General features: G+C 34.7%; 1 pseudogene; it reads right to left on the reverse strand.

Annotated features, from left to right (window-relative positions):
• Positions 1 to 3,125: 3,125 nt before the first annotated feature.
• LOC114094628 (lysosomal-associated transmembrane protein 4A-like) lies at positions 3,126 to 51,553 on the reverse strand (annotated as a pseudogene).
• Between the last annotated feature and the right edge of the window lie 20,536 nt (positions 51,554 to 72,089).

Below are 72,089 nucleotides of genomic sequence, written 5' to 3' on the forward strand. Positions count from 1 at the left end.
CTCCATCACTGTGGTATGCTGATTTCAGTTCTTTTAGACAAATACCAAGGAGTGGGATAGTTGAGTCATATGGTGGTTCCATTCCTAGTTTATTGAGGAATTTCCAGAGTAATTTTACTAATTTACAGTCCCATCAAAAATGTGTAAGTGTACATTTCCACCACATCCTCACCAGCCTTTATTTGTATTCTTAATAATTGCCATTCTAACTGGAGTGAGATGAAATTGCACTGTAGTTTTGATTTGCATTTCCTTAATTGCTAAATATATTGCTCATTTTTTTCCTTTTATTTGTTGGCTGTCTGTGTTTTGTTTTTTGGAAAATGTTTAGGTATTTTTTAAATCATTTATTTATTGTTTGTCGTTAATGTTAAGCTTTTTAAGTTCTTTATGTATGTAATAGGGGTAGCCGGTAAAGATTTTATCCTATTCTGTAGGCCTTCTTCATGATCTTAATCATTTCCTTAGCTGTGCAGAGGGTTTTTAATTTGATGCTGTTATACTTATTGATTCTCATTTTTATTTCTTGAACTTTATGGTTTTTGTTGAGGAACATAGTGCCTGCATCAATTTTTTGAATGTTAAACCTATGTTTTCTTCTTGAAGTTGCAAAATTTCTCATTTAATTCCTAAGACTTTGATCCACTTCAAGTTTACTTTTATACAGGGTGAAAAATCTATTTTTATCCTTTTACATATGGATATGTTTAAAAGGCTGTCTTTTCTCCAACATGTTTTGTGCACCTTTGTCAAGTATCAGATGACTGTTTCTGTAAGGGTTTGTCTCTCTATTTTATGTTTTATTTCATTGCTCTTCTTTCATGTCTTTTTCAGTGCCAATAACCATGCTGTTTTGTTGTTCCATCTCTGAGGTATAATTTGAGATCAGGAATTATGAACCCTCATCATTGCTCTGCTTTCTCAGTATCACTTTGGCTATTCTAAGTATTTTATTCTTTCAAATAAATTTTAGGACTGTTTTTCTAATTGTTGAAGAATACCATATTTGCATGTGGACTGCATTGAATTTGTATAATGCTTTTGGTAGTATAGCCATTTTGACAATATTAATTCTGCCTGTTTACGAACATAGGAAGTTATTTCCATCTTCTAAGGCTGTCTTTCATTTATTTCTCCAGTGTTCTGTAGTTTTCATTGTAAAGGTCTTTCATCTCCTTGTTTAGATTAATTCCAAGTGTTTTATTTATTTTTGAGGTTATTGTAAATGAGATAGTTTTTTAATTTCTTTCTCAGAGATTATTGGAGTATAGAAAAGCTATTGATTTTTGAATATTGATTTTGTATCCTGCTACTATTCTGAATTTGTTTATCAACTTTAAAAGTCTTCTGATGGAGTTCTTTGGCTCTTCTAGATATAGGATCATGTCATCAGCAAACAGATAATTTGACTTCTTCTTTTCCTCTTTGTATCCCTTAGTTTCCTTCTCTTGCCTGATTGAAAGAACTATAGAATATAGAAGAACTATATTAAATAGGAAGGATGAGAGTGGATATCCGTATCTTGTTCCTAAGATTATAGGAAATGCTTCCATGTGCTTTCTCCATTCAGTATGACGTTGGCTTTGGTTTTATCATATATAGCCCTTATAATGTTGAGATAAGTTCTTCCTTCTCTCATTTCTCCAGTTTTTTTTTTTTAATATGAGTGTGTGCTGGGTTTTATCAAGGGCCTTTTCTGCATCTATTGAGATGATCATGTGATTCTCCTGCTTATTTCTATTTATGTGGTAATTATATTTATTCATTTGCATATGTTGCACAAACCTTGCATATCTGGGTGAAACCCATTTGATCATGGTATGCTATCTTCTTGATGTGTTTTGAATAAATTTTTCTAATATTTTATTATGGATTTTGTATTTGTGTTCATCAGGGATATTGATTTTTAGCTTTCTTTCCTTTATGTGTCTATGTCTGGTTTTGGTATCAGGGTTATACTGGCTTTACAGAATGTATTGAGGAGTGTTCCCTCCCTTTCAATTTCATGGAATAATTTGAAGAAGACTGGTGTTAGCTCTACTTTAACAGTGGTGTAGAACTCAGCTAAGGATCTGTCTGAGCTTTTCTTTGTTGGAAGGCTTTTAATAGCTGTTTCAGTTTTATCGCTTGATATTGGTATGTTTAGATTTTCTATATTCCTGGTTTTTGCAGGTTGTATAAGTCTTGAAATTTGCCAGTGTCTCCTATATTTTCCAGTTATTGGAGTATAAATTTTCAAAATCGTTTGTAATGATCCTCTGGATTTCAGAATTATCTGTGGTGCTAGCTCCTTTTTCAGCTCTAATTTTGTTAATTTGGTTCTTTTTAATCTTTCTTTTGGTTAGTTCAACTGGGTTTATAAATCTTTAGCTTTTTGTTTTTTATAGAACTAATTCTTTGTTTTATTGATGCTTTGTATATTTTTTTTATTCTCAGTTTCATTGGTTTCGACTGTGACATTATTTTCGGTTTTCTATTGATATTGGAATTAGTTTGCTCTTTTTTTTTTGAGGTGGAACTTTATATTATTTGGAAACTTTTTTAAAAAAATGTAGGCAATAAATGTCTCTACAGTCTGCTTTCCTTACTGTTCCAAATATTTTGATATGTTATGTCTCTGTTCTCATTTGTTTCTAAGAATTTCTTGATTTTTAAAAATATTTAAGAGATTTATTAAAGCATCTTATCACAAAGATAGAAACATACAAATTAGAAACATGCAACCATCATCTTCCATGGTTTGGCTAAATGTTATATATTTTTCCTGTTTTTGTAGCTGAAAACTTCATATCTTATACCCAATTCATTCATCCTGAATACTGAATTCAATCTTCCTGAAATTATCCAGGGCAGCAAATAACCAAGATACAAACCATTATATTATAAGGAAAGTGCAAAGTTAAAAAAGAAAATATGTAGAGAATACTCCCTCCCCACCCCTGTTAAAGGCATACAACGGCACTTTGTTCTTTTTATGCTAGATTGTCTTTGAAAAGAATTAAATTGTAATAGACTTAACAGAAAACAAAAAGATTTACTGAATGTCCAAAAAGCTCCTTAGTGTTTGAAAATAAATGCTTAGACAAAAGACAAAGTATTTTATATCAAACAAAAGAGCCCTGTAATGCAGCATTCTGTAAAATAAACAAGACAAGAAGCTGGTATAGGGTTTATTGACAGAGGCAGAGCGTCTTCAGGCAGGTAAGTAAGGAGACGGTGGTTCTTTCTCAGGCATATTCACTGCCATTTCATTTCGTAGGTTGGCAAAACATACTGTGGAAGTGCTTCAAAGGCAGGGTATGCGGCAATCTCTGGCACGTTTCTGTTGTTGATATATTTGTAGCAGTTCCAAACACAGTTAATTAGATAAGCTTTAAAAATGATAAATACCACAAAGAACACAAGAGCAATGAATAGCAGGCAGCTGGAGTCCAATGCCAGGAGGTCATCTTTGTAGGGAAAATCAGGTAATTGATCCAGATATTCTTTGATTCTTGGCAAATAAGTGAGAGAACGGATAGCAACCAGACAACTGAGAACTAAGTCAAAAAGCCGGGAACAGAAGAATGGAATCAGCCAACCCAGCTGATGAGAAATTGCTCCATATACCAGCTTTGAACTGACGATAAACATAACAACTGAGACGGCAGAAAGGACACAGGCATCATCGGCCCTGCAGCTGAACCCAGGGAGCTCAGTCACAGTCTCCAAAGGCAAAGGACGCGTCTTCAAGCCCGCCCCTGGTCCGGGCCCTCGAATTGCTTATTTCTTCTATGATCTATTCCTCATATAAATTTCCATGTGCTTATGTGTTTTCTATAATTAATTTGCTTCTGATTTCTAATTTCATTATGATTTGATAGTATGTATAGGACTATATCAGGTTGGTTTTTTTATTTTTTTGGTGCTTGTTAATACTTACATTTTGACCTAGAATATGATCTGTTTTGAGAAAGTTTTTTTGAGCTGCTAAGAAGAAGGTGAATTCAGCTGTTTTTGAACGAAATTATTTCATGGATATCAGTTTGGCCCATTTGATTTATAGTATCATGCAGGTTAGAATATATATTTATTGATTTTATGTTTGGATGATCCTGTCTATTGGTGATAGGGGTATATTGAAATCACCCAGTTTTATTGTATTGGGATATAGCTGGAATTTAACATCAAGAAGTAGATTTGGGTCTACTCTTTCCTCTATTAGGCACAGGGTCTCTGGACTATTTCCTAGGTCCTTGATCTACTTTGAGTTGAGTTTTATGCATGGTGAGAGATAGACATTTATTTTCATTTTGCTGCATATGAATTTCCAGTTCTCCCAGCACAATTTGTTGAAGATGCAATCTTTCCTCCAATATATGTTTTTTGGCACCTTTGCCTAGTATGAGATAACTGTATTTATGTGGGTTTTTCTCTGTGTCTTTTATTCTATACCATTGGTCTACATGTCTATTTTGGTGCCAATATCATGCCATTTTTGTTAGAATAGCTTTGTAGTGTAGTTTAAGGTTTTGTATTGTGATGCCTCCTACTTCATTCTTCTTGCTAAGGATTGCTTTGGCTATTCTGGGTCTCTTATTTTTCCAAATGAATTTAATGATTGCTTTTTCTATTTCTATGAGGAATAACATTGGGATTTTAGTTGGAATCACATTGAATCTGTATAGTGCTTTGGGTAGTATGGTCATTTTGACAATATTAATTTTGCCTAGATTTAAAAAAAGATTCCAAATGAATTTCATGATTGCTTTTTCTAGTTTTATGAAGAATGTTATTGGTATTTTAATAAGAATTGCATTAATTCTGTATAACACTTTTGGTAGTATTGCCATTTTGACAATATTAGTTCTGCCTATCCAAGAGCATGGGAGATCTTTCCATCATCTAAGGTCTTCTTCAGTTTCTTTCTTTAGTGTTCTGTAGTTTTCATTGTAGAGGCCTTTCACCTCTTTTGTTGATTCTCAAGTATTTTTTTTGAAGCTATTATGAATTTTTTCCTAATTTCTCTTTCAGAAGATTCATCAGTGATATTTAGAAATGCATTTGAGTTATGGGTATTGATTTTGTATTCTGCTACTTTGCTGAACTCATTAATTCTAGAACTTTTCTGTTGGAAATTTTTGGATACTCTAAGTGGATGCTGATTCAAAACAGGGAGGGGGAGGCATGGGAAAAATGGAGGAACTTTGATAGGGCAAAGGGGAGGGAGGGAGGGTGCAGGGGTGCAGGAAAGATGGTAGAATGAGATGGACATGATTACCTAGGTACATGTAAGACTGCATATAGGGTGTGACACTATATCGTGTACACCAGAGAAATGAAAAGTTGTGCCGCAGTTGTGTACGATGAATAAAAATGCATTTTGCTGTCACATATACCTAACTAAAATAAATTTTTAAAAGAAGTATTTATTTTTCATGTAATTAGATGCATTGACATTTGGGGCATAAATATTTACTATCATTTTATCTTCTTGTTGGATTGTGCCTTTTACCAGTATGTAGTGGTTTTCTTTGTCTTTTCTGATTATTTGTTTTAAAATATGCTTTAATCATATAGGAGAATGACCATTACTGCTTATTTCTGGACTCCATTTGGATGGAATACTTTTCTTCCTTCATTTTACTTTCAGTCTATGGGTGTCTGCCTATGAGAAGTTTTTTGCAAATAGAATATAGTTGAATCTTTTTTTTTTTAATTCATTCTGTCAGTCTTTCATTGGGGAGTTGAGTCCATTTATATTCAATGTTATTATGGATAGATGTTTGTTATTTCCTTTCATTTGTTTGTTTATTTTTGCTATATTTAATTTGATCTTAATTTTCATTTAATTAGTTGCTTTTCTAGTGTGCTTCATCTATTTGGATGTTTGGGGTTGTTTTTTAGTTGTTCTGTGTGCAGTATATCTTCATTCTTTGTAGTGCTTGCTTAGTGGACAAAAAGGTTTTCCTTGGGCTGGGTATCTATAGCTCAGTTGGTAGAGTGCTTGCCTTGCATGTACAAGGCCCTGGTTTCAATCCCCAGACCTGTATCCCCACCCCACACAAATTTCTTTTCCTTTTTCCTCATCCTGGAAATGTTTTATTTTCACATCAGTTCTGACACATAGCTTCTTTTTGGGATATAGCAATCTTGACTGGCAGTTGTTTTCTTTTAGATCTTGGAATATCTCATTCCAGGAGGCCCTACTAGAGTGAGCCTATTCCTTTCTCTCTAAACATGACCTGACATTTTTCTCTTGCAACTTTTAAAATTCTTTCCTTATTTTCTATGTTGGAAATTTTGATTATAATGTATCTTAGAGAGGTTCTTTTTTGATCTTGTCTATTTCTTGTTGGGTACATGCATCCTGTATGTGGATGTCTTATCTCACTTCTAATGTTAGGAACATTTTCTGCTTTTATTTCATTGATGAGGTTCTTAATGCTAACTTTAGCCTATATCTCTATGTTCACTTATGCCAATGACTCTCTTGATGTTGTCTCAGAATTATTGTAAATTCTGAGGTCCCCCTCTAGCTGTTTTTATATGGGGTATGTTTGTTGGTTTTGGTTTTTTCTCTCCCCTCTTCTATGTGTTGATGTATTGTTGAGGTTCAAGTGGGGTTTGTTCATGTGTGGATCTCTGCTATACATCTGGGTCTCAGGGTCCTCCCATAAATTCCACTTTTAAGGTGAGGAGTCTAAACCACCACAGGCTTTCCATAGTCCACCAGCATGGGTGTGAATTACCAAGGATCAGATCTTGAATACAGATGAATCTGTCTGACTGGTTACGTGTATCTTCCCAGTTGCTTATATGGGATGCCAGCAACAAAGGGGGAATCTCCTCAGTTTTCCCAGCCTACATTACCCTAGGAACAGTCCTTTCTACACCTGTTTCAATTACTCCGGAAGAGGCACCCTTGACTCCACAGTAGGCAACTGCTGGGTCTAGCTGGCAACTTCCTTCATGAGTTAGTTCTCAATCTCTAGCTTCTGCTAGCTGCCCTGTGGCCTCCTGTAAATGGTTCCTGCTGCTGCAGCTGTGGTTCCTGGCCAACTCTGCTTGTTGGCTGAGTGAATTTGCTCACTTATCACTTCCCCACACCATCTCTGGGTCAGTTAAGATCAGCCTCCATCTATATTCCTCAGGTTCTCGCAAGCCAATTTTATTTGCCACACTTTCCTCTATCTCTGCCTTTACTCCCCTCCCCTCAGTAGTGGGCTGGTAACTAAGCTGGTCCATCTCTAATACATTATTTCTTATATTGTGTTCAAAGTTTCCAACTTTCTGTGTCTCCACAATTGTTCTACTGCTCAGTGTTGAATGTCGGTGAACTCCCTTAGTCACTCACTTTGCAGAGGAGCAGTCGTCCTGCTTTTTAAATCTTGAGCTGAGAACTGATGAGGAGTGTGCGCTTCCTCTCATCTGCTGACTTCCCTTTTCCTTGATATGGGTTTGAGAGACAGCAAAGATAAAATGTTGCAGACAGTGGTTCTTCCTTTTGTCATCATGTATGTTGCATTGTTGTCATTATGCGTTTTCATCTCCTTCATTAATTTTCTTGATAAACTGGTGTGGAGGATTTTATTTCCCCCCAAATAACTACAACAGTGTCACCTCTCCACATCCTGTTCTTCAAAGAATATAGAGAAGTGATGCTCTGTGACCATAAAAGGCTTTGATAAGATTGGGTCATAAGGCTATGAACCTTTGCTTTGTTCACTAGAAAATTTGGGCTTTATCGAGATTGTCATGCTGTGGGGAAATCCATGCCACATGAAGAAGACATGATTAAGGTGCTTTTATGACATATGCATTCTATGCCATTTAATCTTTCTAGATGAGACTCACACATGATAGAGATAAGAAAAGCCAACCTTCTCATGTCCTCTCTGAACTTTTGCCTCACAGAATCTGTGAGTGTAATATTGTTTTTACCATCATGTTTTGCAATAAGTTATTATGTAGAAATGATAAGTGGAACAGATTTGGGTACCAGAATTGAGATACTACCTCAATTTTTGGTCAGGGAAGTGGGCAGAAATTCGAAAAGCCTCGATGAAAGAAACTTGACAGGTCTCCAGAGGCTGTCAGTAAGGGCTTTAAGGAAAGTGAGGAAAATGTCATGGAAAGTGGTGAATGGGATTACTTTATCATAAATAGTAGAAGAAATTTAGCATAATTACTACTATCATAATACATAAAATTGAAGATGTACAAATGAAGTAAGGTGTAAGACTATAAATAGATTTCCAAGTGAAATGTTTCATTTGTTCTTTTTAGTTATACATGACAATAGAGTATATTATGACATATTTATACAAACATAAAGTACACATTATTCTAATTAGGATCCCAGTCTTGTGGTTATACATCATGTGGATTCACTGTTGTGTATTCACATATGTACATAGGAAAGTTAAGTCAAATTAATTTCACTGTCTTTCCTATTTCAACCCATCCTCACTTCCCTTCATTCCACTTTGTCTAATCCGATGAACTTCTCTGCTTTCCCTACCCCCTTGTTGTGTGTTAGCATCCACATATCAGATAGAACATTTGACCTTTGGTTTTTGAAATTGGCTTATTTCACATTGCACCATAGTTTCCAGATCCATTATTTACTATCAAATGTCATAAAATCATTCGTTTTTATGGCTGAGTAATATTCTATTGTGTATATATACCACATTTTCTTTATTTATTCATCTGTTGAAGATCACCTAGGTTGTTTCCAAGGCTTAGGTTTTGTGAATTGAGCTGCTATAAACATTAATGTGGCTGATTACTATAGTATGCTGATTTTAACTCTTTTGGATATATACTGAGGAGTGGTGTAACTGGGTCAAATGGTGGTTCCATTCCAAGTTTTCTGAGTAATCTCCATACTGCTTTCCAGAGTGGTACACCAATTTGCAATCCCATCAGCAACATATGAGAAAACCCTGTTTCCCATATCCTTGCCAGCATTTACTGTTACTTGTATTCTTGATTGTTGCCATTCTGACTGGAGTGAGATGACATCTCAGTGTAGTTTTAATTTGCATTTATCTAATTACTAGAGATGTTGAACATTATTTTTTAACCATTCATATTTCTACTTCTGTAAAGTGCCTGTTTAGTTCCTTTGCCCATTTATTAATTGGATTGTTTGATTTTTTGAGTTCTTTATATATCCTAGAGATTAATGCTCTATCTAAGGTGCAGGTGCAAAGATTTTCTCCCATTCTGTAGTGTATCTCTTCAGGCTCTTGATTGTTTCCTTTGCTATGAAGAAGGTTTTTAGTTTCATGCTATCCAATTTATTGATTCTTGACTTTATTTCTTGCACTTTAGGAGTCTTGTTGAGGAAGTCACTTCCTAAGCTGACATGGTGGAGAGTTGGGCCTATATTTTCTTCTAGTAGGTGCAGGGTCTCTGGTCTAATGCCTAGGTCCTTGATCCACTTTGAGTTGAGTTTTGTTCAGGGTGAGCGAGAGGGGTTAAATTTCACTCTGGCACGTATGGATTTCCAGTTTTCCCAGCACTATTTCCAACAGGTTTTCTTAAGATAACATAGAGGAAAGGAAGCTTATGATTTGTTAGTTTATAGAAAAAATTAGAGAGACATATATGAATCAGAAATTTTTTGATTTAAAAAACAAAATTGATCTTCATTCATATCTTTTCCAGATGACAGAATGTTCTTATTTTAAAAGGGCCCTAAAGCAAAGATCAACACATAGTGTTGATAGGAAAACACCTCTAGATAAAGATAAGATCTGGATGTGATTATAAAACCCTGTTAACACATCAGAAATATCTTAGGTGTTTTCTCATGGACCCCTTAATGAGCTTGAAGGCATGCTTATAGCTCTTATTGGTAAGCCTATGGGAAAGAAGTATTTACTTCAGAGATTGCGCCTATGAACTTTAACTTTATATACTATAAATTGATCCACTGGAAGATTAGTAAAAGTTATTAAAGAATTTAAATGGAATTGGTCAATTTTTACAGAAAAAAAAATAAAGAGAAGCCTTTTGATGTCCAAAGTCCTGTGACCATGAAGGTAGAGAATCTAACTCAGATGCAAATATAGTGATGTAGAATTACTGAGAGGATGAAACCAAAAATTTAAGGAATGGATCCAAGAGCCATGGAGAACCATTTCCAGGAGCTATGACTAAGACAATACAGGAACTGAGAGTAATACTGTTGTGTATCAGTGATTGCTCTCTGCCTGGTGGTATTTTTCCTCTTCTTCTCCCTCTCCCGCTACCCTACCCATGAGATTACTTGTAGAAATTATTCTGTGCTTATAACACAGTTGTGTGTTGGATGTTTAGGGGCTAACTTGCCACTTTGTTTCATAGGTCTTCAGATCAAGAGGACATATACTTGAGGAACAGCTTCTGCAACTGGACGTGATTTAGATAATAAGATTCAAGACTTTATTTGATGTCAAAATGAAATGAGACTTTGGATGTCTTGGAAGAGGGTTTAAAGTACTGTGCATATAGGAAGGATATGAATTTTTCTGGCCAGTAGGCAAACTGTGTCATATTTTCCAAAGATTGTCACAATAATATTTCACATTTTACATGTTTTATTCAATGTGACCTTGCCACTCCCAACAAAAGATAAGAGTATGGCTTCCCTTCTCCTGGATCTGGGAAGGCTTGTGACTGCTATAACCAGTATCATATATTAGAAGTCATAGCATATCATATAAGTAATACCATATGACATAGGCTGGGTCATAAGGATGATGCAGTTTAGCCTTATTATCTCAGACACTTGCCTCTGGTACTATGTGTCATTATTTGAGAAATCCATCTACATGATAAAGCCAATCTCTGAGAATCCAAATCATTTAGGGAGGCTTGGGTACATGCACTAGCCAGTTGAACTGTCCTTGCTGAGACAGTGAGCATGACAGTGAGATAAGCCTACTCCATCACGCCCTATCCAAACTCCCAAGATATAGGACTCATGAACTTAATAAAATAGTTGTTTTGTTTATTAGTCATTGAGGTAGTAACCGTAACAACTGGATAGTTTAAAAATCACATAAAATTCATTAGACCTGTTTGGTACCACACAAGTAGCGACTTGGTAATGAATTAGCTGATTTCACTGAATAAGTTGATGACAAAAATTTTAGTTGTCTGGTGGCTTGCTTACATATTTATTTAGATTTGAGGTGCTAAGTCACATGGCTATGTCTGAGTTCTAGATGATGTGCCACTGTACCTTAGTTTACTTGTAACATTCCATTTGATTTACATTTTGTTTGACTTCATTAAAAACTTCCATAAATGTGATTTCAATTTGTCTCCATATTTTACACATATTAGATAAGAGATAAATGAATAATGATTAACTGAATATTATGTTTTTTAAAATCTTTTTAGAGAGAGTACTTAATGGGTTTTAAAAATCCTATAAATGTTTTAGTAAACAGGGATTAACCTCTATATTTATTAGGCTTATTGTCTATCTTTTAAGGATCATTATTTAATCTTCTGTTAATCTGTATATTTAATTTGAATATAGTACAATTCAAATATTCTAAGAGGTAAATATTGTAGATAAAAGCAAATTTTTCCATCAGTTAAGAATGCTTCTATAATTTTTTGGGGGGGTTTTACTGACACCTAGTGGCATTCAGTCTGGTATGTAAAAAATTCCTTTTAGCTCACTTCATTCTATTATTCTCTCTATAAGTGTCCTCTCTTATTTTTTAATTTTTTAATTTTTTTTCTTCTCTTATTTTTTAAAACTTAATAAAGCAAACAAAAGGAAATTTCAGGTGTCTCAATGTGACCAGCATTTTTTGAGGATACATGATACTATACAAATACACACACACACTCACATATAATTTGACATAAACAAACAAGTAGGATTATGTTATTCATTTTGACTCTAGGTTTTTACTGTACTTATTAATTTCCTTTATTTACTTGAATTCTCTTCCTCCTTTATACATTCATATAATTCCTCCACCCGTTTTAAGGTAGGTCATAATAACATTCTAGATTTTTCTCCATGTGCCTGTAATAAAACATATGAGTGAATATTCTTCTATTCTATATTCTTCTATAAACATACAAGTACAATGTACACATTTTGTTATACTTTAGAAAAATAAAATTGTGCCTATTTTTCTGCACTTTGCTCTTCTTAGCATACCTCTTGGAAATAGTTCTAAGATAAGTATGTAGTCCAAATTATTTTTTTAAGTACATGCATGCTATTTACAACTGCAGTTTTTCTACTGCAGCCATTCACCCTTTCAGTATTTTTGCCACCTTGAATATAGCAATGCACACCCATGTGTGTATATCCTTATAAAGGCTAACTTTATTTATCCAAGATAACTTTTTGTAAGTTAAATTGCTGGAGAAAAGAATGCATTAATTTCAATAGGCATTACCACTTTGCTTTCAAAAATAGTTAAAATGTGTATGATTAATATGTGAGAAAAATATGTTTCTACATAGCCACTAGTATATCTTATAGGATTGTAAATATATTTGCCAGTGTGACAGGTATAAAATGATTTATTTTGAGTTTTCTGGTGACTAGGGAATTTGAACAACAACTTAGTTCTTAGTTTGTTCACTCTGAATTTATTCTATGGATTTTCTGATTTTAACTTTTGCTCTTCATATATTATAAGATGCTAACCTCTTGTTTCTCAGCCAGTTTAAAGGTAATTTTATGGCAAAGATTATAACATAGTTTCAAGTCTTTATGTAATTAATCATGTCCATCTTTTGTTTTTATGACTATGGATTTTCAGATATAATAAAGTCTCCCTTACACAGGATCTTATTCTTCTAGGTTCCCTGCCCTTGCTTTTAAAAATTATTTTTGCAAAGTTTTATTATGAGTTTAAATTCAAAAAATAAAAATAATAAACAATTGAAGTCTTAATTCATCTATAATTTAATTATTTTAATAACATTTAAAAAAGTGAAGTAAAACATACATAGTACAGTATTAAAGAATTACCAGGAAGTGAACACACCTGTGTAATCACCAACCAGTCACTAAATTTCTATTCCTTCTTAATTGCTAATTTTGAAATTCTATGGATTAGTGACTAGTATCTATGATGATAGCCTTCCTGCCTTTCTTCATATTTTTGCTGCTTGAACCTGATCCTTGAACAATTAGTTATGTTTAGTCATCATTGACCTTCATGTAAATAAATTTGTATTTGTTTTTAAATATTTAATATTATCCTTTTTTTTTGAGTATAGAAGTTCATTATCCTTCCTGTATAGCATTACATTGTATGAATATGTGGCTTCTATCCATTCTGCTGCTGGTGGATTTTTGAATTTTTTTCAGTTTATGACTATGTGGAACAATGCAGTTATGAACATTCTTGTGCATTAACACTTTCAGTTGAACATATACTCCACAGAGAAATTGATGAGTCACAGGGCCCAAATATGTTCAACTTTGGTAGATTAGCAATTATTGCCAACAGTTCAACAGTTTTCCAAGTAGGCATACCAGTTTACACTTCCACTCGTGGATTAAGAGTTTTAGAACTCTACTTTTTCACCAGCACTAAAAATTTTCTTTTTCATCTGAAGTCATTCTGATGGATTCAATGGGTATTAGTATCTCATTTTGGTTTAAATTAGCATGTCTCTAGTAGCCAATGAAGTCAAATTACTTTTTATATGTGTATAGAGAATTATTTCCTCTTGTGAATTATTCCTTCTTGGCCATTTTCCCATGAGGTAGAATTTTCTTATTGATTTGTTGGAGGTCTGTGTATTTTAGGAGTCCAGGACCCTTGTCGCAAATATCTTCCTTTAGTGGCATTTTTTTTCTATTTTCTTTAGGATAGTCTATTAATTATTTTTGATTAACAGAAATTCTTAGTTTAATGTATGGATTTTTTTGTTCATGTTTAGTGCATTTGTTTTCTGTTGAAAAAAATCTTCCTATACTCTTAAATTTGTGATTTTTTTCCTATTCTAGAATTTTGAGTTTGATGTAAAACTTAATTAACTTTTTTGTAGGAAATAAAGAGTGGGTCAACTCTCATTTTTTACACATAGTATTGTGGAGCAGTACTTACTTGGTCCACAAGCATTTATTGAAAAGGGTAATGTTTAAACCCACAGCACTGATGTATGCTCATGGACATTAATAAGATGTTCATCTGTGCATTGGCAGGTTTTATTTTTTGACAGTGTCATGTAGAAAGTGAGTAAACACCATACTATCTTAAATACTGTGGCATCACACTAAGCCTTGATATTTGCCAGTGTAAATTTACTGCCTTTTTTTTTGTCATTTCTTTTTTTTTATTATTAGTTGTTCAAAACATTACAAAGCTCTTGACATATCATATTTCATACATTTGATTCAAGCAGGTTATGAACTCCCATTTTTACCCCGTATACAGATTGCAGATTCACATCGGTTCCTCATCCTCTTTTTTACATACTGCCATACTAGTGTCTGTTGTATTCTGCTGCCTTTCCTATCCTCTACTATCCCCCCTCCCCTGCCCTCCCCTCTTCTCTCACTACCCCTTTTACTGTCATTCATTTCTCCCCCTTGTATTATTTTTCTCTTTCCCCTCACTTCCTCTTGTATGTAATTTTGTATAACAATGAGGGTCTCCTTCTATTTCCATGCAATTTCCCTTCTCTCTCCCTTTCCCTCCCACCTCTCGTCCCCCCTGTTTAATGTTAATCTTCTTCTCATGCTCTTCCTCCCTATTCTGTTCTTAGTTGCTCTCCTTATATCAAAGATGACATTTGGCATTTTTTTTTAGGGATTGGCTAGCTTCACTTAGCATAATCTGCTCTAGTGCCACCCATTTCCCTGCAAAGTCCATGATTTTGTCATTTTTTAGTGCAGAGTAATACTCCATTGTGTATAAATGCCACATTTTTTTAATCCATTCATCTATTGAAGGGCATCTAGGTTGGTTCCACAGTCTAGCTATTGCGAATTGTGCTGCTACAAACATCGATGTAGCAGTATCCCTATAGTACACTCTTTTAAGGTCTTCAGGGAATAGACCGAGAAGGGCAATAGCTGGGTCAAATGGTGGTTCCATTCCCAGCTTTTCCAGGAATCTCCATACTGCTTTCCAAATTGGCCACACCAATTTGCAGTCCCACCAGCAATGTACAAGTGTACCCTTTTCCCTACATCCTCACCAGCACTTGTTGTTGTTTGACTTCATAATGGCTGCCAATCTTACTGGAGTGAGATGGTATCTTAGGGTGGTTTTAATTTACATTTCTCTGACTGCTAGAGATGGTGAGCATTTTTTCATGTACTTGTTGATTGATTGTATATCTTCCTCTGAGAAGTGTCTGTTCAGGTCCTTGGCCCATTTGTTGATTGGGTTATTTGTTATCTTATTGTTTAATTTTTTGAGTTCTTTGTATACTCTGGATATTAGGGCTCTATCTGAAGTGTGAGGAGTAAAAATTTGTTCCCATGATGTAGGCTCCCTATTTACCTCTCTTATTGTTTCTCTTGCTGATAAAAAACTTTTTAGTTTAAGTAAGTCCCATTTGTTGATTCTTGTTATTAACTCTTGTGCTATGGGTGTCCTATTAAGGAATTTGGAGCCCGACCCCACAATATGTAGATCGGAGCCAACTTTTTCTTCTATTAGACGCAGAGTCTCTGATTTGATATCAAGCTCCTTGATCCATTTTGAGTTAACTTTTGTGCATGGCGAGAGAAGGGGATTCAGTTTCATTTTGTTTCATATGGATTTCCAGTTTTCCAAGCACCATTTGTTGAAGATGCTATCCTTCCTCCATTGCATGCTTTTAGCCCCTTTATCAAATATAAGATAGTTGTAACTTTGTGGATTAGTCTCTGTGTCCTCTGTTCTGTACCATTGGTCGACCTGCCTGTTTTGGTACCAGTACCATGCTGTTTTTGTTACTCTTGCTCTGTAGTATAGTTTGAAATCTGGTATCGCTATGCCGCCTGATTCACACTTCCTGCTTAGAGTTGCTTTTGCTTTTTGACAGAATATTGTTGGATTTGTTTTTTTAATCCATGATACCAGCCTTTGTCGCTTTATTCATTAATGTTTAGAGTTACTATTGATATATGATTTGTACTTCCAGCCATGTTTGATTATTTATTTATTTATTTTTTTAATTTGGTTTGTTTCTCCATGATTAGCTTTCCCCCTGCCCTCTGGCTTTACTGAGGTACTTCCCGCTGTTGGTTTTGGTAATTGGTTTTCATTTCTTCCTCATGTAGTGTTTTGCTCAAGATGCTTTGCAATGCTGGTTTTCTGGCTGCAAATTCTTTTAACTTTTGTTTATCATGAAAGATTTTTATTTCGTTGTCATGTCTGAAGCTTAATTTTGCTGGGTACAAAATTCTTGGTTGGCATCCATTGTCTTTCAGTGTTTGAAATACGTTGTTCCAGGATCTTCTCGCTTTCAGCGTCTGTGATGAAAAATCCGTTGTTAACCTTATTGGTTTACCCCTGAATGTAATCTGCTTCCTTTCTCTTGTAGCTTTTAATATTTTCTCTTTATTCTGTATATTGGATATCTTCATAACAATGTGTCTTGGCGTTGGTCTACTGTGATTTTGTATGCTCGGTGTCCTGTATGCATCTACAATTTGTACATCCATTTCCTTTTTTATGTCTGGAAAGTTTTCTATAATTATTTCATAAAACACATTGTCCATTCCCTTGGTTTTAACCTCTATACCTTCCTCTATCCCGATGACTCTTAAGTTTGTTTTTTTTACGTTATCCCATATTTCCTGGATGTTTTTCTCTTGATTTTTTACCAGCCTTTCTGAGTTGGCTAGACTCTTTTCAAGATGATATATTTTGTCTTCATTATCTGACGTTCTGGCTTCTACTTGCTCTACTGTGTTAGTGATACTCTCATTTGAGTTTTTAATTTGGTTATAGTTTCCTTCATTTCTAGAATTATTGTTTTTTTATAATCTCTATCTCCTGATAAAGATGCTTATTTGCTTCTTTTATCTGTTTATGTAATTCATTTTCAATGTGTTCTTTCATTGTTTGAATTTGCTGTCTCATATCCTCTTTAAGATTCCATTCCATCTGTCTAAGGTATTCCTTGAGTTCTTTATTTGACCATTTTTCTGATGCCTCTAGGTCCTCCTGAATATTTAGGCTGTCCTGCATTGTTTGTACTCCTTTTCTGCCTTGCTTTTTCATGCTGCTCATGTTACTTCTTGTTCTGTTTGACTGTTGAGTTACTGTTTACTCCTATAAATTTATTTGATGCTTGGGAGGAAAGGTATTAGAAGGGAAGGGAAGAATTCACTAAGGAGAATGAGAGTAAGCAGGTAGAATTCAAGGAAGGGAGAATAAGGAAATTGAAAAGAAATGAAAAGACAAAAGAAAAAAAATAGAAAATAAAAAAAAATTAAAAAAAAAAAACCCAAAAAATAAATAATGAAAAAAAAATTAAAAAATATTAAAAAAAATAAAAAATAAATAAAAAAAATCAAAATGAAAAGAAACCCAAATAATAGTAAAAAAAATTTAATAAATGCAGTCTTAGAGTTTGATTAACTTCTCTTCCAGTCTGTGGAGCTGTGCCCACCAGGCCAAACTTCTCCTCTCAATACGCGGGAACCAATCACTGTGCAGCAGCTTCTCCTCCCAGACTGGGTGGTCTCCAATCCTGAGTGCCTAGGGCCTTTTCTTGTGTCTAGTCACTTCCCCACTTTTCCTCAAGCTAGGCCCCGCTCACCGGTGACGCTCACCACAATACTGGCTACACGCCAGGTCTGTTGCTCCTGGGAGCCCTATTTTCTTGAACGACTGGGCACACTCTCCCTGTTTGCCACTCCCTCAGACCCTAAGTTTGTGGAGCTTGGGGCTGAGAACCCTCAGCGTATTTTGCTTGCCCTCCGGTAGCCACGCCCCCGGTAGCTGGTGCAAGAGACCTCAGGTGTCAGCACTAGTGGGAGCGTAGCCGGGGGTTCCCGCACCGCGGGAGAGCTGGGAGGGGCCCTTAAGGTTTCCCCGCTGTGTCGAGAGGGAGGGCTAGGGGGTTATACACCTGTTGCCTCCAGTTTCAATGAAGTTATCTCCTCCGCCGCATTCTGGTGACATCAGTTCTCTGCCATGGTGGTATCCCATGCAAATGGCGACAGTTCTTTCCCTTTGCCGGGTGAGCAATGCAACGGGTGGGTCCTGACTGGCTCCCCCAAGCCCTGTCTCACTCCTGTGGCCACTGCCTATGAAGGCTCGGTTGGTATTAACCTCCGCAGATTCAGAAAGGCCGACCAGTTGTTTCAGCGGGATCGTTTAGTGCTCAGTCACAGCGGTTTGTCTGCGAGATGCAGGCGAACGGGAGCTTGAATTCAGCCGATCCGGGCTCAGTGTGTGTTCTGAGAGGCCCAGACTGTTCGCCCCAGATCCATGTCAGCTCAGCATTGCCTAGTGATCCTGAGAAAACAGCATTTAGAAGGTTTAAGACTCCCTAAGCCTGCGCAGCTGAAGAGGTCAGAGACTTGATCTCTCCGCACCCGCTGCCATGTTGGATCCCCCAATTTACTGCCTTTTTTATCCATTTAAAAAGATTATCTTGCCTGTACTTTGCTTTTATATTTTTATAACTTTATAATTAGGTTTAAATTTTCATATAGAAATATGCTATTCTGATTTTCATTTGGATTTGATTGCATCTGTAGATCATTTAGGGATTTATAGCTCTGTAATACTGATTTTTCTGGTCTATGAATATGATAAATAACTTAGTTCCTTTAAATTTTCTTTTAAAAATAATTCATAATTTAAAAAATAGCAATCTTATACATCATAGATATTTTGCTAGGATTTAATAATTTATACACTCTCATTTATGTTATACTTTTTAAAAAATTTAGTTAACTCACATAAAAAAATACAATTTGATTTTTGTATATCAAAATATAAATGTATCTAGTGACCCTAAGTACATTTATTAATATTTGCATTTCTAATAGTGTCACTTATGAAAAATGAATTTTTTTTCATCTTGTATTTTTTAATTTTTCTTTTGCCTAGATGTACTCAAGTTCTGTGTGATCTGGAATAAAACAAAGAGGTTGTGAGGGTTCTTGTGTCATTCTAGATTTTGAAAAGAACTTTTAATCTTCTAACATTAAATATATTATATGTGAAAGTGATCATTATATATTTTATATGATCTTTATATACTAGATTAAAGAGGTTTCTATATCTTCTTTGCTAAGAGTTAGTATGAGAACTTATTGAATTTTATCAAATTTCTTATATTGATATGATGTTTATTGTGGGTTATTTCATTATTCCATTTTAAATAAATCTTGTGTTCATGGACTAAAATATACTTAGTCATGATATTTTATCATGTTAAAATTTCTTTGGGTTTAGTTTGGTAGCTTTGACTTAATCATTAGAGAGATGCCTTCATAATTCTTTTTTTCTAATTAAATTGGTCCTATAAATAGAATTGAAAAGTATTTGTTTTCTTTTTTTTTTTGAAAGATTTTGTATAAGTTTTCTGTTACCTCATCTTTACGTGTTGTGGCTGGAGGAGGTGAGCACTGGGGGCATACATTTAAGGTATATATTTTGTGTCTGGTGAGTGGAATCTCTCTGTGCTTTCTGGTCCTCATGTGAGCCTCTTCTGTACCACATACTCTTCTGTCATGATGTTTAGCCTTACCTCGAACCCTGAGGAATGGAGCCAGACCTCTGAAACTGTGGGCCCCCAAATAAACTTTTCCTCCATTAAAATTACTCTTGTCACATCTTTTAGACACAGTGGGGAAAAAGCTGACTGAAACAGAAATTGATACCAGAAGTGGGGTCATTTCTGTGACTAACTTGACTGTGTAAGTTCATAAGCTTTTTGAGCTTTTTGGAATTGCAGGAGGAATTTTGAGATGCTTAGCAATGCAAGCTGGAAATGATTTCAGATTGTTGTAAGTGGAGCTGAATGACCGATTCTGGAGGGAGCTCAGAAAACAGGAATGCCAGTAAGACCATGGCAGTGAAGACAGGACTCAAGATGGTTCAGAGAAGGAGGACTCTGTTGGAATTTGGAGTAGAGGCCATTTGTGTCATGTTCTGGCCGAGAAGTTGTCTGCATTTTGCCTGTGGCCTGAGACTTTCTGTGAGGCTGATTTTAAAAGCAATGGACTTCTTAATCTGGCAGAAAAAAAAATTTCTAGGCAGCATAACATTCAGGCAGTTGTGTAGATATTGCTAGAGGATTTTAGCCAAATTAATTGTGATAATCAGGAAGAGAAAGCAAAGCAGAAAGATCTGAAAAACTTGGACTTGAAAGGTGGGAGTAAAACTGGGCCTAAGAAAGTTAGAGTTGTTAAAGACATTACTTCCATTAAGGCAATGCTGAAGACATTGCCCAGAGACAATGAGAAAGATGGATTGAGGGCATCTGAGGAAATGGCAAGATCATATCCATCTCAGACTCAAGGAAGTAAAAATAAAAAAAATCTCTTGACAAGAGACCGACCAGTAGGCATTCTTCTTGCACTAGGGAGCCTAGAAAGTTTTTCCAACATGCTCAGCTACCCAGCCACTCAGAGGCTGCTGCAACCAGGGTTCATGGAGACTAGGCTATTTCTTGATTTGTTGGCAGACTTTGTCATTAACCATGTGGTGCTGGTTCTTCAGGATTGCAGGATGCTGGAGTTATGGGTTCATGGAAATTTCCAGTGAGATTTGAAAGGAAGCTCTGGGAGGCTAGACCAAATGCAGTAGGGTTGGAGTCCCTATGGGCTGCCCCTGAGAGGGAAGTGTGCATGGAAATATGAGTAGGAAGCTAAAGCTGAAGTAGAGGCCCCTACGATTAAGAAATGCCAGTAACATGGAATGTCTGCCAAGAAAACCTGTAGGAATTGAGCAGAGACAAACCATGAGAGATGCCTTGTGGGCTTAAATCAGCAAAGCCCATGGGCAGAGCTATACAAGCGCTTTGGAGAGGACAACATGATGTCATGTGCTTCAGATGCCAGATATAGAACTACAGGACTTGTGTGCCCAGCTGGATTTTAGTCTTGCTTTTTGTCCTGTCCCTTATTTCTGTGTCCCTGTTTTTCTGAATGGAAATGTTTACTCTATACATTTATATATTGGATACTTATAAATTGTTTTTTATTTTTATAGGACCTCACCATGTGAGTTTGCCCTGAGTCTCAGAGGAGACTTTGTACTTGAACTTTTGGGCAATCTTGGAACTGTTGAGACTATGGGGACTCTTGGGACTGGAGTAAATGCATTTTACATTGTGAGATGGTCATAAGCTTTTAGGCTTATGACCAGTAAGACCATGGCAGTGAAGACAGGACTTCCAGGCGTCAGGGGCAGAATGTTATGGTTTGGATGTGAGGTGTCTCCTCATATGCTCATGTGGGAGACAATGCAAAAAGGTTTTAGAGAAAAAAATGATTGGGTATGAGAGCCTTTAACCCAATCAGTGAGTTAATCCCCTCTTGGGATTAGCTGAATGGTAACTGAAGGTGGGCAGGGTATAGCTGGAGGAGATGGGCATTGAGGGTGTGCCTTTGGGGTATATATATTTTGTATCTGGTGAATGGAGTCGCTTTCTGCTTTCTGATCATCATGTGAGCCTCAAGCCCCAAGGTAGAGAGTTAGCTGTCAGTGGACAGAGACCTCTGAAACCATGGGCCCCAAATAATCTTTTCCTCCTCTAAAATTGTTCTTGTCAGGTCTTTTAGTCACAGTAGCAAAAAGGTGACTAAAATACATGTTTAGAAGAATTTACCAGTGAAGTTTTTAATGAGTCAGAAAATTTCTTGGTAACAGAGTTTTAAGATTTTACTTTTAAAAAATATGATCATTCAGATTTTTCATTTTCTTATGTCAAATTTGATAAACCACTTTTTAATCATTAGCTAGACTTTTTGAAGGACAGTTTTGGTAAATCTTTAGGTCAGGTTATCATCAAATATTTTTCTGCTTTATCTCTCTTTCCTGTCTGAGATTTCAACTATATTATATTTGAGGTTTCACTGTGTCACTTGTATTCTATGTTATTTTATTTCCCATCCTTTTCACTCTCAGTGCTTCCATCTGCATATCTTCTAGTTCATTAATCTTTAGCCAGATCCTATTCAATATTACACCCATGTATTTAGTATTAAATTTAGTATTGCATTTTCAGTTCTATGATTTCTATGTGAGTTATTTCATTGTTTTCTATTCTCTACTAAAATCCTTTATTTTATCTTTTGATTCCTTGAACAATGTTAATTGTTGACTTTGGAGTATATATTCAGTGACTCTATTATGAGAATTGGCTCTGAGTCTGTTTCTATGTTTTTTTCTTTTTTCTTTTTTTTTCCTGTTGGTTTTCTGTAAATGTTGTTTGCTTTACATTGACTACAAAATATTGTACTGTACATGGAAATGGTAGATCGTTTGGGGATAATTCACTTTTGCATCTAGTAAACAATGTGGCTGGTGGCAAATCACCTTAATTAAATCAGGAACTACTGCATTCTGGCTTTTTAAACAAAGCACACATACAGGTTTTGGGTTTTTTTCCTGAAAGCCTTGGATATTTTCCAGGGTTCTGCCTTCTTGGAGGACAGTGTGCTTTTTGTATATCTCCCAGATTTTAGACTGTCAGTCATAGCTTTTTGCAATTCACTGTTCCCTTTATGCAAAGCTGTAGGAAGTACAAGGTTCTTGTACTTTCTATCTTTTTAGATTTTTACTCCACAAGTTTCACTGCATTCATTGCTCTCTGATAACTTCACACAGATGCATTTTACATTTTGTTTAGCTGTTCTAGATTTTGTTAGCATTAGTCTTGGTCCAGTTGAACCTGGAATGTTACTGCCAGCTATGTTTACTTATGGTATAAATCAGAGATGCAGTTTTAATTTTTGCAGATCAATAGCAATTTTGCCAGAACCATTTATTAAGTCACCCATTCTTTCCCTATAAAATTCAATATCAACCATTGCAAGATATTAAATAATATATATCCTGGAATCTATTTCTGAATATTCAGTTTAATACCGATTTTATTAGGTTATATCTATAAATAAGATATCAACCTTATTATTATGTAGATTCTAGCCTTTCTAGTTGACTTTATTTTGCTATTGAAATGGAAATTTAAAAAAAAATTTCTGCTTCCAAGTGACTGTTGCTATATTTAAGATAATCTTCTGTTTTTTTGTATATGCATATTTTTATTTTTATCAGTATGTTACATTATTTTACTTCTGGTTCTTAATTTTCCAATTAGGAAATAATATCTCCAATAAAAATAAATATTTAAATATAAAATTTCCAATGAAATGAGGAATAACATTGATTTTGAATACCACTCTAGTTACTGATTTATAAATAGAATAGGATTTAATTTTAATGTATAGGATATTTTCCATTTTTTTTCTCTTTCCATATTTTGTTTTTTTAAAATAGTTTTTGTTTGTATTTAACTAGTTTCATCTACTTCTGTTATAGAATTTTTGTTACAAGGGGTTGCTGAATAATATTAAATACTTCATCAGTTCTATTGATAAATTCATGCCATTTACCCTTTTGTTTGTTAATATAATCATTTATTTGGATAGATTTACTGAATTTAAATAATTCTTACATTTTTGGAGTAAATTCTTCTTGATCATATTATATAGATAACAGTTATTCCATATACTCCAGCCTTTTAGTAAAAAGTTTTAAACAAAGCATATTGATTTTTTTTCAATATTTATGTACGACTTATCAACTAATATCTAATGGAATGAATAGGGAGGCATCAACTAATTAAGGCCAAAAACTAGAATATTATTGTGCCACAGAATACTCCTGGGTGACTGTCCCCCTGCAACATAACCATTTTTTCTGACTTTGTACTTATGAGTCATTGCATTTAAAAAATATTTTTACCACTCATGGTCACATATTCTAACAATGCATTTAAAATTTTTATTTTGTTTTCCTTATAAAATAAAACTCTACTTTTTATGGCTTATTTAGTCATTATTAGGTCTTTGAGGTTAATCTACTTTGATGCCATAGAGTTACAGTCCATTAATTTTCATTGCAGTAAATATTATACTCTATGAATATACCACAGTGCACTTCATTGTGTTTGATGGACATTTGTCTTATTTCTAGCTATGTTGTTCTACAACTAATGGTGCCATAACACATTTTTGTACATTCTCCAGTGAACATGTACAAGACATAGGTTGCAGCCATATATAATTTTTACTAGTGACTATGACTATTTTGTTAGATTTTTTTTCAAATTATCACACCAGCAATTTATGAAAATTACCATTTCTCCGAATCCTTCTCCTCATTTAATATTGTTTGACATTCATTAATCTGGGTATGAAATGAATCTTATAATTTTTTACAGCTTTTTTTGAAACAGTTTAAAAATTACAGTAATGTTATAAAAGTAAAATGATTACTCTTCACTCTTTACTCATTTCCCTCAGTTTACCATATTTACCCCATATTTTCATTTTGTGTATTTATGCATGTGTATATATTAAGCTGTATATTAATGTATGTATGTGTATAATATATAGGGTGTATGTATATATGCACATTTATATGTATATATTCTTCTTTTGGAGGGGAGGATTGAACTGAGGGTCACTTAACCACTGAGCCACACCCCCAATTCCTTTTATTTTTCATTTTGAGATATATATTCTTATATATACATGTGCCTATATATATATTTTTTTTCCTTAGCTGAGAGTAAGTTGCATATACTGTTTCTATAATGCTACAGAGTTTCCTACAAAATGATGCTGCATCCATCAAAATCAGTAAATAAATATAGATCAAATCATACCATCCAATCTGTTAGACCCTATTAACATTTGCCAATCCCAGGAATGTCTTTTATAATTACTCTTTCCTTGATGATCTTGGACCTAATGTAAGTCATGTACTATTAATTGTTGTGTATCTTTAGTCTTTTTCCATTTGGAGCAATTATCAATTTTCTTCATGAATTTTGAGGCATATAAGACATTTTACAGTTACTTCATAGAATGACCCTTTAATTTGGGTTTGCTATCTTCTCAGGATTAGATTCTGGTTATGGATTTTCACAGAAATTTATAGACATAATGGCCTGTTAATTTTTATCAGCACACAATATTGCTTTACCCCATGACTGGTGATGTTGCCCTTTATCATTTCCCCTAAGATGATTCTTCCAAATTTCTCTATAGGAAATTTATACTTATTGATTAATGAGTAATTAAACATTATTCTATGAATCTGTGTAAATAGCCTCTTCATCAAGCTTTCACCTACTCATTTGACATCCTTGATAATTCTTGTCTAATCAATTATTTCTATGATAGTTACCAAATGATTTTCTAATTCATTCTTTCTTGCCTTCTCTTCCGTACTTATATACATAATAATGTTGCAGGAAATGAGGGTCAGGACACCAAGATCTGGAAGAAGTACTTTATTAGTAGTGCCATGGTTCAGAAGGATAATTCCCAAAGTCTGAGCCCAGAGTGCAACAGGGCTTTTACTTTTATACATAAGCATGTTTTGAGTACATCAAGGCAAGGGAGTTTTATTGGAGGCAATCCTATTGGAGGGTGCATTCTGTATTCTTTATATGGGATAAGTTTTCAACAGCCTGTGGGCTTTAAGCTCATACAACTTGGGAACTTTCATTGCATTAACCCTAAAGCGGGGGGGGGGGGGGGTTCTTCTGTCCCAGTTATTTTGTTTCCTGCTTCTGCTGCTAGGGTCATCTTGTCACAGCAACCTGTCAGCCATTGCAAACTTCTATGGTTAAATGTTAGTAAGCAGAGCTGCTGTATGTCACATGTGCAAAACCACAGTCTTTCAGCTCTTAAACTGCTAGAGTTTCCATTCTGTGCTACCACATTAATGAATGGATTTTTATTTTATTTAATAGACAATAATCCATTATTATTATTATTATTATGCATTTTTATTCATTAATTTTCACAGAATTGGCCAATGCCAATCCCTTCAAACTTATCCTTCTAGTATTTTAACATGTCCCCTTTATTTTTTTTAATACTCTTTTCTTACTTTAGAGTATCATAGTTTTGGAATTGGCCATTTCTCCAAGGAGCTTAGATATCTTTTAGTGAAGAATGACATTTATAAATTGAGACTGGATCTTGTCAAGATTTTTTTGTGGGGCTGGGGATGTGGCTCAAGCGGTAGTGCGCTCACCTGGCATGCGTGTGGCCCGGGTTCGATCCTCAGCACCACATACAAACAAAGATGTTGTGTCTGCCGATAACTAAAAAATAAATACTAAAATTCTCTCTCTCTCTCTCTCTCTCTCTCTCTCTCTCTCTCTCTCTCTCTCCTCTCTCTTTAAAAAACATTTTTTTCTTATATTGTTTCTATAAACTTTTAGTAGACAGAATTAGATATTATGTAAGTGTGTATACACATGCATATATATATATACATACACATATATATATACACACACACTTAATTTATATACAGATACAAGTTTACATATATGTGTATCCACATCCATTCATTTCAATATAACAAAACTGTTTGTACTGAACTCCAATTTAGCCTTCCTCATTTTCATATTGGTAACTCAGCTCTGACAGAAACCTGGCCTCCATATCCTCAATATATTTACCTATTCAGTCCCCTTTTAAGTAGCTGATCACTCAACCACCAGACCATCACCATTATTCCAGTTCTTCCCACTTGGTGGCCACAAGGACTAAGTCTCCTCTCTTCTTACCATGGTTGTATTCCAACTACAGTTTTTATGGGCATTTCTTAGATTACAAATTAGAAGCAGCTTTAATTTACTGGCCATTTTCAACCTGTTTTGTAAAATTCCTGTTTTTTTCTTTCCTTCCTTTTTATTGATTGTCATCTTTTTTATTTCAATGTCAGATACTTGCAGATGTTTTCTAGATTAGTTGATTTTCTTGAATCTATGGATTGAGGTCATTTCTAAGTCTGGAAAATTCTTCCCATAATCTCTTTGAATATTTCCTCTGTCCTATTTGCTTTTCTTTGGTGAACTACAAATAAATGTGAATTAGATGTCCTCATTCTAACTTATTTTATTTTATTTTGTTTCCTGCTTCTTTGTTTATTTTATTTATTTGGTGGTGCCGGGGATTGAACCCAGGGCCTTGTGCATGGTAGCACTCTACCAACTGAGCTATATCCAGAGCCCCTGTATCTTATTTTAAATTGCATTCTATATTTTTCATTTATTTATTTCTGTATTGGATTCTGGATAATTTCTATTAGATCTGTTTTTGTGTTCCCAAATTCTTTCTTCAAATGTTAAACCAAGCCATTTAGATTTTTTCTTTTTTAAATTGGTTTTATTTTTTAAATACATGACAGAAGAATGCATCACAATTCTTATTACACATATAGAAAATTTTTTTTCATATCTCTGTATATAAAGTATGTTCACACCCATTCATGTCTTCATACATGTACTTTGGATAATGATGTCCATCACATTCCTCCATCATTGCTAACCCCCTTCCCCCTCCCTTCCCCTCCCACCCCTCTGCCCTATCTAGAGTTTGTCAGTTCCTCCCATGCTCCCTCTCCCTACCCCACTATGAGTCAGTCACCTTATATCAGAGAAAACATTCGCTATTTGTTCTTTTGGGATTGGCTAACTTCACTTAGCATTATCTTCTCCAACTGCATTCATTTACCTGCAAATGCTATAATTTTATTCTCTTTTATTGCTAAGTAAAATTCCATTGTGTATATATGCCACATTTTAAAAATCCATTCATCTACTGAAGAGCATTTAGGTTGGCTCCACAGTTTAGCTATTGTGAAGTGTGCTGCTATAAACATTGATGTGGCTGTGTTCCTATAGTACGCTGTTTTTAAGATTATTTAAAGAAATATTTAACTATGTCCACAAAGATAATCTAGAGGGGGTTTTCTCTAAAATATTTATTGTATTATGTTTCACATTTATATGTGAAATAAAAATTTTAGCTTTCTGTGAGGTAGGCATAAAGATGCATATTTGAGGGTATAGATAGCCAGTTGACCACTACACTTTATCAAAAACACACACATCGTTTTCATTAGTTTACAAGTAAATTTCAGTTAACTGACTATATATGTGTGGGTCTATAGCTGAACTCTATTCTCTTCCATTGAGTAATTTGTCTTTTTTGCACATAGCAGATTGATTTAGCTACTCTAGCTTTTTAAGAGATCTTAGTAACTTGTATAATAGCCCTCTAATTTTGTTCTTTGGGATTGGTTTGGCTATTTTTTGATTTGTTGTTATTGTTATTTCTAGAGTGAATACATGGTTATTTTTCAAACTTGCTAACTATTCTTATTTTCAAGGTTCTCTTTTCTTCCTTTTATCCTGTCACACCTGTCTCCATTCCTCACATTTCATTTCACTACCTGCCTCTTTATCTCTTCCTGTCTTCTCTTCAGTATCTCCACTTCTTTTTCCTCATTTGCTCTTTCTTTTCTGCTTTGCCCAGAAATAATGCCATAGTGAATATTTTCTGACATGTTCCAGGGATGGATCCCTGTAGAAAATTTAAAATATGTATCAATGAATGGGATTTCTGATCAAAAAGAATGCATGCATTTGTTGAGAAGTATTAGATTACTTTTCAGGATGACTTGACTTGTCTATACTCCTCTCAACACTGAATGAACATTCCTGCATTTTCACTTAACATTGCTCAACTTCCATTTTGCTATTATTAAAGGCATAAAAATTTAAATTTAAACATTTTTGATATAATAAATAGATTTTTCTTTATAGTTTATGCTTTGAAATTTTTATCATATATGTCTCTTTTACTATTTATCATTGAGAATCTCCACTCTGTATTCCCATGAGTGGAGTTGCTGATCTACAGAGTATGAGCAAACTTAATATTGGTAAACTTCAGACTACTCTCTAAATGACTGTCCCAGTTTATACTCATGAGTATATACTTATTCCCTGAGAATATATCCCTGTATTCTTGCTAGTCAGTTATATTATTTAACTTCTTAAATTTTGCTTGTAAACATCCTCTGGATTTTCTCTTTTTATATAGAACACAGTAATGTGTATTTGCAATGATAGTTCAAAATCTTTTTTAAAATTACATTTTTCCTTATATTCCATTTTAGATAATTTTTTGTTGGGAAACTGAATTTATTTGGAACTTTTTTGGCAGGCAAGATTAGTTTTATTTGGAGAATTTGAGTCCTTGAGTTTTCATATGAGTATTTCTAGACTGGCCAAATCAGGACTGCAAGAAAAAAATATATATTGGACTGTCTGATTCCTCTGTCTTTGTTCTCCAGACTAAATCTGTGATAGTAAGATTCTGTCATTTCAGTCTATATTATCTACTCACTTAAAACCCCTCACCTTTGTGTTCTGATATATTATCTTAGACTGAAGGGAGAGGCTCTATTCTTTATATGACACTAGTAATCTTTTCATGTTAGCCAAAATATTATTCATCATTCAGAAAACTAGATCTAAGATCAGATCAACTTTGCTTGATATTATCTCACTGTGCTTAGATTCTTAGTGCATAGAATAACCATTATCATGTATTAACTGATGATATTTTATAAGTCGACAAAGTTTCTCCTATGGGAGTAATGACAGCTAACCAGAACAACAAATATAGTCAAGTCCAGAAATATCAATCTCAAGTCATTAAAAAATTTGCTTATCTGGAACATTTTTGCTTATTGATTTTATATAATTGAAATATTAATAATATGATTTAAATTTAGATACAATTCCTAAATGTGAAGTGAAATTATTAAATCAGTTTTTTTTTAAAAATAACATTAACTTTTGTTCCTTTGTGCTTTAACTATCAGGTCATGTGTCTGCCATTATCCTTCTTGCTTACATCATTTTACATACCTCCTGGTTTTCACGGATTCTCTTTTTCCTGTATCCTGTTCATTCACACATATTGAGTTAATGCTTATTTCCTGCAATTTTTAGAAATTTCATTTACTTATCACTATGAAAATTGCAAACTTCTCTGCAGTGACCAAACCTTTTATTTTCTTTGTATATCATAGTGCCTGAGATAGATGGTCAGCACAAAGGAAGAGTTGGAAAGTGCTTAGTAGTAAAATTTGTTCACAAGCTCTGAATTATTCTGTCATCAGTGATGTACTTGAGCCATTCTGGTGGATTGTATTGAGGCAGCCATCCACATTTTCCCATTGACCAACCACAGGAGTTACAGAGCAGTTTGGGGTTTACAACCCCATTTCTTAACATTTCCCTAGAACTGCAACCCCTGTATTTTATTACATTCTTGACATTTTCACATTAACAGGTAATTCAAATTTATGTCACAGATTAAATTCTTGTTTTCCTCCCCCAAACCTACTCTTTTCCCCAGCATTCTCCATCTTAGTAACTGCCTAAGTTATGGTTGTGATGAGAAAAATTTTAGTGTCATTCTTTTTAAAAAATATTTTTTATTTATAGATGGACACCTTTATTTTATCTATCTATCTATCTATCTATCTATCTTTATTCATTTATTATGTGGTACAGAGGATTGAGCCCAGTGCCTCATGCACCATGAGCTCCAGCCGTGGCCCATTAGTGTCATTCTTGATTGCTCTGTTTCTCGTACCTCACAGACATTCCTTTGGGCACTACTTATACAATTTCCCTCTTAACTTTTTACCCCTTCCACTGATGCCACCAGTCTAAGTTACTATCCTTTCTTGCCTGAATTACTGCAGTAGAGTTCTGATTAGTTTCCCTTCCACTCCTTTTTGCCCTTGCCACACACCAGGTCACATCTAGTGTCTTCTTCACATAAGTGTCAAGAGTGAACCTATTAAAACCTAAATTTCATCAATGATTTCCATTCAAATTAGTTAGTAGTCCTTATTGTGGCCTACAATGCAATTTCCATGATCTGACTTCCTACCTCTTCGGGCACTCTTCCTATTACTCTCTATTTTCTAGCACACTGTTCTGCCTATACTTTTTTTTTTGTACCAGGGATTGAAGCCAGGGCTACTTAACCATGGGGTCACATCCCCAGCCCTTTTTTAGATTTTATTTAGAGACAGGGTCTAACTAAGTTGCTGAGGTGGGCTTTGAACTCATGATCCTCCTGCCTCAGCCTCCGGAGCTGTTGGGATATAGGTGTGTGCCACCATGCCTGGCCACCTACTCCTCTTTAAACATGTTTGCACTTTATGTCCTTCATGCATACCTGTTTCTGTGGCCTGAAACATTTTCCCTCATGAATACATAAATTTCTCATTAAAATCTATTGTTTAAATATTGTCTTCTTATAAAGGCCAATCCTGACCATTCTTTATAAAGTAACATATTCTTTCCTCCATAACTCTTATCTCCTACTCTACTCTGCTTTACATTGTTGATGAAAAACTGACATTATATTGTGTGTGTGTACAAAGCTACATAGCTCTCTGAAGGGAAGAAATTTTCTTGTATTGTTGATCGTAGCCCCTACATTTAGGAAATTTGTTGACATATAGAAATTTGTTGACGTGTGTGTGTGTGTGTGTGTGTGTGTGTGTGTGTATATATATAAAATATAATTTCTGACTGTGACCAAATTTCTTTTTATACTCAATTCAGAATATATCAACTTTTAACATTTTTTCTGCATGAAATTAAGCTATTTTAAGAATGCTGGACTTTGTTTTGTAAATATTAGTGCACTGTCAAATTTATGATGTTCTGATTAGTGATTAAATGAGTTTGTGCATTACTTTTAGGATAATTCTTGATTTTTTAAAATAATATTCACTCTTAGGAAGGAAAATTCTGATCCATTAGAATTTAAAACTGGAAATTTTGGCCACCAGATGGAGACCTAGTACTTACTTTTTAAAAATTTTTTTTATAAGTTCATCTAATTATTAGAGAAATAATCATAATAATATAAGTGCTTAAAACAAAATTCTTTAGTTTCTTTTCCTTCTGTTTTGTATATTTCTAATAACTTTTACTCATTAGGAATATTATTACCTAGATTTGAAGTTGTGTAGTAAATTGTACTAAAAAAGAAGCATAGCATATATATCAGGCATCTAGGTCCTCTTTTATTCAGAGATTTTGGGATAGGTGGCTAATTCCCTGGTGAAGCAAGGACAGAGGAGTGTGGACTGTTGATGAAAACCAAAGCATGCAGGTAATGTTGAGTGGCAGGTTTTAGGAGTCGAGGGATTTCTGTTATTGGGGAAGAGAGGCTACAGAGAATTGTTTAGAAGGGAAAGTAACGAGAATAAAACAGGTTTAACCAAAATGTGTTTTCCTGAATGGGGAGTAGAGAGACAATGAAGGTCATCAATAAGGTGGGAGCATCCAGAACTTCATTCATGCCAAGAGGTTTTGAAGGATCTTTTAACTGGTCAGGCAAATTTCTCTGTTTGTACTTTCCTAAATGATAAGAGATGTTGATTGATTTTATTACTTCATGTTTTTCATTTTTGTAATTTTTCCCCACAGTGTCATGTAATTTGGAGAATATATGTATCATGTATGAGACACCTAAATAAAGCAATAAGTGTTTACTCTGAAGTTCTTAACTTACATAATTTCCTCATGCATGAAAGCAAAAAGAGAAACTTAAAATAATTTTTCTGTCTCCTCACTGGGTTTCATTTACTTCACTTTGAGAAGAAGCAATAAAACAAAACAAAACAAACAAACAAACAAAAACCCGAGGCCCTTTATGTCAATCCTAGGAGAAGAAAAGTAGTTCACAGCTTATATGCTATTTATTTGACCTGAACATTAGAAGAAAATTTTGCCTTTTGTTTTACTGTCACCTCACCAAGGTTGATGATCTCTGCTCTGGTTTTCTTTTATCCCCCAGATAGAAATAACCTTTTAAGCTGATCTTTCTGCTTTCTTATCTGTCTAATTGGCCTTCTATAATCTTGTTAAGCTAATTTACCTAAAACAAAGATGACCTGGCTGTGTTTTCTCTTTTTTTCTTTTCTTTTCCCTGACTAAAATCTGTCAAAGACTACATTTCGCACAGGGTAAAATCCAAACTTGTTAGCATAGAGAGGTACCCTCTAACCTGACCCTGCCTGTATTCTTTATTTGATGCTCAGCTCAGGTATAATTTCTTTAATTCTTCTGAATAAAAGTGATATAGCTCCTTCTGAGTTCTCATATTTTTATTTGTGTTTTTTTTTTTTAAATATATTTTTAGTTGTTGATGGACTTTATTATCTTTATTTTTATGTGGTGCTAAGGATTGAACCCAGTGCCTCATGCATGCTAGGTGAGCACACGATCACTGAGCCACAACCCCAGCCTCTTTATTTGTGCTATTTTTATATCACTTTTCACCTTATATTATAGTCAAGTGCCACTTAATAATGAGGACACATCACTTCATTAATTTTGATTCTGCATAGATTTCGAATTCCTGAAAGTGGGAATCCTATCTTACTTCCTAGGGTCTCCAGTGCCAGAATTATTGTTAGTTTGAGGGAAGTTAATTTTTTCCTAACATTTTCAATTTTGTTTTTGTAAAAACATGCTATAATTTATTTCTGGTTATGACATATTACAGACTTTAGATAATTAAAATCAAATTATTTTTAATATTCTTGAATTTTAATGCTCAAAATCAAAATAGCCAATTGAGCAAAATTGCAAAAAAAGAGACTATTGTTATTTTAACCTCTTAAAGTGTAAATAATTGATGATATTTATATTACATCATGAACCAACTTCAACAGAACTGATTTCTTTTAAAAATATATAGAAAAGTTGAACATTAATAGAATGAATCAGTAGCCTACAGTGTGAACCAATGTCAAATGATTATTTCCTCTGCATCCTCCTTCTCAAAAAACATTCATGGAGAAAGCACTTAAAACAACAGTGTGCAAATTAATTGAAGTATAGTGAATTTTAGTAAATATATTGAGAAAAGATTTAGTATTCATTTATTCACTTTACAAAAGCTTACTGAGCATCTACTGATGGCAGGCACTGTGATTATCTAGAGAATATCTGTAAATAGTCAGCTTTCAGTCCTCATGAAACTTAACGTGAATGAGAAAGACAAGAAGCCAATGAAAAAGGAGCAATATGATTTTGGATAATGGTTATTGCTCTTAGGAGAATTAAACAGAGCAATAGTTTATAGAATAGCTGGAATGTCAAGGAGAACCTTTCCTTTTTTCCTCATTTAAAAGATTATGTGGAGCATTGGGTGTGGTGGTGTGTGTCTACAATTCCAGTGGCTCAGGAGGTTGAGGCAGGAAGACCACAAGTTCAAAGCAAGCCTCAGAAACTTAGCATGGCCCTAAGTACCTGGGTGAGACCCTGTCTCAAAATAAAGAATAGAAAGGGCTGGGAAGTGTGGTCATTTTGACAATATTAATTCTACCTATTCAAGAACAAGGTATATATTTCCATCTTCTAAGATCTTCTTTAATTTCTTTCTTTAGTGTGTTGTAGTTTTCATTGTAGAGGTCTTTCACCTCTTTCGTTAAGTTTATTTCCAAGTACTTCATTTTTTTTTTTTGAGGCTGTTGTAAATGGGGTAGTTTTCCTAGTTTCTCTTTCAGAGGATTTGTCTCTGATGTACAGAAATACCTTTGATTTATGGGTGTTGATTTTATATCCAGCTACTTTGCTGAATTCATTTATTAGTTCTAGGAGAATCTTGCATCCCTGGGATGGGCCCTACTTGATCATGGTGCACTATGTTTTTGATATGTTTGATATATTTTTGATATGTATTCAATTTGCCAGATGCTATGCAGATTCAATGCAATCCCAATCAAAATCCTAATGACATTCCTTATAGAAATAGAAAAAGCAATGATGAAATTCATCTGGAAAAATAAGAGACCCAGAATAGCCAAAACAATCCTTAGCAAGAAGAGTGAAGCTGGTGCATTACTATTCCAGACTTTAAACTATAGTACAGAGCAATAGTAACAAAACAGCATGGTATTGGCACCTGTAGACCAATGGTAAAGAATAGAGGACACAGAGTCTACCCCATGTAAAAAAAATAGACAAAGGTACCAAAAACATACATTGGAGAAAAGATAGCGTCTTCAACAAATGGTGATGGGAAAACTAGAAATCCACATTAACAAAATTAAATTAAACCTCAATCTCTTACCAAGCACAAAAATCAAAGTGGATCAAGGACCTAGGAATTAAGTCAGAGACCTTGCACCTAATGGAAGAAAAAGTAGGCCCAAATCTCCATTGTGTCAGATTAGGCCCCAACTTCTTCATTAAGATTCCTATAGCACAAGAATTGAAATCAAGAATCAATAAATGAGATGGATTAAAACTAAAAAGCTTCTTCTCAGCAAAAGAAACAATCAATGTGGTGAGTAAAGAGCCTACAGAATGGGAGAAAATCTTTACCATAAGCACGTCAGCTAGAGCACTAATCTCTAGGATAGATAAAGCACTCAAAAACCTTAACACCAAAAAAACGCAAATAACCCAATCAATAAATGGGCCAAGGAACTGAACAGACACTTCTCAGAAGAGGATATACAATCAATCACTAAACTGAAAAATTTTTTAACATCTCTAGCAATTGGAGAAATGCAAATCAAAACTAAGATTTTGTCTCACTCCAATCAGAATGGCAGCTATCAAGAATACAACAATAAGTGTTGGCGAGCGTGTGGGGGGAAAGGTACACTCATACATTGCTGGTGGGACTTCAAATTATTGTAGCCAATAGGAAAGCAGTTTGGAGATTCCTTGGAAAACTGGGAATGGAGCCACCATTTGACCCAGCTATCCCTCTCCTCGGTCTATACCCAAAGTACTTAAAAACACCACACTACAGGGACACAGCCACATCAATGTTTATAGCAACACAATTCACAATAGCTAAACTGTGGAACCAACTTAGATGCCCTTCTGTAGACGAATGGATTTAAAAAATGTGGCATATATACACAATTGAATATTAATCTTTAATAAAAGAGAATAAAATCATGGCCTTTGCAGGTAAATGGAGGGAGCTGGAGAATATAATGCTAAGTGAAGCAAACCAATACCAAGAAACTAAAGGCCGAATGTTTTCTTTGATATGAGGAAGCTGACTCATAATGGCGATGGGCGGGGGCCGGATAGGAGAAATGGAGGAACTTCAGATAGGGCAAAGGGGTAGGAATAATGGTGGAATGAGTTAGACATCATTAACCTAAGTACATGTATGAAGACACAAATGATATGAAAATACTTTGTGTACAATCAGTGACTTGAAAAATTGTGCTCTATATGTGTACTATGAAATGAATTGCATTCTGCCATCATGTATAACAAATTAGAATAAATAAATAATTTAATTTAAAAAAAGGGGGCTGGGGATGTGGCTTATTGGTTAAGTGTCTCTGGGTTCAATCCCTGGTACAAAAAAAAACAAAAAAAAAAACCAAAGATTATGTGAGCAACAATGTTAGTTTGGATCATAGTGGTAGTGGTGAACATGGAGAAAAGTGTATGTATATGGGGTATATTTTAAAGGTGCAGCCACCTAGACTTGATGATAAGATTAGATGTCAGAGATAAAGAGGAATGAAGAATGACTAAAAGGTTATTTTTTTTCTTTTACTTGAGTACCTACAGATTTTAATAAAACTGATTCTGGAATTCTTGCATTCTTAACCACAAGGATATAGGGATTGTTTAGTGGACTAGGAGGGTATTCAATAGAGATAGAGTGAAAAGGTACTGGATACCCTGCACTCCACAGGCCTAAATATTCTTGTATACTATTCAGAATAGTTTTCTGCTGCTTAATTAAGAAATATAGCAACTTTATGGCATTTTTTTCAAAAAATGTGGTAAATCTTAATGAAATCTAAATAACCATTGCTTCATAAACCTAGAAATGAGCCAAAATGGATTGTGAGAAGATGTTTCTGTTGGTAAGATATTTTCTGTTTTTCTTTCCAAATTTACTTTCCATTCCTTTTTAGCTTATATTGGTTCCTATGTGTTGTGTAAGGATTGCATCCATGACTTTCTCACCCTTTGGCTTTAATTTAGGTTTGGGAAATGGGATACAGTGGTGGAATTTTAGAGGGTGGAAAAAGGTGGGAAGTGTACTCGCTTCCCTCCTTTACTCTCAGCTTGCTGTGGGATGGCTGTGACTCTGTTGAAGGCCACGACTCTGACAGGTTTTTCCCTTCTGTAGCTCCTTTGTTTGGCTTTCAGTATCTACTCTGCCCCTTGCTTCTTCAGGGTTGGGAAGTTTTTGTTATTGTTGTGCCTAGTCCCAGAAGACTTCTGCATTCCTTGTTTCATTTTAACTCTTTATAAAAATCTTCTCAAAGATCTCTAACTATTCTGTTGCTTTCTAGAACCCTGACTGAATCAGTGTCTTTCTTTGAAACCCACAGAAACTGACTGGATGAAATTAAGAAATAAAGGAGTTAATTATAAAGGGTATTAGATATCTAATAGAATTATCCAAAATCATATTGCATGATTTTCCTGATGAAAACCTGTCACTGTTATTATCCTCTTGTAACTCTAGATGAAATTGTTGCCACAGTCACTGTTCCCTACCAGTGCCATTTATGATTAGGAAACATGCTTATCAACAAGAAATGGCCACTCCTGTCACTTATGCCAACCAAAAAATAGAAGCTTCATGAAAAGCTGGTTTTCTCACATGACTGTATTCCTATTGGCCATGTATGGTATGACCCTGCTGTTCTTTGGTTACCCAATGTCATTACACTCCCATATTCCAGACTCAAACTTAAAAAGGCTACAAAATTTCTAGTTATTAAATAATGCTCCTAATACCCTCAAAGGGGGCAACCCAAAGTCTCCTAAAGTAATTAATCCACTCATTAGTCCTGAGCTGTAGTCTTTTCTTTCTTGGTTGTATTGTAATTCTGTTTTGCCATTCTGTGGTTTATGGACTAAAATGTAAAATTAACCATTATCCCTGATGCCCCAGCTAAAACTAGCAATGGAACTGGAATGGGAAAAATGGTAAAATTTATAAATTTCTCATAAAAAAAGCAAGGAAGAAACTATGGATAGATGCTATAGCTCCAGCTTCTTCAGTTATAAGTCCATGTTGCTATTTTTAAATTTTCTTCTTCATCATGCATTTCCTAGCTTTCTTTTCAGCAGCATATCTCCTGGTCTTGATACTTTGCATAGTGGGGAATGAAGATCTCTGTTTATGAGCTTTTGTGGTCTTAACTGAATGACATCTTTCTAGTCTTCTAAGGTTGGTATCAGGAAACATTCCAAGGATTTTGTTCATTTTCTTCCCTGTCCCAATTTTATAGAAGCACCTTTTTTTTCTTTGTGACAATTAAGATCACTCTAATCAAACCCATAACAACCACTCCAGCGTCCTTTTTTTTTAAAAAAAAAAATAATCCAATGTTATTAGAAGTTTTAGGATTCATAAGTGGCCAGGCAGTAAGCTTTCTTCATTTCCAATTTAATAGACTTCTTCTTGTGTCTCCTAATGAAAGCATTCTCTTAAGTGAGAACTAAATCAAAAGGGCTAAGGGTAGTTGACATGAGATGACAACTATTTTGCTAGTTATAGAAATGAGATATGACCTCCACCATTTAGTTCCTGAAACTATTTATTTTGGCTACAGAAATATGATACCATATAAGAATGGCTGGGTCAGAGCATATATTAAATTTATTAAGACTACATCATCAAAAGGTATTAGAGGGTGGGTGTGGTGCACACATCTATAATACCAGCAACTTGAGAGGCTGAGGCATGAAGATGGCAAGTTCAAGGCTATCCTTAGCAACTTAGCAAGACCTGTCTCAAAATAAAAAATAAAAAGGAAGGACTGGAGATGTAGCTCAATGGTAAAATGCCCCTGGGTTTAATCCTCAGTACCCTCCCAAAATGTATTAGAATGAGAAATGGTTATTAGAATGAAATGATACAAAAGAGAGGTGGGGTTAAAGTAATAAAAAAAAGAAATTGACCATTGTTTATAAACAAATGCATTTGAGTGATGAGGTACCTGTCAAGACCAATGAGTCACATGGACAATAGCAACTGTTATTTCTTTTTCACTTAAAAAAAAAATCTAAATCCAGACATAGTGTCTCTTTGGTAAGGACAAATTACTGGTCTTCATTATGGGAGAATTCAGTGTAATTTACCACCAGGTGACTGACTGCTTGGAATATGAGACCTTCTTGGAAATTCATGACAGTCTCTGTTGCTTGCAATTTTGTTTCTCAGCAGTGGGATTGTTTCTCAACAATGGGATTGTTCTATTCCTGAAATATTACAAATGTCTGTCATCATTACCATTTAGTTCATAAATTTATTAAGCTCTGGTTTATCCAAGCAGGGAAGTAGGCTGACATTTCCAGGTTGCATTATCTATTCTGCATTATTATGGGAATCCCTTTTACAGAGGTGGCATTCTGGTAATGCATGAGACATAAATATTTTCACATTCTTGACTTATTCTGAGAGCTCTGTCCACATGCTATTCTCTCCATAGTCTTCATGTCTAATTCTCTAGGCATCATATTTCAAAGATCTTGATCATCCATGTGGACTTTTGAACTTCTCACTGGTAAAAAGTGACATCCCCATTGTTCTCAGCAGAGCCGCTCAAGTTGGATAGTAATGCTGCGGGAATCTGTCTGTCCTCAGTGAGCTGGTACTGGCCACTTTCCATGGGGTTGCAGGTGTGGGGTGAGTGCAGCATACAGTGTATGTTGCCTCTAGAACCCCAGAAATGCTCCCAAGCATTATGGTTGTTTCTCTGCAGTAGGCACCAAAGGCACGGCAGTTTTCCTTTGGCTTTGCAGGGAGTGTCCTAATGTGCCTCAGATTACCAGAGCCTTACTCTTTGCCAAGGTTTCAGGCCCCTGTACTTTTATGACATTTATTTCAAATTTACACCATTATAATATTCTGTGGCCTGGGAAACAACCAAGGTCTAAGTAGACCAAGTTGCCTTAGCCTGAGAATTGGCCTACCCTGAGGCAAAGAGGGAAAGTTACTGCTGTCACTGTGAAAAGAGCAAGTTAGGGTGAGTCCTGTTTTGTCTCGTGGATGGCAGAAAAAGAATTTACACATCAGTAGCTGCATGTCAGGCACGAAGAGTTGGGTTGAGTAGCTGGCCGACTGCTTCAGTTTATAGAATCACTCCATTAGGTTGTCCTTTTCACCAAACCAAGTGTTTTTTGAGTTTCACAAATCATGTAGAGTATTAGAAGGCTGCTCAGTCATTTCAGATATTTATTTCATCAGTTATTTAATATCAAAGGTATTAAATACATTACTTCTCAGAAAACCCAGGATACCACTCTACAATAGTTAGGCTTTCTTGGGTCAGTTGAGTGTATTTCCCAATCTTATACCATCCTGAGACCTGATCATTCCAGTTGGTCTCATTCTTTCTCATTTGCATCATCATCATCCACATTCTTGCTGTATAGAAGACAGTCACTATGACACTTTTCAAAGGTATTGGCACTCCCCTCAACCAATATATGTCTAAATTATTTGATTATTGAGTGTCTTGTAGGTTTCATCGGGAGACACAGGAGAATGGGTGAAAAGGGGATTCATGATAAATGAACACCAGCACTGTTATCTTCCCAAGTTTTTAAAAATTCTTCTATTATTATACCAAGGATTTTAGGCATTTCAACTTAATTAATATAGTCACATTGAGAACAGGATTCAGTTAACCAAGTTAACAAAAATTTAGAATCACTCTCAGCTGCTCAAGGCAATACACCAAATCTCGAATGTTTGCAAGAAAACTCAGTAACATGTTCTCCTTAGTTTAAAATTGTGAAGCCTTTTCTTAGCACAGAACCCTAAGAATTCATTATTCATTCCCAGATATATTCTCTGATATTTTTGTGTGGGAGGGGTACCAGGGATTGAATTCAGGGGCACTCAACCACTGAGCCACATCCCCAGGCATATTTTGCATTTTATTTAGGGACAGGGTCTCACTGAGTTGTTTAGTGCTTTGCTTTTTTTGAGGCTGGCTTTGAACTTGTGTTCCTCCTACTTCAGCCTCCTGAACTTCTGGGATTACAGGCGTGTGCCACCGTGTCTGGCCTATTCTCTAATTTTTTGATGTTAAGCAAAGTCTTGCAGGTCTCTCCATGATTGAGTTTTTCCCTGATGGGTTGAATTTTGAAACTGGCTCTCTCTGGAATGCTGTGATTTGATTCTGGTTATAGGTCAAGTGACATTCTGAAGGGGTCTGAGGAGAATTGTCTTTTCCTTACAAAATAGCTGCTATAGAAAAGGTCCTAAAAGATCTTGTTCTTCAAGCAAATTAAAAACAGTTTCATAAATCCAAAGGAAATGGGCTGCTTTTGGCAAGGAATCCTCAGTGGATTTAGGTATTAGAGCAATTTGGGTCATTTTAAACCTCCTACATATCTCCATTCCAGTGTTTAGAGGCATAATCTTTTGCACTTATTGCCCTATCTTTCACATAAGAGACCTGATGAGGCTGTAAAGTCAATACTTCTGGAGGATGATAACAAGAAATCTGCAAGATAAAATTTTATTTTTAGCTACTTTGGTCCTGTTGCAACATCTGAATAATCTTTTATTCACTGTTATAGAAATTCTGTGATTTTTCAGGCTTTGCTCTGAGGTAAGGCTTTAATCTTTGGATCTGCCTTCATTTAAGCAGTTGGGTAAAGTTAAGTAGCAAACAGTTACTTATGGCACTTGACTTCCTCATATTCTTTAAGTGGTTATGTGGCAGTGGTCCTAGATTTCCCAAAGCATTACCTCCAAGGAGCACTTCATACTCAAGTGACCACAGGGGTAATTAGCAGTATCTCAGTGTGTACCTTCAAGTACCAGATTCTATCTTTTGGCAGATCCATCAGCACAAACCAGAAATGAATTCTGATTGATTAATGTAGTTCTGAAAAATGATGTTAGATAGTTCACAGAAATAGTGGGATGCCTGCAGAACTAGAAAAAAAAAATATTTAAACCATGTCCCTGATCTAACCTGTGGAGTAAAGTAGTGCTTCAGAGAAAATTGATGCCATCCATGCTGCCTACCAACTCATTTGCACTAAGAACTTTAACTATCAAACCAGAGAAACCATTCCCCCACATCCACTGCTGCATTGGAAGCCCAGATACCTCTGCTACTACCCACATGTGGAATGGGGATGGAGAGGAACTTGCTTCTGCACAGGTCATATTTTCTCATATAGTTGGTGTCTAATTGTACAGGGAAAATCCAAGTGACCTGCCTGAATACTATAGATTATGTATCCTGATTTATATGTTGCGAAAATGGAACCTTGAGGTAAGAATTTTCCAAATATAGAAATGCTATTCAAAAGTTTGTGGGTATATATATGATCATCAGCAATATCCACAGAGGACACTGATTATTTTCTTTCTCATTTATTTTACTTTGATTCATAGACAATAGTGTTAAATGACATTTTATATTACTATATTTTATTGTAAGAGGAAATTCTCAAAAAAATTAAAATAATTTAATTTATATAAAAAAATCTTAAATGAGTGTTTGTCATTAATATATACCTAGCCATGCATAAAAATAAATTCATTGTCATATAAGTGGCAATAAATTGAATTAGTATGTTATAAAAATGTTAGCTATCCCCTCAAAATTGTTAAGAATGTATTTGTGAATGTGTGTTTTAGTTTATTCTGTTACATGTAGACCATTTTTAAATGAGATAAACATGTTGATATATTAAACAATTTAAATTATTTAAAATTATTTCTTTCTCAAGTGTTTTTTCAGTTTTAGTTTTTACTACATTTTCCTTTGTTGTTTTATAGTTGGATTTTTTCATATTGCAATTTTTAGACATTCCTATTATGTCATACTTTTTTTTTTACTATTTTTTTTGTCTTTTTTCCCCCTCACTTCGTCTCTAAAGTGGTTCAAATTTCTTTTCTCAGTATTCTGTCCCTACAACTCTCCTCTTCTTTCTCTGTGTTTGGGCTGTGGTAACATCATCCATTCTCATTGCTCCAATTTTTGCTTCTATGGGATCTGATTTAAACATCTAGCTCTAATCCTACTAGCATTAAGGTTCCTTATTCTAAAGGCCATAACATTTCCTTCACTGTACTTTCAACTGCAGGGTTTTCCCTGATTGTACCTTTCACTAACTTATGTAATCAGATTGCCATCCTCTCTGCTCAGCTCAAAACACAGTAGCATGCTTCACTCACCCCTCACCTTAACCCTCACAAGGTCAGCCTCTGAGTCCTTTTGGGTTTTTGAATTGCTCTCACATGATCTGTAGCTCTTGCTTTTCCTCATGTTGTCTCCTTCACGTGGCTTAAATCCATTTGTATTTGGGTCTCACCTTGGAAGTTATTTTTTCCTAGAATCCTTTACTGATAAGTGCAAATGTTAAAGATGAGTCAAGATGGAGAGAGATCTACCAATGCAAGTAGATGAAAACTATCTGCAAATAGAGGGTACCCAGAATAATGGAAAATGAGTGGGGATGGAACAGAAGGTTCCATGCTGGACAAACCAAAACCAACAGCCTGTTTTTTGACTGTCACTTTTCTTTAGATTATATAAAGGAATAAATATGTAAGCAAGCCAAATGGAAACGCTTTGATGACAACCTTTTAAAAAATCACTGGATTAGATGAAATATGAGATTTCTTCTAGAGTATTACTGTGAAAAATGATCATAAAAATGAATTATTCAAGTTGATTTGCAGCTCACTCTTTTGACTTAATGTCTCCAGACTTCTTTGCTTGTGGTGCAAGTCAGTGGATGAGGCGGGAGATGGTGGTGCCAAGAGAACCCTGAGGAAAGCTACGCAGAAGGAGGGCTGCTTCTCTACACCTAGAAGCCTGAGATAGTCTTTGGTTCACTTCTGAACTTTGTTTTTCTGACTATGTTTCTATTCTGCTACCCATATTATCTCAATTATTGTAGGATTATGTTTTTCTTTTAAATGTCTTGCAGTACAAGTCTTCTCCCACTTTTTGTAGATTTTTATGCTTCTACCTATTTATGCTTCCAGATTAAATTTAAAATCTGATTCAGCTTAAAAAAATGGAATTCCAATTGGGAGCCCATTGATTTCAGAAATTTTTATAGAGGTAGTTTTTTCATAGTCCCTCTTTTTTTGATCATCAGGTACAAAGAGCTGAATTTATACTTCTTAGTTCATACCATATTATTATTATTGTTAATCCATGTGTTACCTCTGTTTTATTTTGTGCTTTCTTTTTTCTTTGTCCATTCCTTATTGCCCCCTCCACTTCCTTCTCTCAATATGTTTGATATATGTTCTCAATCAAATGCATGCATATCCTTGTGTATTTCTAGAGATTTTGTGGGTGAATGTGTTTTTAATTTACATAGATAGTAGTATGCAATAGATGTTTCTTTTTCCATTTACCGTATTGCCTTGGGGATCTCTTCATGTTGCTGAATGTACGTCTATTTTGCTGTTATTAACTGTAGGATGTGTAGTCTTAACTATTGTATAGTATTTTGTTTTATATATCTAGCACATTTTACTTCTCCATTTTCTTGTTAGTGGACACTCAGGCTCCTGAGTTTATCTGCTGTTTAAAGTGCATTCAGTGAACAACCATTTATTTGTCCCCTGATGGAACTCTTGAGAAAGTATTCATCTGCAATATACAGGTAGACCCGGAATTGTTGAGTCATAGGGCAAATAGTTAATATAGGTAAATACTGACAGATTGTTTTGAGTGACACTTCTCTGACATGAGGACTTTACTTCTTCTAGTAGCTTTGTCAACCCTTGGTATTTGCCGCCTTCAAACCTTTTGCCAACCCTAATTGCATAAATTGGCATCCCATTGTTTGAGTTTATATTTTCTGGTTATTGATGAGTTTGTCCATCTTTTCATTTATTTGTTAGCCATTCAGGTTTTCTTCTCAGGGAATTGTTTATTACTTTTCAGAAATATATATTTTTTTCTTTTTTTCTGCTTGGGTACAAATATTCCCCATATATCCTCTATGTTAATCCATTATTGGTTTCCAATGTTGCATTTATCTTATCCCAGCCAATGTTGCCTGTGAAGTTATTTGTTAAATATAGTCAGATCTATCTTTATAACTGTTTGGATTTTTGTTTATAGAATCTCATTTTAGAGACCTTTCTCTATCATTAAGTAACATAGATATTTATTATCACTTCCTTCTAGTATAATATTCATGTTTTACATTTTTATTTTTGTCTTTCACATTTAGATCTTTGATCCATCTGAAGTTCATCTTTGATTATGATATAACCATGGGATCATTTTATCTATAAAATTTCTTCTTTAATTTTTTTTTGTGGTTACACCAATTTATATTTTCATTAACACTTTAACCTACATGCTGGTCAGCATTTGGTGTTATTTAAAAAATGTTTTTATCAGTACACCAGAAGATGAATGATGTCTTGTTGCAAATGAGCATGTTTTATATGCTCATTGAGCATTTCTAATTCTTGAGGGTGTATGATTTCCCATTTATTTCTTTTCCCCATTTTTGTTTAAATGTCATGTTTCTCATGGGATGCATCCATAATTGTGAGAAGATGAATTTCTGTTATTGAAACCTCTTGGTTTGTATACTTTGTCATGTGACCCTAACAAAAGAATGCAGTGCTCACTATATATCATTTGAGTTGAATAATATACTTTTAATATTGGTATATTTGCTTTCTATTTTTTGGAGCCCTTTATGTCATAAGAATATTTTCTTGTTTTTATGCTGAAATTTAAGTGGCTTTTATTTTGAGTTTTTAAATTTCTGTTTATATTTAATTACTTTTAACTTTGTTTACAGTGGGGTTTTAAAGAACTGGTGCACAAATTTTTAATATCAATGTAGTAAAATCAATCATTTCTTAATATAATATAGTTATTTCTTTTTTTATTGTGTTCATTTCAGGTGTTTGTTTATTTTGGTTCAGATATCATGATTTTTAATTATTATAAATTTACAGTATGTTTTAGTACTTATTTCCATTATTTTCTTCTTTCTAGTTGCAGTGTTTTCAAATTAGCATGAGAATGATAAGATTTAATAATGTCTTTTCTTTGCTTCAAATATGCTTCACAAAAGTGTGTTTGCTGTTATTCCTGCGTATTGATCATTTTCATTCAAACTATGAAATTCTCTCATATATATATATATATATATATATATATATATATATATGTGTGTGTGTGTGTGTGTGTGTGTGTGTGTGTATAAATATCTTGCCTATATATAGGCTGCCTTTTTAAAAATTGCTTATTGTTCATTTAGTCATAGATGGTTGTATTTCAAGTGTATAGAGCATATATTTTGGTCCAGTATTGGAATTTATGTAATTTCTCATAAGGAAGAAAGAAAAATAAAATTACTGTCATTTTATTTAGCCATATTAGGTCTGACTACTTTTGAAGATATAGAGAAAGAGTAGGAAGCAGTCTTTTGGTAGTAATCTCACCTATATTTTGATAAACATTTGATAAACACATTTTCAGAATATTTTTTTTTAATGTAACTCAAATAGTTGGACACTCTAACTATGAGGGAAGTGGTTAGCTAAGTAGACTTACAGAAACCTGAGACCGTGTTCTTCAGTTATTCACTCAAGGAACTTCTCTTGTCTCACTTAGGGTTCTTTTAAGGGGAGGTGAGGAATGAGTATCAAGGCCCAAGACTGTTGGGCCTTGTGTGGGAGCAATTCCTTCCCTTGGGAGCTGCTGGCAGAAATGGTGTCGACATTTAATGTCACAGTCCACTCTCACCTACAGTCTCTGCCTCCTAGGGTTAGGGATTTGCTAGTAGGGGTTCTACTTGTGGTATCAGTAATACCCACTTTCAAGTTAGGAAATTTCTTTATTCTGATCTCTTCTGTGATTCTTTACAAAAATTCCTTGAAATTTCCAACAGGTTTATATTCACCTTCTTCATCTGAAACTGAAATGGATGTAAGTTTGTTTATGTTTACTCATTTCAATTTGAAAGAGGGTAAATACATTTTATCATTTTAAAATCCTGAATACTGTAGCTAATACTCTGCTGTATTTTTTCATTCTTTTTGATATATATTTTGAAACAGTTGAAATTAAAATTTTATGCAATTTTCTTCTTCATCTAATATTATATCAGAAAATTTCTCTAATATTTGAAAAATAAAATTTTAATAGCTGTATAATATTTCATTAAAAAGATTTGTTGAGTTTTGCTCTGCCTTTTTACTTATGAAGTAAATCAGAACAATGCCCTATGTCACAAACATAAGATCTTGTGTGGGAGCAATTCCTTCTTATAGACTTATTGACAACTAAATTTGCTGTAAATATGTATCTATTCTAGGTAGCACTATGTTTCTGAACCTAGTAGTAGGGGAGGAGAGATGGATAAGTGGGATTTCAGATTATAAAATATAAAGTATAAAAAATATTCTTAGAATACTGGGGAGAAAATAGTATGTTTGGTCTCGATATTACGCAATATAGCTTCACTAATGAATGGCATTTGAAATGGCATTGAAGGCTTAGTAGAATTTGCTGATTTGCTGTTAGGAAGAATGAACATTCAAGATAGAATATGCAACAGAAATAAAGGCAAGGTGTAGAAAAAATAGGAAACTCAGTCAACTTATTTATCTGTCAGCTGTTGGCAGACTTTATCCTGGCAAATATTTTAACCATACCCCTTTATAATGCCCCTTTCTATCTTTATAGATGCTGATAAAAAATCTGGTGAATTATGTGTAATGTTACATGTTTTCTCTCCCTTTCTTTCTTTGATGGTAGCTGTGAAAAAAACAGGAAGAAACTGGTAAAAAGGGAAGCAAAAGTTTTTTGTGTGTCTTTCATTTTTCTGCATTCTGAGTTAAATTTACTAGTTTTGTAAAAACCATTTTGAGGAGGGATGATGGCCTTACGAAGATAGAGACCAAACAGAAAATGTCCACAGGGTTCTGCGTGGAGGTTAATGGATAGTTTTTCAAGAAATAATCATGGTGTTTGAAATTAGTGTGAAAAACTGCAATATCAATAGAAGAACATAACTTTTTGACTTCTCACCCTTTCCTATATATAGTTCTCCCAACATTGAGAAGATCCAGGCACTGCTGAGAAGGAGGGATTCTAAGAACAAAGGGTTTACATCATGTATATTGTCTATTGTGAGTTATTGTGAGTTGCAAGTGTTCCTATATCTCTATCTTATCTCTCTTTATATATATATAACAACTCTCTCTTTATATATATATCACCAATTCTGGAGCCACGGATGCTTTTTTTTTTAATCAAATTAACAAAAGGGCAGTGAGATTTGTTGAGGCTAGAGATGTAACGATTGGATAATATGTCAGTCTGTGGAGAGCACTAATTGCAGCAAGAGATTAAAGTCTCTGTTGAAATCACTTAAAGCTCTGAAGATTTGTTGAAGTAAATCAGAACAATGCCCTATGTCACAAGCACTATCAGCACCCGATGAATGAACATCATGTTCTCCTGCCTTCTGCCTGTTTTCCCGATTGTCCTCAGGACAGTGGGACTACAGTTATCATACTGAGGAAGATTAAGAGCTTTGCACCTCTATTAACAGACCTACAATTACCCAATGGGGGCAGACATAGCAGATTAAGTGCAACAAAAGGGAGATTGGCATCAACTTAATTTATCCAAGCCTCCAACATATTGTACTTAGTAAAATAATTTTGAACTTTACACAAGATGAAACTTTATGGAAGTCATCCTTTAATTTGAAATTTAGTAAATTAGCACTTCTAGGATACCCATGGCTGTGATTCATATATTTGAAAAGTTAGGCTGGGGATGTGGCTCAAGCGGTAGCGCGCTCGCCTGGCATGCCTGAGGCCCGGGTTCGATCCTCAGCACCACATACAGAAAACAAAGATGTTGTGTCAGACGAAAACTAAAATAAATAAATAATTCTTTCTCTTTCTCTCTCTCTAAAAAAAATAAATAAATAAAAATAAAAGGCACTTATTTAAAAAAAAAAAAACCACGAAAAGTTAGATGACCTGTTTTTAGTCTTTTAATGATGACTTCTTCCTGCACTCTATATACATGCACACACATATAAACTTACGAATGTATACTTAAGCATGTAAAAGTCACTTGAGGTATTTTAATGTCTTTGCTTGCTTGTGCTTAATTCAACACTGATAGCCTCTTCCGAAATTATATACAAAGAGTGTTTTTGTTGTTGTTTTTACATAACTCAGTCTAGAAATTTTTTAGTGACAATTATGACTAATATAATACTGTTAGCCTTTAGGCTGAAATCAGCCCACAGATTTTGTTCAGTAAATTTAATGTCTTCTTTAGGATTGCCATTGTCTTAAAATTACTTAAATGATCTAAGTGCAGCACAATAAGAATACACACATGGGGTAAGGTGTGAGAGAGGGAGGAAAAAGGACTTCATTCTCTTACCTTTTCATTTTGAAAACATGAAGATTTTACTTGAAGTGTCCACCTTGTTTCACTGCACTAAATTACTACCAGCAAGTGAAATTTGTTACCTGTGTGAATAGACTACACTTGTCTCAAATATCATGATTTTAAAAAAGATCTTGTTCTTATAGCATTTTCCTTGGGGACTCAGAATTGATTCATTCTACAGATATTTTGGTGTGTCTGCTGGATGCAAATCATTCCATAAATATTTATGCAAGATCTATGTTTGAAACACAAATGAATAATATCATTCCTGACCTCAAGGAGTTTATTTCTGATAGGGGAAATGAGAAAATTACAGTTATCTGTAATAAAAGGTGAGCTAGACTAAATTCTGCATTAATATCCGTTTAATATTTACGGATTAGGGCAGAGTAGGATTTAGTGTCACAAACGTATTTTAATTTTAACTCATACCAACAAAGAGATTTTTTTCATTCTTGTCCATGGGCATATAGCTGAATTATTTCCAGAAAGAACTCTGTCATTTTGCTATTAACAGACAAAGCAATTAGATCAAGAGTATGAATTCTTCTGTGTACTTTGCCATATCAGAAGTTATCTTGCTCTTCCCACTCAAATAATGAAAGCAAACAAAGGAAAACACCTGCTTATTTCACCTCTAATTGTGTTTTCCTTCATCCTGGCCCCCAAGGGCCAGATTTAGTTCACAGCTGTGCGCCATGTGTGCCCAGAATCTGTGGAAATGTGTGCCATGATCTGCAGAGCATTCCCTAATTCTCTTTTTTCATGAAATTGTTATGATTGAGGTTTATTTTTTCATATTAGTGTTTATTTTAAGTCATGCATAATAAACAATAATACACAGGCACAAATAACTAAGGTTATCCTTTAAGACATAATGGACATACTATCATAGCCGTCTCTTCTTATTTGGCAGCTACAAAGGTATGTGAAGAAGAGTCCTCCCAGTGGCCTACTTTTTCCAAGGAGAGGAAAAGGTCCAGCTGTTTTCACAGTGATTAATCTGCAGACTTACCTAGGGAATCCTATGCAATGGAGTCCTTTGTGATTGTATAGGGAAATAAGAAAACTTCATCTTTGTAATTAGCACATGGCTGAGGAAGATAGCACTATGTGGGGGGTGGGTCACAATTTAATTTTATTTTTCCTGGAAAAATTTGTGCATGCAAGAGCTAGTATTTAGGTATTCCTCATAAAGGATTTTAAAATGTTAATCAGCTTTGTCACTATAAATCTGCTTGTTTCATATGGAGATACAGAGCCAACTAGTCAATTTAACATACAGGAAAAGAGAAACATAACCTCTGTGAAGATTCAGTGGTGACTTCATCCTTATTTGCAATTCTGCCTTGTTGCTGGAGGCTCCCAGTAGTGTTCAGATGCTTGGGGAGAGTGATAGGCAGGACACTTTTGCTATGTTGTAGATAGGAGTGTGTTTATTTTAAATGTGCTTTGTTTTATGGCAGCCTAAATTTGTTCTTTAAATAATGCCTCCACACCAAATAAATTAAGGTATAAGTAAATGAGTGCTCAAGATGATGTCAGTCCAGTTTGTTGAAGTTCTGGTGTTTTGTGGATTAAAAAAACAGCCACAATTTATGATGATACATGATAAATTACAAGTAAGTGGCCAGATTGGTTAACTTTATCCCCTTTTAAAATCACCTTTAAATAAATTCATGTGTGGGATAATATCCTCATGGGAGAGTAACAGAACCACTGTGCCACATGGATTCATGTTTTCACCAAGGAAGAACTGACAGTCTTTGGAATTAGTAAGAACATTCTTGGTTTGTTCTATAACAGCATCATAAAACATTTTCTCTTTTTAGTTTCTGTTCTTCATCTTTGCTTTTGACTGATGTTATACAGTCTTTGAGGTAGTTTTTGTAAAGTTAATTTTTGAGTTTGTTCTTTAAGTGATGGTTCACGACTATACCGACACTGGTGAAGACTGCAACATCTACCTGTTTTCCTTCTGGACTTGAAACAGAGGCAGCCTGATCAATAAGCAAGACATTAGTGTTGCCCTCTGCCTGCTGATCATCTTCCCGCCAGCCAGGCACAGCACAGTAGAGATCTCTATACATGATCATGGGGTTGATGAGGGAGACAGTGGGGTACAAACTCTGTAGATATTTTTCCTGTTATAAATTATGTAAAAAAAAGATATAATAGATGTGAAGACTACTGGCTCTATTAATCAGATATTTCAAAGTGTCAAAATAAAGTAAATGGATTTGAATTTTGATTAGACTATGGCCTGTTCAATTAAATGTAGTAAGGAAGATTTACAGCAGGAGTAGAAGTCTTTTTGGTAGAGGTTTCTAGATGACTTACATATGAATAATTGATACAACTCCTTCCATTTCTTTGCTAACACATGCATTGTTCAGAAAGCTGTTTTAAACTACCAGGGCAGCCAAAATGTTGGAATATCCTCTAGGTTACTACAGTACCTATGTTTGTGATTTGAACGATTTCATATCTTGATGAGATGGAATTAATAACCATGCAGGTTTAAGGGAATCTGTATCAGTGATATGTCATTACCTGTTCATGTTCCTATTTATAAAGTTTGGTACCAACTAATTGGCATTGATTTGAACTTTATTACTGTTTTCATTTCCATATTAGCATGTTATTTCTTTCAAATTTCAATATATATATTATAAAAAGAGTTTTTTTTAAATATTTTGTTTTATCCTTTTCTAGTTGCTGATATGTCTCTGTTCTCAGGTTAGGGCAACTCTATGCTATGTCTCTTTGTAGTTTCTGCTAAAGGAATGTCTTCGATAAACAGATTTATCTAGAATCTTTCCCTTGTCAAATTTAGAGAGCAACCTGTTTAGTAGGATACACTTTTGTAGTTGTGGCAAAATGAACATGCTGAGCTCATTTCTCAGATTCTCTTGAAAAACACAGTTATAAAAAGCAAGCCATATTGAACATTTCAACATTTCTTTTTTTTAATTCATGGAATTTTATGACTAATATTAAAATGAAAGTTCAGCCTCTATCATTCAAATATTTGATTTCTCTTATCCCTATTTATTTTTTCATATTAAGTAGGTGCTTTGGGTTGACAGAAAATGAAAGTGTACCCATACAAAAAGGGATTCTGAATGAACAATATTGCCAGCGCTGAATCTGTCATTCATTTTACAGGTTTCAACATTCACATATTATTTCAGTGGTGCATTTGGCTAATATGTGTTAGCTCTCACTGCAAGAGAAACAAAAGTATATTTTAAAGTCTGTGCTGTTAGACTATTTATAGGAAAACTTTATGGTATGGCAAGAGAAGGAAGAAAATTCAACTAGCCTTATCCTTGGGTAATTATGGGTATATTTTGGAAGTTTCCCTGAAAGTTATTAAGCTTCTGTTAACAAATTTTGGAATTAGAAAATACAGAGGGCTTGCTAGGCATGGTGGCACACTCCTGTAATCCCAGTGACTTGGGAGGCTGAGAGTAGGTTTTCAAGTTCGAGGACAACCCCAGCAATTTAGTGAGGCCCTCAGCAATTTAGTGAGACCCTGTCCCAAAATAAAAAATAAAAAAAGGCTGGGAATGTGGCTCACTGTTAAAGCACCCTAGGTAAAATCCTCAGTACTAAAAATAGAAATAAATAAATAATCAGGTTTATTTTTGTTTAAATAATTGGGGGAAGGAGATTGATTTCCTCCAAACACTGTGAATAAGAATGAAAAAACTCACTCATGCCATTTATCCAACCTGAGAAACAAAAAAGCAATATCTATACCTGTGAAAGCTTTTATGTATGCTTGATCCTAATCACATCATCCATTCTCTTGATTAAGATTAACAAATTCTTGATTTTAGTGATTGTTTTTCAGATGCTTTTCTGTATAGTTTTACTACATGTTTTTTCTATGCTAAAAGCATGTTTATTTTTATGTTTTTCATTTTTTATATAAATGACTTGTTTTTTCCATTAGATAGTATATTGTAGCAGTTGAACCATTTTGATGAATGTAGCTGTACTTAGTTCATTTCCTAATATTGATCATTTGTGTCTTCTCTGTTTTTCTTTATCAGTCTGCCTAAAGGGCTATCAATTTAATTGATCTTTTCAAACAATCAGCTTTTGATTTTTTTATTTTCTCCATGTTGTTTTTTGTTTTTCAACTTCACTGATTTCTTGCCTTTATTGTTTCGTTTCTTCTGCTTATTTGGGCTTCTTTTGCTTATATTTCTCTAGTCTTTAGAGAGTGAGACAATTAACTTGAAACCTCTTCTTTCTTTCATATGCACATGTAATTCTATGTTTTTCTATATAGTTCCTTTCTAAGTCCTATTCTATCTGTACCCCATATATTTTGTTACCTTGTATTTTCATTATAGTTAAATATTTTCTTATGATTTCTTTGTTAACTCATTAAGTTCTACATTTTCAATTCTGTGAATATTTCAAAAAATTGACAGAAATGCATTGAAATAAGTTGAAAATCATAATTTAGAGTTTATATATCCCTTATATTTTCATATATATATATATATATATATATATATATATATATATATATATATATAAACGTGTACATTTTCAAACACTTATTATCCACCTATTACTTTTTCCCAAAGAAAAGAACTCTGAAAGCATAGTATTTATTGCAAAAGTTACCTAAAAGGGGTATGTTTGTTGCTCCATTTAAGGTTTTATAGATGTTCCACATCTGAGATGATGGTACTTAATGGGTTAATCTCTGAGTTATGTAATAATATATTTTTAACTTCCACATATTTGGAATTTTTCTAGATCTTCCTATTAGCTGAATTCCTTTGTGACCTCGTGACCAGTGAACATGTTTTGATGGCTTCAATCCTTTTAAATTTGTTGAGATTTGTTTTGTAGCCCAGAACATGTTATCTCCTGGTCTGGGTTCCATGCACACCTAGTGAGAACTTGTGTTCTGCTGTCCTTGGTTGACTGTTCTCTAAATGTCCTCCAGGTCAACTGGCCTTAGGGTTTTACAGTTCTTCTGTCTCCTTTTGGATGTTTTATTTCCTGCTCATTAGGTAAAATATTGATGTTTCCAACTGTAATTTTGGATTTCTCTATTTCTCCTTCTAATGCTATCATTTTTTTGTTTTATGTGTTTTGAATCTCTATTCTTGGGTGCCAAAGTATTATAGATCATCATGTCCTCTTGAGTTATCCTGTTTAAACTTGATGATATTCTTTGGGTTAAGCTCTCTCTCTTTTTTTTCTTTTGGCTTGAAATAGTCACAAAAGTGACTCTTGCTTTCTTTTGATTAGTATTTCCTGATATATCTTTCACCATCTTTTTCTCTTCACTTGTGTAATTTAATAATTGAAGTTTATTCATGGCAGACAATAAATAATTTAATCTTATTTTTAATACATCATTATAATCTGTATGATTGCACGGTTTAAGCCACTGTTACTTAGTGTTTTCCTCATATGGTAGGATTTAAAAGTTGTCATTTTGCTAGTTGTTTTTCATTTATGCCATCTCTTTTTTATCCTCTATTTTCTCTTTTTATGTTTTTTTTTGGATTATATGGTGTTTAGTATGAATCTTAGTTCTCTTCCATTGTTGGCCTATTAGTTTCATCTCTGCATTTACTTTTTTCAGTGGTTGCTGTAGGGTTTGAAATATATATTTTTCAATTGAGTTAAATAGCATTTCATATTTCTATTTCACTTAATATTTTTATTAGAACTACTTGGATTTTGAAAATTTGGGGGGTGTATAGTGATATAAATACCCATTTTCTTAAGAAAATAGTTGGTTTTGTAGGTATTTGTTATTCTGAAAACCATTATATTATACATATTCTTTTGCATCTTGTTTTTTTACACTCAACATTTTGTTTTTGAGATTTAACAAAATTGGTACATGAAGATTTACTTATTTTTAACTAGTTCATAGTATTAATAATATGAATAAACTACAGTTTTATGCATCAGTTCCTATAGTTCTGGACAATTAATTACTACTTTTTTCTATTAAAATTGAGTGAATATTTTTATATAAGTCTTCTTATTACTTTGTTGACTAGAATCACAAGAAGACAATTTCATTCTATAAATATCAACTAGGTCAAGTTGGTTGACTATTGTTCAAGTCTTCAATATCCTACCATCCTGAATACTTACGTCCTTAATAACAGTATTTCATAATAAATGAAGCAAAAATCCCTGTTAAACTACAAGGAGAAATAAACCCACAATTGTAATAGGAGATTTGAATACCAGATACCAATGATTAATAGATCATAAACAGAAAATGAGTAGTGTTATAGAAGAGCTGAAGAATATAATCAACCCATTTTATCTAGTTGACACTTATAGAGAACTCTATCCAATAGCAGTAGAATATATATTTTTATCAAGTGCACATGAAAAATTTACCAAAAGAGATTGTATTCTGGCCCATAGAACAGGCTTTTTATATTAACAAGAATTAAAACGCTAAGCTTGTTTTCTTACCTCAGTGGAATTAAAATAGCAATCAATAACAGAAAGACACCTAGAAAAATCTCCCATACATAAAAATTAAACCAAGCTATCCATGAATCAAGAAGGAAGCTGCATTGAATCTTATTTCTTTTAACTTAAAATACAACATATCAAAACTTGTAGGATGCAGTTAATGCAGCTTTTAGAGGGAAATCTATAGCATTAAGTATTTGTTTTAAAAAGGGTTTGGTCCTCAAATCAATGATTTTAGCTTCCACCTTAAAAAACCAAAAAGAGCAAATATAACCAAAGCAATTAGAAGTAAGGAAATAATATAAAAACAGAAATAAATGAAGTTGGTATCAGAAAAATAGTTAAAGAAAAAATCAGTGAAAGTAAAAGCTAATTTTTGAAAGAGCAATAAAAAAAAACTGAGGTAGACTGATAAACAAGATAATAGATAATATATAATTTGCTTGTATCAGGAATGAAAAAAGGGATATCAGACATTTAAAATATTCAAAGAATAATAAAAAAAATTTATGTAAAACTTTATGCCAATAAATTTGACAGTTTTTTATATTTTAGATCAGATTAAATTTGACAGTTTAAGTGAAATTGAGAGATTCCTTGGAAGACACAAACTACAAAAGCACCTTCAAAAATAAAATAGATAACCTATAGATCATCCATTAAATAAATTGAACTCATAATTAATTAAAAACATTATAATTGCATAAAAACTACACACCCAGTCAGTTTCATTGGTGAATTATGCCAGACACCTAAGGCAATTCTACATAAATTCCTCTACAGAAAATACAAGAGAATGAAATAATTCCAACTTATTTTATAAAGGCCTATGTTACCATTGATATTAAAACCAAAGGAATTAGAAGGTAATAAAACTATAGACCAATATCCCTCATGTACATTTTCTGAAATTGTCATCCAAGTGTATACTGTCATTTTAGAAAGTGTCTGCTGTCATTCTCACAAAATGTGTACTGTCATCCTAGCAAGAATTTGGGGATGCAAATTTAAACAAGAACATTTTTAGCATCCCACATGTTAAATTTGTTTTGCTCTATTTAAATCCTGTCTCAGATTTTGACATTTGGACTTTCAATTAAAGTCAGACCTTTTGTTGAGTTTGAGTTGATTAACCTTTTGCAGTAGATAACTTTTCTTTCAATAGTGCCAAGAGATCCTCTGAGAAAAGAATCCCATGAATACTTATTTATAGTCATAACATTATAATTCATTAGCCTTTAGTTTTTATATTTTAAATCAGATTAAAGTATTAACTATCAAGAAAAATTAAGCTTGCTTTGAAGATTTTTTAAAAACAAAAATACTAAAAGTTAAATTTACTTGATAAGTTTAGAGAATTTGAGATTATGAGATATTTATCTGAGACAATGTCTACTTAAATTGGGACTGAGGTATAATTTTGTGTTTGACTTTACCCTTAGCTCTGGCAGTACATATAAATATATTCTGTTTTTAGACCTAAAACAAAGTCTGGAGTATAAATGACTTTTCGGTTTTGTCCATAGTCACAATCATATTAGCCATTACTCTAATTAATAAAGTATCTCCATGACCAACCATTTTAGTTTGATTATGCTTGGGGGAGTTTCTAGAATGTGACACTTTCAGTGCTAGATAAGTTGGTCAGCCATATAATGCTAAGTTCTATCATGTCATGGGTTACTTTTTTTATTTTGTTTTGTTTTACGTTGCTTGCAATGATTAATGCATTCTCTTCTATGTGGTAGGTAAGAAACAAATCTTATTTGAATCATTGACATACCTCTGCCCAAGATTTTCAAGTGTAATAGAAAATCACTTTTGTATTGCCAGCAGCATGCCTTTCAGTGGCTGAAACAAACCTTCAGGAAACACTCGTGCATCCATGTGGACACGGCCAAGAATCTGTAGTTGCCCAGGTATAAATACACCGCATGACCTAATTTCTTGAGTAGGAGAAATATAAAGCATATTTATCCTTAAAGTTTTCCCTCATTTTTCTTTTGTTAAGTAGAATATACATGTTTCTCTTCCAACAGATACAGTTAGAGTAAACTACCAAAATGTTAAAAATTAAAATCAGGAAAATTATTATAGCAAAAATTTTTCACAATTGAAAAGTAGGAGTAAAGTTGATCTTATAAAGTTGAGCATAGAGTGTGGGTTAGTCAATGAGTACTAAGTTACAGTTGGACAGGAGTAAGAAGATTTGGTGTGGCATTGTGGGGGGGACTATAAATAACGTTCATGTATTGTATCTCAAAAAGCTAAAAGAAAGGATATGGAATGTTTTCACAATGAAAACAGAAGAAGATTGAGGAAGTAGACATGTATTTAACTTGTTTTGAACATTACACAGTTTACTTATATAAAAACAACACACATATCCCACAGTTATGTACAATTTTTATGTATCAGTGTAAAAAAAATTTTTAAGGTGGTTAACGATTTAGACAAAAGATTTTTCAATAAATTAAATAAATAAATATGGGTGTCTGTGCTTATTGAACATATTAATGGGAGCTTCATTTCACCATGTACTTATAACAGTGGATGTTATAGAATGATCACTTGATAAATTACCTGTGAATTAAGCTTTGGCCTGGAAGATATTGCTGAAGATGTTACTTTTCTTTTGCCTCCTATGAGAATCTGTACTTTTGGTGTATTTCCCAGAGTTTGTTTTTTCTAGTACTTTTCTACAGTGATGAGTAGAGCAACAGGAATGGGGCTGAAGAGGGAGGGACTGGAATAAGGAAGCATGAGCAAACACAGGAGTTGAGAATAACAGAAAAATAGAACTCAGCCCTCATGAGCCCAGTGTTGACTCCTTTCTCTACTTCCATCTTGAGGCATGTCTAACTGTTTGGAGTGTTATAGAAAAAAAACAGTTTTAACCCTTTAAGAGCTGGCCCATTCTTTGTTATCACAAGAGTGAGCTGTTGCCTCTTCCTAGTTTATGGGCCCTTTCCTACAGTGATATATCTATAAGTTTTCTAACAAATGAGACAACATGGACATAAGTTCTTTGCTCTTTACCTCCATTAATCTGACCAGATTCAATCCAGAAGTAGATTCTAGAAGTCTTTAGCAGTTGAAATCTTCTAAAGGGCTCAGACCCAAATTAAATCTTTTATGCCTGACCTCAAACTTTCTCCTTTCAGTTCTTGTTATTTGGTTGTACAGCCCATTCCAAAACATACTCAAACTTTCTATTAACTTGGAGTAAACTAGCCAAAATATTATCCTCCCTTAATCAGTGTTTATATGCATGTAATTTTTCTCATTAAAATGCCATTTTTAATAAGGCAAGCCATTCTATTGCCAGGATAATTTTAAGTAGAATAATACATGTTTCTCTTCCAACAGATAATTTTTTGACAAGTTCCTACTGTGGTCTTGGCTTTCATTCCCTGTGTGGTTTAAAGAGGGCAAAATAAGCCCTCTTGATTGGTATTGTCCACTGCCCTTAGGATACTGTGTAGATGACAGTAAAGCATGATGTCTACCTTCAGTGAACTTAAAAATCTCTTCATGGCTTCAAGAATAACATTTATAGATGAATAAGAACAAAATTAAGAGGCAAACAGTATAATCCTATTTTTAAGCATCATTTATAGTTAATGAAGCTTAGGATGAATATAGGTTGGAACTGGATAGATTTAGGTGGTGTTTGGGTAAGGAAAAGAAATGTTAAATATGCAAATAATTCTGGGAGCAGAAGTGAAGATGAGTCTGTGTTGTTGGTGAGGGAGATTTAATGAATTTTTCCCACCAACAGTGGCAGATGGGAAGGAGCAAGTGAATGGGGGAGGTTGAGAATGCTTGTTAGGGGTGGGGAAGGATCAGGGAATAAGCACCACTTACCAAAGGCCCAGAGTGCCGAGGGCAGGGTTTTGTATTCTATATGATAAATTCAAGGAATAGTTATAGAATTTTTAAAAAGGAAACAACAAGTGGGGAATAATCTTTTGTTATACCGGAGATGGCTTCACAAATAACTTTTCAAGTTTAATGTTTTGTTACAAAACTAAATGATTTCAAATATGAAATTTAAGCTACAGAGACATATCTGATTTTCTTTTTCTTTTTTTAATATTTATTTTTTAGTTGTAGTTGGACACAATATCTTTGCTTTATTTATTTATTTTTATGTGATGCTAAGGATCAAACCCAGGGCCTCACATGCACTAGGCGAGCTCTCTACCGCTAAGCCACGACCTCAGCCCCATATCTGCTTTTCAACACAAATATCTGAAGTTATATGCAACTCATTTGTATATCTTCCTCCAGTTTTCCACACTTATACAGGTTCACACGCACGTAGAGTTTAAGCAGAATTGGGATCTTATTAAGGCTAAGAGGATTTTAGTAAATTTTATTCTTCCATATTTTGCTAGAATCTATGACTAGGATTAACAAAGTAAGGGAAGGTACATTGTGGCGCATCAGGAAAGATTGGTTAATGTGATTAAAATTTCCTTAAGATGTTTGAAGAGATAATAAAGACATGCCACACGGAACATTATTTCACTAGGCTACAATATTAAGTCATATTTATTATGGAGGAGAGAAAGAATTGTCAGGGTTGGATGGTAGAAATAAAATGAATTAAGTAAATTAGGAAAAATATTCAGGTTAATGAGACCTCATGGAAAAAAGGCAAATTAAGAATGTTAACATTTTTATTACCTCAAGAGTATAATGAAACAAAGATACTGGTTTTGTTTGACCAAGTGGGTAAAAGAGGATATCACTAAAACCGAACTGTACAGCAGAAGATTAGCTCATAAGGGGAAGAATTTACATTAAATCAAGAAGTGTTGAACTTCTTGGAAATTCTGAGGCCACTGTAGATCTTTTATATCTCCTGATAACATTGTGGTCGGAATAAAAACTGTGAGATTTTATTCTGGTTGCAAGTTAAGAAATTAACTTGTTGCTGTTTCATGGATGCTAGCAGAAGACATGAGATTTCAAGATCAGAGACAGATTTATTTCTTGTGGCACACCAGTCAGCATGAGCACTTCTGTAGTGTTCCTTCTTGTGCACCAAGTCATTCACAGGCAACATGGAGAGTCCAAAATGAATACTATGCATGCAGGTCATTTCATTTCAGGAAGGAATGGCCACATAATTATTAGATCTCATGCAAAATAAAATGTAGTGTGCTTCTTGAAGGCCTCAGGATGAGATGATGGGGCGGGGAGAGCATACGAGTTCAGCTTAACAAAGACAAAATATATACCTGAGTCACACCCCAGGGACTCACCTCCTCAGGCACACCCTACTTGCCTGTAGTTTTATAAATTCCATATGCATATGTATTCATATCAGAGAGTAGAAATATCACACAAAACTGATTCAGTTGTCTTATTTATTGATAAAAATGCATGATCAAATTCTCTACCTTTGGCCTATAATGATGAGCAGCAATGACTGAAATGAAAAGGAACTGAGTTTCCCTGTCTTTCTCTTCCCTTCTGTGTCATTATTTTTAGGAGTAATTGGCAGGTTAACCAAGGAAGTAACATGAAAAAGAAAGGGTATGAGCAAAGACAGGATCAAGTTCCTTGTGATTCTTGGAATGCCACTGCCTTTTTCCTGTGGTTCTAAGCAAGTTCTGGTATGGTAGAAACTGGTGTCTTGGGAATGTCAGAACCCTTATGTGATGGTTTGGATGTGAGGTGTCCAGCAAAACTCATGTGTGAGACAGTGAAAATGGTTCAAAGAGAAAAATGATTGGGTTATGAGAGTCTTAACCCACTCAGTGAATTAATCCCCTGATAGGGATTAACTGAATGGTAATTGAAGTGATGGGGTGTGGCTGGAGGAGGTGGGAATTAGGGCATGGCTTTGGTGTATGTATTTGTATCTGGTGAGTGGAGTCTCTCTCTGCTTCTTAATCACCATGATGTGAGCTGCTTTCCTCTGTCACACACTCTGCCATGATGTTCAGCCTCATCTTGAGCCCCAAGAAATGGAGCCAGCCTTCTATGGACTAAGACCTCTGAAACTATGAGCCCTCAAATAAACTCGTCCTCCTTACAGTTGTTCTGGTCAGATCCTTTTAGGAACAGCAGTGAAAAGCTGACCTTACTTATTCAGTTATAGATATGAAATACTTCCTTGGACTTGCTTTGAATTTCATTGAATTTCTAGAATTCACACAGTATGGGAGTGGGACAGCAAGGAATCTTTTGTACCAAACAGGATAATTCTTAAGTCAGGCTGGCACACATGAATAAGAATCTCTAGACACCAGCCCCTCCAGTTAATTTATGGGTTTGTTCAGTCTTTAAATACTGATATATGCTGTGGTGGGAGCCTTAGAGATTCCATATCTTCCACTACGATGGGAAAGTTCTCCTAAAAGTTAAAGAGAGAGCTACCCCCCCAAACCACCATCATAATAAACAAGGAGAGAGACAGAGAATATGCCATAAAGCCACCTGTAAGGAGCATCTACCTACCATAAACATGTAGGGACATGCTGGGACTCACTAAGTTGCTGGCCATAAGGAATAGCAGCCATAGGCATCCTTAGTCATGTGTGGTTGCAATTGATAAGGATCTGTAAGGGGCACTAGCCATAGGCACACTCAACAATGACTGGTTATAATCGATAGGGAACACAGTTCCATGGACATGCACAAAGAACATGTCCTGTTACAATTAGGTCATCTCACTGGACATAACCAATGGACATTGACTTTTACTGGGTATAGCCAATCACCAACATATACCACCAACTTGGAACTATGTTTAAATTACTTGTCCTGCCACATCAATGAGGTTGCTCCGATGACATCAGTGAGACTGGTTGCCTTGCTGTCCATGCCCAGATGGACTCCACCATTCCCTGACATCCAGCCGTCAGCTGGAGAGAACCAACAGATAACGACAGAGTCTGCTCTTCGGCTAGTCTCGTAGCATCAGAGGTATTTTGGGACTGGTGGTTGCCCTAGGCTTATGTGATTTTCTTGTAGTGTTAGTGTGCATTAAATGCTAGTTGGGGTGATCCAGCACACCCAACACTTTTTGCATTAATTGTTTATGTTTGATGATTGGTGTGATCGAATATACGCTTGCATTTAAAGACAATCTGCCTCCAAGTAATTATTAATAGCGACTCTTGCGACACTACTACAAAGGATAACCTTGCAATGAAACCAGCACGTGTTTTGTGGAGGGTCCATCTCCTTCTTCAACCCCTTCCTTCTCTCTCAGTTACCATGCTCGAGCCATACTGACTATTGAGCAAATCTCAGGAAAGGAAAAGCTCCTTCCTAATTGGGATCATTGCACCTGCTGTTGACCTTTGCCTGGAGTGCTCCTCCCTTGGCTTTTATCTTTCAGGTGTAGGCACATTATCTTCCTAGAAATTCTTGTTCTTTGGTAACATGCACATAAAGCTGTTTCAAAGCTTTGACATGTGTTTCAGCCTGACTTAAAATTCCCTATGGTTTTAAAGTGACAAGAAAGGAGAGAGTTAATTGCAAACGAACAGAATGGTAGGAAATATATAAAAGTAGTTGGCAAGAAAATGTGTTCTTGGTCAACATAACCCAATATTATAAGAAGATAACTGGGAGAACAATTCCATGAGAAGATTAGTAAGGAATTATTTTGTTTGATGCAAAAGGTGATTTTTTTTGTAAGAAGTATAATCTAGATGGGATAATTTTTTGCAGTAGTTTTGTAATATGGTTCTGTCATGTTATCTCCTGATCCTATATTTCTATTTTTGAATTTTTCTCCTTCTTGGAATCATTTATCTTGTCTATTGACCTAATTTTACGGTCAATCGCCACTTTGAACCTGTAGTTTAGAAAGGTGCTGCTGTTGGATTTGAAGTGCTACAGTGAAAACTCCCAATCACTTCATGTAAAAACACTGGCTTTCCTCTGCAAGTTGGGGTGTAGAGAAAATCTAGGACAACCTCCATGAGTGAAAGAGGTGAGGAAAGGATGCTGGAAAGAGAGGAGACTGCATCCTTACCACCACCTTCATGCTCCTGGAAGTATTTATGTCTTCTGCATGTGTGAAACTCAGGTTTTCCAGATGGTGGAGTTATCTTGTCCTGAGAACTCAGACCAGTTTTGGGGAATAGTTTTCTTTGTCAATTTCTTTGCACTTATGTAGTAGCCACTGGTTTGACTTCAAGGGGTGCCTGACTATGAGCATTAGCTTCCTCATCTGTGGACTTATGAATCGTATCTACCAAGATTATAGAATGAACTAACTTGAAAACCGTGAAAATCCTTGATGAAAGTGCATATTTGACTTGAACCTCTTATATTTATTGAGCATTTCTTGTGGGCCCGAATATAGTCAATGTTCTGGGGGCACTCTAAAAGAATGTATTCTGCTGTCACTGGGGGGAGTGTTCTATTAATGTCAGTTAGGGCAAGTTGGTTGATTGTGTTTCTCAAATCTTCTGTATCATTCATGTTTTCTATCTCCCTGTTCTAGCAATTTTTGAGACAATACATTGAAATCTCCAGTTAACTTTTGCATCATACATTTTGAAGCAATGCTACTAAGTACATAAAAATTATTATGTCCTTTTGATAAGTTGATCCCTCTATAATTATGAAATTATGTTTTTATATCTGGTAACAATCTTTTTTTTCTGATACACGTCTGCTAATATTAATATAGCCACTTTCTCTTTCTTTTGCCTCATGTTTTCAAGGTATACAGAATTTTAGCCTTTTGCTTTTAACCTGTGTCTTTACACTAAATATGCATTTTTGTGGTTGGCATGTAGTTTGGTACTGCTTTTATATCCAATCTGACAACCTCTGGTTTCTAATTTGGATTATCAGAACATTTATAATTTTTTTTTGATACTGGGAATTGAACCCATAGGCATTTTACCACAAAGCTGTATCCCCAGCCCTTTTTATTTTTTATTTTGAATCAGGGTCTCACTAAGTTGCTTAGGGCCTCACTAAATTGCTGAGGCTGGCCTCAACTTGCAATCCTCCTGCCTCAGCTTCTTGATTACAGGCATATGCCATCATGATGGCCAGACCATTGACATTTAATATGGTTATCAAATGTGGGTAACTTTAACATGATTATCTTATGTTTATTTTTTGTCCCATTTTTCTTTGTTCCCCTTCTCACTTCTTTTGCCTTCTTTTTTTATTCTATTTTATCCCTTTTGTTGATTTATTAGCTGCAACTCTTAGTTTTATTAATTTAATGGTTGCCTTAAGGCTTATAACTACATAGTTAGCTTATGTATTTTGTATTAAGACATATTTAATGTACACATATTTAGCTTTTATATGGACTTACATATTTAACTTGATTTCAAGTGATATTTTACTTTTTCATATGCAGCTGTGTATATTTTCTTTCCTTTAGCATATTGCTTTTGTACGCTTATTTATTTGGTATAAACCCCACATTGAATTGTTACTATTTTTATTTAAACAGTCAGTTATATTTTAGGTAGATGTAAATAATAAGAAAGACAATCGTATGTTTACCCATTTCCAGTGTTCTTCCTTCCCATATATGAACCCATAGTTCTATCTGTTATCATTTTTCTTCTGCCCAATGCCTGTCTTTTCTTTCTTCTTCCTTTATCATTTCTTGTAGTGTGGGTCCGCTGGTGATGAATTCTTTCACCTTTCCTATGTTTGAGAAATTCATAATTTAATCTTTATATTTGAAATATATTTTTGATGGACACACAATAATAGGTTGATGGATTATTTTCTGATTTCAGTACTCAAACATATTGCTCCATTGTCTATTCATTCATAGTGTTTCCAATGAGAAATCTGCTATTACCACGATCTTTGTTCCTTTCTACTTAGTGTGCTCTCCCAGGTGTTTTTAAGATTTCCTTTTTATCACTGTTTTTGAGCAAGTTGTTAATAAAATTTGTGGTATAACTTTCTTCATATGTTTTTAGGCATGTGAATGCACACTTGAGATTAGTTGGAGTTGTTGGATCTATTTGTAGGTTTACAGTTTTCATTAAATTTGAAAGTTCCTGTCCATTATTTCTTTAGCATTTTTTTCCTGCTCTAGTTATTTCCTCACTGACTCTGGCTGAAATACGCATTGGGTCGTGAACCTACCACTGCTCTGGTCCTTGAGCTCTGATCTAAGACTCCCATGTCCATTTTGTTAAATTAAAGCATTTTTAAAGTTGGAGATCTTTTGTCAATGCCACCAAATTTGCAGTGCTTTTGCAACTTTCTCTCTCATTCTGAGATTTCTTGTGCATTTTGGTAAGTAGATCAAGGGTAGATGAATTAAATGCTGCTACGAGACTTAAATTTTAACTCTCTGGTCATTTTTTTTCTCATGCTCTGATATTGTTTACTTAAAATTAGAACTGTCCATTTAATTTGAATTTTGTTGACCCAACTCACGTGGAGCTAAATTTAGAAGAAGGCCAGAGTAGAGAAAGCTGGATAGACATGCTAGCCAGTGGATTTTAACACTGTAAAGTATGGCTTGATTTTTTTCTAATTCAAAATACCTGATTAAAATCAAATAATCATCTTTACCTTCCAAATTATGTGATAAAATTAAACTAAGTTCCAGGAAACATCATCCCCTCAACTGGAACAGAAAGAGGGTATCAGTTACTTAGGAGTGGGAGTCACTACTATGTACATGGTGATTTCTCATTAACACCAACAACATCAGAGCTGCTTTCACATTTGGTTAAAATAGTAATTTTGCTGCTTAGGAAATAATTAAATGCAAAGAGTGTTATATAGTCTGCTGACTAGGAATTGGTAAATGTTGCCAATTACCAATGATTCATTTCCTCAATAATGCAGGAAGTACCAGGCCATACATTTCTGATAACGAGATTGTGTCCAGTCTGGACGCATGGTCGGTGCAGAGGCAGCTCACTCAGTGGGAAGAACGTTGGCGTGTGCAGGCCTAGTTTTGGATCCTGGCTCTGCTTCTTAGTACTTAGGTAACTGTGAGAAAATTAGCCTCCCTAAATGTTGGCTTTCCTTCTATAAAGGGGCCCAGTTTAGTAGAATCACTGTGAGTAAGTAATAACATAAATCTACATTGAATCTTCCTGTAGTATTATTAGGGGCTGTTCTGGCATGTGCCTGGACATTGGTTTCTGTTGTGCCTAAGATGGTATTTTTCTTAAGAAACGATACTCTGTAATAAGACTGGAAAAGAAAAACCAGTGAGTTTGAATCCATCCCATTTATTGATTCTTGATTTTACTTCTTGTGTTTTAGGAGTCTTGTTAAGGAAGTCAGATCCTAAGCCGACATGGTGAGATTTGGGCCTACTTTTTCTTCTATTAGGTGCAGGGTCTCTGTTCTAGGGTCTGAGTCTTTGATCCACTTTGAGTTGATTTTTGTGCAGGGTGAGAGAGAAGGATTTAATTTCATTTTGCTACATGTGGATTTTCAATTTTGCCAGCACCATTTGTTGACTAGGCTACCTTCTCTCCAGAGAATGTTTTTGGCGCCTTTGTCAGGTTTCTTGTCACCAAAGGAAACAATCAAGAATGGGAAAAAAATCAGGGGTGGGGATGTGCCGTTGGGATTTTGATTGGCATTGCATTAAACCTATAGAGAACTTTTGGTAATATCACCATTTTGATGATGTTAGTTCTGCCTATCCATGAACAGGGTATATTTTTCCATCTTCTAAGATCTTCTTCTATTTCTCTCTTTAGGGTTCTGTAGTTTTCATTGTATAAGTCTTTCACCTCTTTTGTTAGGTTGATTCCCAAGTATTTTATTTTTTTTTTTGAGGATATTGTGAATGGAGTAGTTGTCCTCATTTCCATTTCAGAGGATTTGTCCCTGATATACAGGAATGCCTTTGATCTATGCATGTTGATTTTATATCCTGCCTCTTTGCTGAATTCATTTATTAGCTCTAATAGTTTCTTTGTAGACCCTTTTGGGTCTGCTAGGTATAGAATCATGTCACTGCAAATAGTGATAATTTAAGTTCTTCTTTTCCTATTTTTATGCCTTTAATTTCTTTTGACTGTCTAATTGCTCTGGCCAGTGTTTCGAGAACTATGTTGAACAGAAGTGGTGAGAGAGGGCATCCCTGTCTTGTTCCAGATTTTAGAGGGAATGCCTTCAATTTTTCTCCATTCAGAATGATGCTAGCCTGAGGCTTAGTATAGATAGCTTTTACAATATTGAGGTATGTTCCTGTTATCCCTAGTTTTTCTAGAGTTTTGAACATAAAGGGATGCTGTACTTTGTTGAATGCTTTTTCTTGTTGCAGGATTTTCAGGGGAAGATTGAGATTATCTTACAGAAATTTATTTTGATTAGTTTTAAAAATTTCTATTATTCATTTCAGTGATGAAGAAATCCATATTAAAAAAACCCTAGAAACAAAACATCTCACAAATATTTGTGCAGAAACAGTAAAAACTTAGATCAACTTATTTTGTGTCTTTAAACTCGAGAACTAAATTTTCTCAGATGGTACCAGAATTAGAAATAGGTTTAGTTTTCTCTTTGGATCTAAGGTCAACATCTTTTCTTTATCATTTGGAAAGTTAATGGATGCAGGTTAGATCATTTGTGTTCATGAATGAATAGAAGGTAATGGAGATAATCTGAAATTAAAAAGTGAGAAAACCAGTTTCAAAAAGTATTTTTTTCTTTAGTAGAAAAATAACAACAACAAAACCCAATGAACTATTAAAAAAACAGCACAAGGAAGATGAATGAGAAAAATGTGGTTTTGGTTCTTGTGAAAGTAATAGATAAGGAATATTGATCTCTATGTTCAGAAGAGAAACATAATCTCATGTTCTTTCACGGGCACCAGGTTGCTCTCAAAGACTGTCTATGGTGGCTTTGGTGCTAAAGCCATGTAGTCTGTACAGTGGTAAAACCATTGTGCACACTGACTGTATGTGTATGCCCACAAGTACATAATGGGCATTTGTGTCATTCTTTTAATGACTATTCATTGGATATCCATTACAAATTATGGACTGAGTAGAGTGGTAAATCAGCAAAATCCCTGCTCCAATGGAGGTATTATGTAATATTAGGAGGAAGGCAGACAATAAAATATTAAAAAAATAGCACTGTTGAAAGCTAAGAAATTGTATAGGGAAAATAAGGCAGGAAAGGGGAATAATATAATGTGTTAAGTGTGTTTGGGGGACTCAATGAGGAGGTCATATTGAGCAAGCACCTGAAGGAGGTCTGTGATTAGTCATGGTGATTGTCTGGGAGAGGAGGAGTCTTCCATTCAGAGGACCAGTGAGTGTAAAGGCTTTGCATGGGTTTTTGAGTGGCTTTCTCTATGTGGATGACAGCTGAAAGGCGAGTGTTTCTGGAGCAGAATGAGTGAGGGGAGAGGAGATGCGATTGATCACAGGGGCTAGATCATAAAGACCTAATAGGCCATTGTTAGTTGGAATGGTTTACTGAAGCTTATGTGTTGGGAGTAGGATGTGAGGGGCTGGAGAGGAACCACAAAGACCACTAATCCATCAAACTGAACCAAGTTAGTGGGCTGCTCAATTGCTTCCTTATATATGTTGTGCCAGGGAGAAGATTAGTGGTAACTATCCATTAAAAATGAGATTGGAAGGGTTGGCTTCCTCTAGGGGAATGAAAGTTCCTTTTGACAGATAAGGAAATATTCCTAGGTGATACAGAGGTGTCCTTTCTCTTATTAGTGGTGACTTGGTGACTGGAAAGCGAACTTGCTGGCTCTGGCCCACCTGGATGTTTCAGATCTATTTCTGGAAAGCAGGTTTTACGAGGTGTGCAGGTACTTCTTCCTTTTATTGCAACTTAAAAGTTCCCTAATTGGGTTGAGTTCAGGTTCTGTGTCATGGTTCTGTTTTGCTGGGAGAAGCTAATAAAGGAGGAAGCGATGGATTCTTAGGTGGAGGACAACCGGAGTATAGTAATTAGGCAGTGTGGTCCCTCCATGGGACAAACCTTTGAGCAGCTCAGGAAAACACCAAACAAAAACCTACCGTGTACAAACAGATGTAGATGTGTGGCAAAATCTTAGAAGGTGCATTTACATTTATTTTCTGGAAGTAGTGTTCTTTTCATGAAGTGTTCCACACTGTGATAGCTGTGTCATTAGCCTGGTAATGTCAAGTTAGTTCTCTGTTGCTTTTATATGATTTACTTTGTGTTGTGGTTTAGAGTGTAGGCTAACCAACTTAAAAAGATTGGTCTAAGAAATTGCAGGTTAGGTGAGAAAGGAGAACAGACTACCTCTGGAAATAAAGTGTAGTTGAATCCAAATGGAACAAGTATCTTTGAATGGATGTTTGCATTTGTTCTGTAAATGGCAGGTAATTTCCATGTGTCTCACACTGTGCCAGATACATGGGGTTTCCACATAATGCCTGCTCTAGAGATGCTTATGTCTTTTAGTGGAAATGATTACATTGACATGAGGCACAGTTAGCTAATGGTCACTTGTGGGATTTAGATTTTTATAGATAGAAGAAATGGAAAGAATAAGGAGAATGCTGAGATACAAGGGAAGGAGGCTGCTTCCACATTGTTGTCTGGTCCTTGGGATACAATGTTTTTAATAAAAGAAACTGTTGGATTTCTGTCTTTTTGTAAAATAAAATACTGTGTCGGTATATGGCTAATAAAGTACAAAGAAATCTTCACAAAATGGTGACTTCTAGTTGCACAATATTTGAAATATTTCCCACTTTAAAGAAAAATGTTACGATTTTATAGTTATTTTATAGATAATATGGGGGAACAGTACTAATTGAAAATGACTAAAGATACTGGCCATAATAGTCCTCTATCAGGCCTACAGATGATATTGGCCAGAGTATTCCTTTACAGTGAAAAATCAAATGATAAGAAATAGTAAAAACAGCAATTCTGAATATCCATCCTTTCATGGCTTATAATACTAACTATTCTCTGATGATCCCTTCAGAGCATTTTGTTTTATAATATTCCACACATATATATTTTTCTTATACTTCTCAATCAAGTGGATCACATATATTGGGATACTATGTAGCTGTTTTGACCTACTAGAGAGGTTCCTCAACCATTCTGCACTATTGAGCATTGGGTTGCTGTATTAGCACAGTACAAGCTGTTTGGTTAAGCTCAAAAATTTTCAGTGTCTTAAATAATCTAATGAAAATCTATTAAAGGTCCAGTGCATGTATTCAGGTGTTTCCAGGTGCTTCCTTTCATGAGAGGTTTTAGGGCCCCAGACTTTGTGGGAAACTCTGCCATCTTGTAAGTTCTCAGTTCTCTTCAGACAGAAGAGAGAAGAGAGGAAAGACAGTATTTCGCTGGACATTCACTTTTTCTTCTGTGGAGAGAAAGAACTTATTTTTTGTGTGTGAATAGGGAACTGATCTTGTTCATTCAACTACCAATTTTTGTCATTTACCAGAAGTAGTAATTTTAACTAGTTCTATTTGATATTAACTTAATTTAAATATGTTTCTAGAAATAAGTTTGCTGGATGGGTTAATCATAAAATAGTGAATTATGTTTTATTTAATAAACACATTGAAATAGTAATTTGTATGCTATAAAGTTACTCGATATAAACCTTCAACTCATTATTGTTCAGGCTTGGATGAAGAATACATGTATTCCTATATCTAGGATCATGAATACAATGGACATAGAATCTCCAACTCAAAATGACTTGACTTACAAATTTTTGACTATACAAAGGTTTGAAAGTGATACGCATTTAATATAAACCATACTTTTGGTTTTGAATCTTGATCTTTCTTGAGCAAGTACTATGTTACCAGTCTGAGACTTATGATGCTGGGTGGAGGCAGCAGCAAGATGCAGGTCCCATCAGCCACATGATCACTCTGATCAACAATCAGCATTTACAGTGCACTTGTTGCAGCATTTTTTGGATGTTGTGTTTTGTGTTTTCACATTTCATCTGTCTACAAAATACCCATTTATGTGTGTACATGAGATATTCAACATTTGATTGCAAAATAGGTTTTGTGCTAGATGATTTTGACAAGTCATAAGCTAGTATAAGTGTTCTGAGCATGGTCAAAGCAGGCTCGGCTAACCAATAATGTCCAGTGTGTTAGATTCATTAAATGCATTTTTTTAAACTTATAGTACCTTCAATTTGCAATGGGTTTATCAGGATAC

This window comes from Marmota flaviventris, chromosome 14 (assembly GCF_047511675.1).
Source record: "Marmota flaviventris isolate mMarFla1 chromosome 14, mMarFla1.hap1, whole genome shotgun sequence".
In the NCBI taxonomy this organism is placed as follows: domain Eukaryota; kingdom Metazoa; phylum Chordata; class Mammalia; order Rodentia; family Sciuridae; genus Marmota; species Marmota flaviventris.